General features: G+C 45.5%; 2 protein-coding genes across 2 annotated transcripts in view; both read left to right on the top strand.

The window, feature by feature from the left end:
* Nucleotides 1-15,307: 15,307 nt before the first annotated feature.
* On the top strand, nt 15,308-68,793 carry LOC146178908 (sodium-coupled monocarboxylate transporter 1-like). The gene is made up of 5 exons (XM_084580067.1): nt 15,308-15,780; nt 60,010-60,075; nt 60,183-60,234; nt 63,912-63,979; nt 68,638-68,793. Exons 1-5 carry the CDS (start codon nt 15,445-15,447, stop codon nt 68,791-68,793), a joined length of 678 nt encoding a protein of 225 aa, XP_084436193.1. The 5' UTR covers nt 15,308-15,444.
* A 1,889-nt stretch (nt 68,794-70,682) lies between these two features.
* The window catches only part of LOC146178907 (sodium-coupled monocarboxylate transporter 1-like), a 20,533-nt gene continuing 19,126 nt past the window's right edge, over nt 70,683-72,089 (top strand). The window contains exons 1-2 of the mRNA XM_084580066.1: nt 70,683-70,702; nt 71,191-71,331. Coding sequence (XP_084436192.1) covers nt 70,683-70,702; nt 71,191-71,331 — 161 coding nt within the window. The remainder of the gene's footprint in view (nt 70,703-71,190; nt 71,332-72,089) is intronic.

The following is a 72,089-nucleotide window of genomic DNA, read 5'->3' as shown; positions in this document are numbered from 1 at the left end:
GTGGAAGCCGAAGCTTCAGGTCAGGATCCAAGGATTTTAAGCGGCAGTTCGCAAACTGGTCAGAATTCCATAAGGAGAGCGTGTGTTGCCGCGCAAGTGGCGAAGCCTGCCCGCTGGATCTGCTGTGGAACAAGGAATCAACACACAATCGCCGTCTTGGTGGGCTGTTCGTGCGACCTCGTCCGCACGGAGATTACTCGCTATGCCGCTTTGTCCTGGAAGGCATTCGTGGATGATGCCATGTCCTCCATTAATTGCATAGTGGTGAATTTGTCGTATTTCAGCAACGAGTTGTTCATGAGATCTACGGCGAAGAGCCTCTTTTAAGGCTTGCAGGGCTGCTTTTGAATCTGTGAAAATAGACAACTGATGAGGGCTCTGCTGACTGATGTGCCTAATTGCGACACGAAGAGCGGTTAGCTCGGCAGCTGTTGAAGAAGTCTGGTGAATTGTCCTAACCTTTATTTTTGTGTTAATTGAGGGTATGACCATGGAGCCTGAAGAACTCACAGCATTCACTGAACCATCGGTGCAGACGTGCAAACCATTAGCATGGTGCTCATGGAAGTATTCAAGAGTAATTTGTTTTAGTTCTTTCGATGATAGCTCGACATTCCTCCTGATGCCGGGTGTTGGAAGAAGCACGTGTGATCATGTTGGAATATGCCACAGTTCGCTGTGTCACCCGTTAATATTTATTAGTTATTAACGATGCGCCACTGATAGTGCGCAGACTCCCAGACACCCTTAGAGTGAGGGGGGGGGGGGGGGGTAGCTCTTCTGGTCGCAAAGGAGATGCCCTCGGCTTGTGTGTCAGGCTCAGCTAGAAGTCAACTACCTTGTAGTGACAAAAGGGGGTAGCCGTTTGGCGGCCACCTTTCGTCGGTTCTGGCCAGAGTGATGGTCAGAGTCAGAAGGTAACAAAGAAAAACGCACTTTATACACAGAAAGGGACGATACAGTGAAATTCCCCCAACACTTAAAACGCAAAAACCAGTTTCACAGAAAGGCAATGCTAAGCAGGCAACTAAAGAGGCATCCAATAACACAAAACAATACACGAGAAAGTAAAAAAAAAACAAACCCCAAACTGTTCACCGGGCACTGTTACAGACCGACGCCTGGAAAATAACTAGAGAGCCGCCATGTAAGACTAGCGAACCTCCCTCGCAGATCTGCGGGCTTGCCAGCAGCGGGTCAACCCCGGCAGTCGAGCAGTTGCACTTGCGAACACGCCGCAAAACTAGCTGAAACACTGACTCACACAAGCGACGCGACCTCAATAAATAGAGTGCGCCGCGTCTGTCTATTCCCTTTTCCTCCCCCCAAGCTGCATGTAGTCATTGGTTAGGCGCTGCCAAAAATTCGAGATAAGACAAACTTTCCGGCAGGTTGAGTAACCGTCGCTGCCGGGTGATGAGAAGAAGAAGGGTGATAAGCGTGCCGGGTGATAAGCGGGTTGCCGAGTGATAAGCGCGCGGGGAAGGAGGTGTATCTCCAATGTGCTTTCATATGGAGCTTCGCGGGTTTCCACGTTGACGTAATTAAAACGTGCGCCGATTTCCTGACGCTCTGCTAGGGTAAAATTTTACACTTCGCGAAAGATGCGCCGTTCCACGCAAGTAATTTGTATCTTGTTTTATGTCCCTAATACTTCAGCCAGCCTAACAGAATGCATTTAAAATAATTTTATAGCATTGAATTGGCGAAATAATTTGTTATGTGTTCATGTCAGGACCGACGGCTTTTATTTGACGTAGAGCCTTTTGCTGCAAAGAGTAAAGCTTATTTTGATTGGTGCCAGTATTTTTCCAAACTAAGTGCGCGTAGTTTACTTTGCTCATAGAGAGTGAATTATAGAGGAGACGTATGTATTTGCACGGAAGTAAGTGACGATGCCGGTTAATGATACCTGTGACACGAGAAATCTTAGTGACGACCGCGTCAACATGATTGTCCCAACTTAGATGGCTATTGAAATGTAACCCTGACACCTTAATATTGTCTACAAGCTGTATCGTTTCGAAACCAAGCTTAAGGTCGCATCGTATAGTAATTTGTATTTTTTGTTTGAAGCTAAAGCCTTAGTTTTAGTTACAATAATTTATAATTATTATCAAGAGAAATTTGGTTCATTGTACATTGTGTCCTACCTGCCTCGTTTACCGCGTCTTCAATTGCGCTTGATGAGAACAACAGTAAAACGTTGTTTGCGTAGCTAACAGACTTCGCTTGCAGGCATTGAATAACGATATCATTTGCATACAAGTTAAGTTTTTTGGGTCCAAGGATACTATCGCGAGGTAAGCAAGCTGTAAAGTTTTTTTTACTGAGGATCGAGAGCTAATAATGCTAACAATATCAGAGCGGTGCGCAACATATGACGCTAGAAATGCATGGACACGACCCCTGAAGCCATTGTCGAAGTTCTGCCAAACGTTTACTATGACTAATGTAGTCGAAGGCCTCCGAAAATTCTATAAAAAACTCAAGGCCAGCTTCTTTTCCTCGAAACACTAAGATGTACTTCTTTGTAATACGAATTCCTAGCATACCTTAACTTATTTTTTATCTTATTTCTGAAGACTTTGAATCTTGGTAATAGTTAGATATGGCGTATATGAAAGAAGTCTAGGTGCATTTTTTCTTCATATCGTATATTCTTTAGCAATTGTGACGCCATCCATCCTTTTCGCCATTTCCGAGGTGCTGCGTGATCGTTTGCGGAAAATATAGGGTGTGAAGTGCTCTAAATTTATTACGGAAGTTATCATAAGCGGCTTTCACGTCTGTCAAAGACAGCACGTCAGACCAGGTTGTATCTGAAACAGCCTGTCTGAAAAAAGCAAGCACGTGTTTGTTATTTCTTTATATAGGCTTTCACTCCTAGGAGTATCAGGAAATTGTTACTAAGGTCTTAAAAAAAAGGGGGGGGGGGGTGAACACAATGCCTGTTTAATCAAAATTAGTAATAAAAAGGGTAATGAGTCATCCTGTAAGAATAGTAACTCTTCTAGTTGTTCCAGTTGTATTAACGCAGCCGTTTGCGGAGAGCAGCGAAATAAAATCTTTTGCTGTGCTGCTATCGGACAACTGGTTTGCATTAAAATCTCCGCCTAGAATGACACTTAAGTTGATAGTGTTCACAAAGTTCAAAAATATGTAAACGAAGGAAAAGAATTCTTTAGAGCAGTCACCAGGAGGGCGGTAATAACCCGCAATAATAGTATGGTCTATATTTAAGTAGACCAGTTCGTAGTCAGAAGTGACAGAACAATGTCTTGGTACTAAGTCAACACTTATACAATTGTTGACTAAACACAAACACCGCCAGTTCAGTTCAGGCGTTCAGTCGTGTCCGACTCTTCGTGACCCTATGGACCATGTCACGCCACGCTTTCCGGTCTCTCACTATCTTCTTAACATCACATAGCTTCATCTGCAATGCCTCGAGAATGCCATCTAACCATCGCGTTCGCTGCCTACCCCTTCTCCGGCGACCCTCAACCTTTCCCAACATCAAATCTTTCTCCAGCGACTCCTCTCTTCTCATCAGATGACCAAAGTAGCTGAGCTTTAACTTTAGAATTTGACCCTCCAATGAGCAGTCAGGGTTTATGGTCGACAATATCGACTGATTTGATCTTCTGGCAGTCCAAGGAACTCTTAAGAGTCTTCGCCAGCACCACAATTCAAAAGCGCCAATTCTTCGGCGGTCAGCCTTTTTCACAGTCCGACACCGCCAGCCTTCCGTAATCATAAACAACTCAAACTAATCTAATTTATGAAACAGGTGCTCAAGATAAAAAATTTATTAACTGCAGACAGCCCCTTCACATAGAAAAAACGAATATAGCTATGTTAATATTTCATTTTAATTCATTCACGGTGACTGGTTTACGATCTTCTACACCTTTATATTCGTTGATAATGCTGCGCACTTTTACCTCGAGTAAAGCTTTTGGCCCTTTAAGCGAGTGACCCATGGTTCAGTACTGTGATCTAATGCCTACTTCTTGTTTTTCTTTTTATTGCGACAAAACTAGCAAATTTACTCTAGGTTTCGAGCCTTCAGCGTAGCGCGGCGGCAGCCATGTCTTACCCACGTGACGCTGTGACGTCACACCACACGTGACACACGTACTAGCAGGAGCTGCCAACTTGGGTCTCTCGTTTCACATGGGACGGTTATGTCAGAATCAGCCTGCTAAAACCATGGCATTCACGTTACCCCTATAGGCCACTAAGGCACGTTCATACGGCTTGGTTAAAGCGGGGCTTTATATGTGGGCTGAGGAAGAAGAAAAAGAGAGAAAGAAGAACGCTCGGTCACCCGCAGCTAATGATTTCGCGCAATATATGATTCAGCAGCGTTCAAGCCTTGTAATTGTTTTGCTCTTTTGCCTCTAGTTCAATGATGTCGTTGCTACAATTGTTCGAGGCGAAAACACATCTATTAATTAGGACTTTATCATACTTAAACCTCACCCTTGCTGTCCTGTCACGCTTTTTTTCGTTCGATTCCATAGTTTTTTTTAAACATCTGACACTGTGCAAAATCTTCACAAATTGAATAAGTAGATTTTTTATGTTTAGAATACCGCTTTAAAATGATAGCTTTACCACTGTAGCCTAGTAATTTAAAGATGACATGCCCATCTTTGTCTCCATTGTCTGCCCGCAATCTGCTGAGCCGATGGATTTTTTAAACCTCTTATGCCTTCATATCTTCAAGAATATCTTTTGTTACTGTTGTCTTAAGCACTTCGTCAGACTTTTCAGATGGGCTTGCGCGGCTTTTCCCTAAATTCCCCTTCGCTGCGCTATGGTGAATGAATTCGGGACGCTTACTAATATCTCAATGATAACATCCCACCTGCGTCCATACCGCGACGCCAGTCCAGGTCACGTTCCCCGTGGCAGTTCTTTTCTTCCAGCTGTCGATTTTACTTCTGGCAGTCTTCAAGTCTGCGCCTAGAAATCTGAGGACGGCGACGCTTGGCGGTAGGGACACCGTCGATCAGCATAACGACGACAATCCTCAACTCGCCGATTCGATCAAACAGTCTGACCTTCGATCGTCCGCTCCGAGCGCAGTCCGACCACCTTTCCACGATCACAGGAGTTTTCCTCCGACGCCCCCAATCGACGCACCGCAAGACCCACCAGTCTGACGACCTTCCGATGGTCACAAAAGCTTTCCTCCGACGTCGAAATTAGGCGCACCAAACAACCTTCCATTGCGACGACCCATGGAGCGGCGGAATTTGTGGACGTTAGGATCCATTCCTTTGAAATAGCAATCATCGTGGACGAATATCACACGACTGTGCTTTTAGGTACCAAGGCTGGTCTTGCTACCATCCTAAGCAAATTTTTAACTCCTCGGTATGGAGCGCAGATACGGACTGCCGGAGGGCCTGTGGTGACGCAGCTCGGAGTGCGCGCCGCTCGACTCGACATTTGACTCGCAATCACTGTATGCTCCGCTGTGCTTGCAGAGTGATCCATCTATTTCTCGGCCTTGATTTTGACGCAAATGGCGCAATCATAGGCATCCTTTACCTCATCGTACCATTTTCCACCAAGCGCGCAATTTCCGACGACTGTGTAGCAGACAGACCAGTTTTCCGAGTGTGCGATGATCACGTCACTCTACCTCCACGCATCAGCTTGTTTGTTACAGTGCAGTGCGACAACTCTCCCGACCTTCAAGGCCTCGAAGAAACGAACATAAAATTATTGTTAAACCTAAATGTCTGCGTCGCTTAGGAGCTCTTTGCCTTGAGTCACAAGGCAAAGACCGACAAGGCAAAGAAAGAAGATTGAAGGAATTTAGCGCCGAATACCGCCATTTACCGCAAGGTACCACCGTTGCTTATTTTGATGAAGTAAGCAAACCCTGCCTTGGCGTAATACAGTGCCCACATTACTATCGGCCTTACCACTCGTGCTGGCGGCCAAAAATGACGGAACACTCATATCCTGCGGCAACTACAGGAGGCTCAAGAAAGTTACGAAAAAGAGCGTATAGCATTGCCTAGAATTGGTGACTCGTTCGACCAAATCTACAACGCACGATACTTTTTATCGCTTTATCTACCCACACTGAAGTCGATGAAGGTGATCGCGAGAAGATGGCTTTCATTTTCCCTTACAGACTGTACGAATTTATTGTGCTTCCCCTCTGCTGGCGCTCCGCTCCCGCCACTTTTCAAAGAATGATGGAGACTCTCCGAGCGGGTCTCAAATGGCAGTCGTGTCTCGTCTACTTTGACGACGTTGTCATTTTTTTCGACATACGAGGAGCATCTGAAGCGCTTGACGGTCGTGCTAAATGCTGTTCGAGCGGCCTGCCTCTCGCTTAAACCAGAAAAATGCCCCTTAGCATTCAAACAGCTCAAGTTTCTGGGCCGCGTCTTGAGCGCTGAGGGTATTAGGACTGATACAGAGAAGACTGCTGCCATAGCTTCTTTCTCAACCCCCCCTGATAAGAATTCTTTGCGTTAGTTTTTGACACTCTGTGCGTATTACAGACGTTTTGTACACGACTTCTCCTGGATAGCCGAACCACTCACTCGTTTAACAAAGGACGAAAAAAATTTCATCTGGGCCGACAAGCAGCAAATTGCCTTCGAGAAGCTACGCAAACGCCTTCAAATAACGCCCACACTTCGCCACTTCCACGAGGAGGCGGAAAGAGAAATTGCATACCGACGCCAGTAACGTCGGCCTCGGTGCAGTTCTTGTTCAGAGGCAAAACGGTGTTGAGCGGGTGATTGCTTACGCCCGCCGCACCCTGTCTTGTTCCGAAGCGAATTATTCTACTACTTAAATGGAGCACTTTGCAACTGTGTGGGTGGTAACAAAATTTCGGTCTTGTTGTGTGGTCAGCCATTCGGAGTTGTCAGTGCCACCACTGACAACTCCTAAGCGAACCTTAAAGACCCTTCGGTGCGGCCACTCTCCGTCACTATTGTGTACAATCCGGCCTTTTTTTAATACTTTTTTTACTTTTTTACAGCAAATTATTACTGTTCGCTGTCTCCACAATTTATTCTTTGCCTGCTACCCAGCCTAACTTGAGAAATACTTCCAAATTGCAGCTGTGAATTGAGGAAGTATTTTTCCGATATACATTTAGTGCAATAGTAAAGTTATGCACATTTTCTCGTTTTTTTTTGTGTGTGTGAAAGTGCTGACGTCGCCACTGTCGTTGCATCTTCATAGCCCCCTGCGATCAGTGCCCTATCATAAGGATATGCTCCCACCTTTTGTCCTGCCGCGAGGGCAGACCTTCTGTAGTAACTCCATTCTGAAAAAGTAAATACAAATACAGCCACAGTAACTGGGACGCTTTCACAGGCTGTCATCAGTACCGCATTCTCATTACTCACTCAAGTAACGATCAGTTAAGAGAAAGCGTATGTTAATCGACAGGCGATCACTTAAACAAATGGCAGCCAAAGTTTCGCCACAGCGAGCGCGCCGTTAAACACCGCTGATCTGCGCAGTGGACAGAAGACAATGTGCGACGTTTAGCCAGTCTTTGGTGATCCCTCGCCTCCTGTAGCCGCGAAAGGGCCTTGCACATCAGGCACATCATATCGCTCCTCAGGTTGTCAAACAGAACTCGAATGAATCGCAGCGCTCTCTGAAATGTCTTGCCTCACGCAGCTAAACCGCTTCATCTAGCTGATGTCGAGGTAGGTTCCAGCCATTTCTTCTATTGCAACAACCACGCGGATCGGTGATCCCTCTATGAGAGCGGAGTGTTTGAAACGGGGGGAGAGCTAGTGCGATCGTGCTGCTCTAAAATATAAGTCTTCTTTACTAATCCTCTGCATTGCTGCGCAATAGAAAAGTAGTTTTATGACATTGTGTCAGTGCCTTCTGCACTTACAATATGTCACAGCTTACTTCACCACCCGGAGTAAGTGTCTACCAAACTGCGTTTAGCTAACACATTCGCCATGATCTTTACACGGTCGTCTCATTATTGTCCCAAACGCGGAGCCCAAATTGTCGTTTACGGCAATGGCAACACGACCTACGTCACGAAAAATCCCCACCGTATTATGTTTTTCTATGAAGAAGCGCATATTGATAGTAAGTAATTCGTTTCTCCTCCTTCGCAATACAAGCAAAAGTGCTTTCCTTCTACCATCTATACCTTCTATGCGTAATTATATTTAACATCCAGGCAGTAGGCATAGGCCTGCTAAAAATCTGTTTCAAAGATTGCGTCATTTTTACATTCCCGCAAAAAGCCACTTCGACAGCTCACAATTTCTCGCCAGCCATTTATAGCGTGTTATTATTCTGAGAACTAATCGAAAATACAATTTGTCGCCGAACAGCGGCCGTGCGTGACAAGAATGAGGCCAATTTTACAATTTTTAGCAACACAGAATTAAATATTGCATACGACGTGGAGGATACGTTCTAATCACATCATGTTGCTTAGATTTTGTTGTGAATGATTACGTTAATACACCCAGGAAATAATCTCCCTTTATTGCGCTCCATTTTATTGTTTTGATGATAAGTGACACACGCACGAGGCGTCGCTCTAGCTCCTTGCCGCGTTTTCATCAGAACTCTTCAGCGCTTGGTGGGGTTATCGCGCGCAAGTGCATGAAAATTTACCAAGTGCAAGGTAATGCATTTTGCTTCCACAAAGGCGTGCAAGCTGATTCACTGTCTCTCCCTCTTCTACTTTTGCGCTTTATATCCCTCACACCTACATAATTCAATGCTTAGGAACTTCAATGGACTATTAGCACCTAAAATGGGGATAAAAAAAAAAACGCTCGAGAGATAGGTACTCCCTCAATAGTCCATTCATCACAAGAAACTATTCACCTAGCTTGATTAACATCATAAATACCGGCGATTAAAATAGCGCTACTTCTCGCAGCCTTCAACTCAATACTTCGAGACGCCAGAAAAAAAAAAAAAAAAGAAAAAAAAAACAGAAAACAGCTCGAGAACTCCGCCCCGCCAATGAAAACATCATCGCGTGACGCTCCGTTCGTAGGTTTACAGTTATTGAGCCCGTTTGCCTGAGTTCGAATTTCTCCCTCCTACACTGCCCACACATTTATCGGTCTCTGCCTTCCCTTCTCATCTGCACTTGCATAGCTTTAAACATTATCTCGTCTTTTTCTCGGCCGCCAGCTTCTGCAGTTTCTTGACCTCTTGAAATTGCGTGCGACAACAGCCCTAATGTCCCGAGTCGTTAGCGAGCATATGCGTGCAGTTGGGCAGACTGCTGTTGACACCGGCGGCCGCTGCAGGCAAGCACTTCCCCTTATATGCCTTTCCGATTGAGTGCGAACTAGTATTCTCTTCTGCCGAGCACGGCTTTCCAAGTGATTCCCCAGCTGTCGGTAAGTCTACCATGTCTGTAACATTGGTACCATCCTCTGTAGTTTGACCGACGGCGGCCGGTCTCCTCGCGGAGTTCATGCATACTAGCAGGCGAGTTTGCGAGTTGCAAGCGTGCGAACATGCCGTCGCCATTTTTAGCCAAAGCGAGTGATTTCACTACGGCCGGCGAGAGGCATCTCTTGTGGCGCATTATGAATGGAATGTACCGTCTTTGTCAAAAGTAACCAGGCTGCATGTTCCGCTTCTCAGTCGGGTAGCAGAAAATCCGTGCCACGTCTGACGCTGTAAATCTGCGCAAAGTAAAGGCGAGCTCCTGTCCTCACTTCTCAAGAATTGTAATACCCTGGGAATCTATGCTGGCGTTACAATACAAGCGACAAGCAAAACATGCAGCCTGCATGGTTACTTTTGGCGAAGACGGTACGTATCATTGATATTTGGGAACACAACGCGGAACAAGACGCAACACAAGAAAACGAAGGTAGACAGGACGGAGCGCTGACTAGAAATATATTTAAGCAACACTTGCTGTTGGGCTAGTTGGTTCAAATCCATATTTGGGAACACAGCGCGGAACAAGACGCAACACAAGAATACGAAGGTTCAGCGCTCCGTCCTGTCTACCTTCGTTTTCTTGTGTTGCATCTTGTTCCGCGCTGTGTTCCCAAATATGGATTTGAACCAACTAGCCCAACAGCAAGTGTTACGTATCATTGGCATGAGCATGGGATTGATCATTTCAAGAAATCGCTACAAAGTTTAGATATCGGATTGCGGGATTGTAGTCTTTTTCGAAATTGTTTCGCATATTGCTTAGGAAGTGTCATGGCGTAATGTGCACGCGTGCTTCATCTCATGTGTATACATTTTCCTAGCCAGAATCGACGGCGCAAAGGATCAGCGAAGCAGCTCGGCACATGCAGTTCGGCAGCCCAGGGTATCACTTAAGAATCACGCACAGAAGGGAGCACGCGAGTGGCTACGCTAGATAGGCAGCGGACGAGCTTTGCCTAAATGCTTTTCAGTTGTAGGAAGGAGTTCGCCGACTGTTCGCGCCGAAGCTTGTTTGCAGGACGAAAGAGGCGTGTTTCCTGATTTCGTGTTGATGCGATGTGATAGGATCACCAAAACTACTCCAACAAGCTGACAGACAGAGCTGACCAGCTGTTTTCGATCATCAACACACACGTTTGAGCTGTATTTGTAAGCATATAGTTTTTTTTTGCAATTCAGTAAGTACATGGCTAAAATTACGCTAAAAATACCCTGTGTTTGGGATTGGTGACACGTACCGAGTTAGTAGAAGTGGCAGCTGCGGTAGATCAGAGTTTCTGCGCACGTGCAGTAGCATTACAGCTAACGCACGTGCGGCTTGACTCACTCGGTCAGCTTTTATGTACGCTAGCTCCGCTGCTGCGGAGTCGCTGAACTCAGTAATCTATGTTTTAATGAAAATGTTTTTGATAGTAATGCAGTGTCATGTGCAAATTATCTGTCATTGCACTGGCTGATTCCAAAACGCCGTTCCCCGAGGCTTCGATGCCAAACAAACAAGGAATAGCGACGACCAGGCAGCAGCGCACGGTGAGAGTGCCGTCAGCCTCAGCGTTCGCGGATGCATCTCTGCGGTAACCTCTAGGCATCCGGTGGCGCAAGTAACCGGTACGATTTTGTGTATGTCCGTGCTGCAGCTGACGGAAGACCTTTTTTGATACACGTTCCATTTATCAGCAACCCAGCTCATGTTATGGGTTCATCAATAATGCAATCCTTATTTCTTCTTTTCCATTAACGCGCATTTTAATTCCGTGTTCCCTTTCCACTGCGGAACAACAGAAAATGGTGTGTGGTCAACGGTTAGCCAGGAGCAGGCGCGAGGTGGTTTACATTGATGCACAAGTAGCGCAGCATATATCCTTGCTGCGGTCAGTCAACACATTCTATGTTCTGCTCGACCAATCAACAATTTACTCAGGTCAGTGTAGGTTAATAAGTATAATGGCGCTTAATAGATCAAGATCTGTTTTATTCGTTTGAGCCTCTATGTGCTTATCATAAAACAGCACTGATCAGACAGGATTGTTGATTGACCGTGCAGAACATGAAATTTGGTGACTAATCGCAGCTAGGAGATGTACTATACTACTTTTGCATTAATGAAAATCACCTTGTGTCTGCTCCTGGCAAACCGATGATAGTGTACTATTTTCCGTTGTTTAGGAGTGGAAAGGTAGCAATAATCAAAAAGCGTCACTTGCAGAGCTTCTGAAGCAGTTGAGCCTGAAATCAACAGAATTTCAGTGGTGCGAATTAAAAAGCGCTCTTAAGGAACACATGGGGCACTATTCCAAAAGAGCTCTACATGTGGTCAACACGGCACCTTCAAAGATGTCGATGATTATCGATAGAGTTTCAACAGCGTATGTTGACACATCTGGTCCGAATTTCTATAGACACCCAACATGAATCTTTGTAAGGGAATACACCCCAAAACGTAAAACTCAACGTGAAACCATTCAAAACTAACAGTTAGAAAAAACACGCAATAAGCGTCAAGCGAGGGTTCACTCTAATCTAATTACGCACCAGCCGGCGAGTATTTGTTGCGCCATGGCTGAGCACATAGGCCTTCCTTTCACAACCACGCTAGACAGAGTGCTGAGCTAAACTTCTTGAAATGCAAGTACTTTAGAAGAAACCATTTCTTACCTTGCCTTTGCTGGAAGCGACCGTGAGTCACGAACTGGCTCGCCCATGAAGGGAAGTGCGCGCTGGCGCCCGTTCATGAGCTGCGCAATTCCAAAACCGGTCGGTGTGGTCGGGGTAAACTTCTTCAAATAGAGCGTTTTCGGCAAAATCACGTTTCTCGCCTTACCAGCCTGACAAACTGCAGTAGTTCCACTTCGAAGTTAAAAAGATCAGTAAAAATACGCGGTGTGCCCTCATGAACAAACCTGCCACTCGCGAAGACGCCCGTGCAATTCCGCAATCGATAGTCTGCGACGGCGGCGGCCGCGCGCGACCATTGCTGGTGGCGTTATCTATTTGGAGGTGCTGAGTTAACGTTATCACTCATGCGTCATTTTCTTCAGCCAGATTTTATCCAGTGTTCGCTCTTTGCCCAATCCTTTCTCTATGGCTGCAGGCAATAGCCGCTTCTAACGGCCTGTCACTCTCGGTAGTTCTGACGTAACATCTAATGAAGAATTAGCAATATATCTCAACGCCACGAAAAGACCAATCGGCCAACGAATATAAAAAAAAAAACTGTTTTTTACCATTAACAATGTATCGCTGGCTTTGTTCCAACGAGATATATTTTCGACGATTGCTGAAAAGCCTCCGTTTTGCACATTTAACACGTTTATCTGAGGCCTTTCCACTCATTTCACAGTTTCTTTATGAACGCTGGCTTACCTAACTGTAGTTGGAGATAACGCGGCTGTTCGAAAAATGTTTGGCTACACAGCCAATTTCTAACGCTTTTCATGCTTTGAGAATGCGAGCGTTGTGCTTAGACAAGAACTGCCAGCTGAGTGGGCGACTCTCCTCCTATGCTGGGATCACTCCGAAAATCTGTCAATTTCTTCTTTTTACGCTCGGACCATTAAAGGGCTTAGTTTCAGTATTAAAATATCAATGATAAGTGAATGTGAGGTGAAGGACAGAGAGAGAGAACCTTTAATGAAAAACAGAGAAAAGGGTAATTGGGGAGGGAAATTTTGAAAAAGAATGGTGACGAAAATAAAACAAATGAAGGGAGAGATAAAATACGGCCATTAAATACCTTGTAAGGTGCATCGCGGAGTAATGGTATAATGAAAAGACGAAATGCATAATCCGAGAAATGTTCTTATAGAGTTCACAGCTTGAAAAATACCTGAGGGTAACATGCAAGGTGAATTTAGTGAGGGTTATCAGGAGCAATGCTACTTTCCGCTCCCATTCTGTACCAAGCCATGGATTGCGAATATGTCCCAATGCCATTTTTGCTCTTCGGTTGTAAAGCTGCTCGTGTCTCGTAAACTCGCTCGGCTTCTCCGGCCGTAGCTGCTGCCGAATGTTCGACCGCACGTACGTTATCATACAGCGAGACCGCAACGCACCAACATAGTTCAGTTCCTCTCACCACAGCTCGAGGTGTTCACATCGCGGAATGCATCGCAGAAGCTGGGTTCTAGGACCATCTTCGTTTTCCATACTTACCGCCGCAAATAGTAGCAGAAAGCGGTGCTTTGTTTTATTGTTTTTTACCTTTTCAACAGAATGCGCAGCCCGATTGTGCGCTTACGTAACCCAACACCGCCCTGGTGCATTTCAAGCGGAATTCGAACAAAATGGTGTGTGTGTGTGTGTGTGTGTGTGTGTGTGTGTGTGTGTGTGTGTGTGTGTGTGTGTGTGTGTGTGTGTGTGTGTGTGTGTGTGTGTGTGTGTGTGTGTGTGTGTGTGTGTGTGTGTGTGTGTGTGTGTGTGTGTGTGTGTGTGTGTGTGTGTGTGTGTGTGTGTGTGTGTGTGTGTGTGTGTGTGTGTGTGTGTGTGTGTGTGTGTGTGTGTGTGTGTGTGTGTGTGTGTGTGTGTGTGTGTGTGTGTGTGTGTGTGTGTGTGTGTGTGTGTGTGTGTGTGTGTTGGGTTATATGGCGCATAGACAGCTGAGGCCATCATGCGCCAAAATAAATTGGCGAATTGTCCAGCACATGGCACCAGTGCCCCGCTGGGGTGGCGCAGTGGTTACGGCGCTCGACTACTGCTCCCAAGAATGCGGGGTCGAATCTCGGCCTCGGCGTCCGCTTTTTGGCGCATGATGGCCTCAGCTGTCTATGCGCCATATAACCCAACACACACACACACACACACACACACACACACACACACACACACACACACACACACACACACACACACACACACACACACACACACACACACACACACACACACACACACACACACACACACACACACACACACACACACGCCATTTTGTTCGAATTCCGCTTGAAATGCACCAGGACGGTGTTGGCTTAGACAAGAGGTTCAAGCAAGGCGCCCGTGTGCTGTGCAATGTCAGTGCATGTTAAAGAACCCAGGGTGGTAAAAATTTCCGGAGTCCTCCACTACAGCGTCTCTCATAGCCTGAGTTGCTTTGGGACGGTAAACCCCGCTAACCAAACCAACCAACATGGCACCAGTGCATGGCACCTCTTTTGCTACAGGAAAGTGCTGCGTGAACTATAGCAAAAATAAATACTTCTGACAGGCATGTAGCCCGCCCAGTGCATATATGTCACATTCCATGCGACTCAATTCCTAAAGCGTGATCGTGTATTTATAACTTAATAACAAAGTTCCAAACATAAAAAGGGCGAAGACGATAACGGTGCTCAAATGAATAATGGAAGCATGTTACCGGAGCAGCCGGCAGAGAACAGCTGCACTGCGTTGGTCATACAGCACATGCGCGTATTCTCGCACACTTCGCCGCTATGCTCCCTTATATGACATTTATCGGCTTAGGGGTCCACATTTGCGCATCAGGGAAAAAAAACTGGGAGGTTCTACAGGTGCGACAGTTGACATTGCTCCGGGCCGTATTTCGAGTACATCACAGTAACGTTGATTCTCTCCGCCTCTACACATATATGAAAAGAAAGTAAATATAAAATTGGGGCGGGTAACATTCTGCTTAGATAAGAGGTGCAGAAAATTTCCCGTTTTAACACACTACTGTATGTGTAACTACTACCTTGACAAAATTAACGCATAGCGTACGTACATACAGCTGTCGCAAGCAGAAAGAGCCGGAATTCACAAAGATTATTTGCTTCCACCGACTGTCAGCTAAATGCGCCACAAGTGTCAGAACGAAAGTGTCTACTTTCATGAAGCAATTATTTTACCTCACTTTCAGCCCCCGCAGATCCAGTGCAGCTGCTCAGGAAGGGAAATCGGCACCCATTCGAAGGACAGCCAGTGCCGACGCAGCTGCCAAGTGCATTCTGTGGCACCGCATCAGTCCCCAGCGTCGGCAGCTTCAAAATCGTGAAAACAAACATGGCTCAAGTCACAGATTACGCGGTCTTTTCTTTGCTGACCGGTGCTAGTCTGGGCGTGGGATGCTACTTCTCCTTCCGTAGGCAGCAGGCAGCCCCAGGACAGACCACGGACGAACTCTTTCTGGGAAGCAAGTCACTTCAGACGCTTCCACTAGCCGCCTCTGTGCTGGCAACAGTAAGCTCCGCTACCGGCGTTGTCGGAATGCCGGCGCACATGTACGCGTACGGGATCCACTTGGGCTGGCTGTGCGTATCTAACGCAATTTTGATTCCGTTTGCTGCCAGCGTCGTTGTTCCAGTCCTATACCGGCTGAACATCACATCTGTCTTTCAGGTAAATGAAATTGATTTCTTATGTAGGGTTTAAGCAAAACTATAAAATTTTTACAGTGATGTTATTTATCCCAGACTCCCAAAATGCCAATGTAGGCTTGTGATACGCCTGGGAGCACTTTTGCTAGCTTCACAAAAAATGGTATCTTCAAAGTTAACTAGCGTGGCGAAGGCTTGTCATGTTTATTTCTTCGCCCCATATCTTTCTGACAATAGTTTATCGCATTGTGTATAGTATATAAGATTGATTACATTTGTTTCCAATGATCTATAACCATGCGCAACAGCTTCCTGGTTGTTATATAGGCCACTGCGGAGTTGTCTTCGTGGTTTATAGTCAGTGTGCTTTGCTATCGTTGTCGGTCAGTTATGCAGTTTGTTGTGGCTGCAATACAGCAAAATGAAGGTTACTTTTGGAAGGGTTCACTGTCTCTCTGCGTTCTGTAAGGTTTGCTTTGATTTGTGTGGTTTAACGTCCCAAAGCAACTCAGGCTGCTAGAGAATTAGAGACGCCGTTATGGAGGGCTTCGGAAATGTCAACCACTTGGGTTCTTTAACTGGCAGCGACATCGCACAGCACACGGACGCCTTGCTTTTCGCCTCCATCGAAGAGCGGCCGCTGCGGTAAGGATTCGATCCCGCATCCTTGGGCACAGATATCGGGTACACTAACCCTCGCATCAGCATGGTGGGGCCCTTGTGCAAGTACTTACACAAAAATAATTTAAGCCAGCAAGATGCAGAATATATATGTACACCTTATGATTGAAGAAGACTGATTGCTGTACTAAGAATAGAAGCACGCATTGACATCTAAAAAAAAACAAGAGGTAATAAGCAGATAAGATAATAGGGCGTCCAAGATTACCGCAGCTCTGATTACTGCCCACAGTACCTCTGATCACACTTTCATATGTCTACCTGCGAAAACTTTGTGAAGCATGTAATGCTACATATGCATGTTTTGCAAGGGTACAACTGAACTTGAAAAAAAGAGTTTGACCTTATCCGTCACAATACTGTCACGTCTCGGTAGAACGCCAAGGAGAACCTAGCGATAGATGGTTTCAATGGTCGACCAGAACGAGTCTTTCGTTCAAGCTTCTTTCTCTTCTAGGCTCGCGCTTGTCGTCCCAGGTGTCGCGTCGTCTTCTATGCGTCAATATTGTCTCTTCTACAGCATGTCATTGTTGAAACAATGATTCATAATGAAGTGAAAATGGTTTAAAATGGGTTTAGAACAAGCCCTATATTCAATACGGATGTTGGGAAAATAATTCGGTTTGAACGGTCTTTGAGCCAAGGGTGCCATCTCTTACCATTGTTGTTTGGCATCTATATTGAACCCTTCAGCCCAGGTATCACCCACAAAACATTTCTTACAGGACTTCGACTACACAAAGAAGTTCGTGTTTTGGCATATGCTGAGGATTTTTCTTTTTTTTTTTGCAATTGCGAATGAATTTTGGAAGCTATTAGAAGCGTTATAGCTTTCTGCGAAGCAATTGGTGGTAGGGGCGTTCAGTTTAGGAATGTGGTTAGGGGTTAGGAAAGACTAATGCTCTCAGAACCCACGCACCTTCGCCATTGCATTGTGAACAAGGACGGCACCTAATTATTAAGGTGCCCCTCTTGAATTTTAAGATGATAGTGAACCTTTTTGTCAAACATACGGCTGCAGAATTGAGAAAACAGCAGGATTTGGTGAACTGAACCTCTCAATATTTGGATATGCCACAGTTTTAAATCTTTTCTAGGTCAGCAATATATGGTACGTGATGCTAGTGCTACACTGTTCTTGTCTAAATGTGTAAAAGTGGCATAGGGCATTTTCAGTGTTTTTGTGGGGTTCCTCTTAGAAAGGACCAGTCGGATCAACCTATTACGAACCGTACGTGCTGGAGACCACCGCTTTTCGCCCTTTACTGATGCTAACAAGCCCTTTTTACGTGCTGTTATTCAACTGAGGAAGGTAAAACTTTATGAAGGGAAAAGGGATGGATGATCAGTTATTCATTTATTTCAGTTATTCATTAGCCTGGATTGCCCTAAGCCGAACAAAAAAAGCAAATTGATTCTTGATTACAAAAAAGCCAACTTTGAAGCTATCAATAGAGAATTATCGGCCTTTCTGGACAATTTTTTGACTAACTTTCACGACAGCACTGTTCAGACAAACTGGGATAGTTTTGCAGCCAAGGTAAAAGACTTAACTGAAAGATAAGTTCCAAACCGCATCATCATTTCAAATAGTCACGCCCCGTGGTACAACGGTCATATCAGACGCCTTTCTAACCGAAAGAAACGCTTCTATCGTGCAGCTAAAGCATCGCCTACTAATTCACGTTGGACGGCTTATAAACTAGCTTCTTCAGAGTACATCTCCGCCCTAAAAAGCGCTAAGCGTCATTTTCTTTCCAATACTTTGCCTTCCATCTTGAAAACTAACGTCCGTAAATTCTGGCGCGTAGTTAACCCTTCCTCTGAAAACTTAATTATATTACAGAACTCGTCTGGCCAACAGGTTTCCAACACCCAATGTGCATCTTTCTTAAACGATATATTTGTTAAAAATTTTTCAAGCGCTCCTAGTCCTCACTTTCCTGAATCACAGAACTACAACTACCCGACCATGTTCCCAATTTTGGTAGACGTAGCTGGTGTTGCAAAACTTATTGAAAATCTCGACTATCATGCTTCTCCCGGTTTCGATTCTATCAACGCTAAATTTTTGAAAAACACTTCCACGTATAGTTCCATCATACTAACAAAGATTTTTCAACAGTCTCTTGACACATGTACATTACCTACGCAATGGAAGATTGGGAAGGTGGTTCCTCTTCATAAGTCGGGAAGCAAAAACATTGCCAACAATTATCGTCCCATCTCTCTAACAAGTACATGCTGTAAGTTACTAGAGCACATAATCTTCAAAGCAGTGACAGTATTCCTTGAATCAAACTCGTTCTTTACAATGGCACAACATGGTTTTCGTAAGTCGTACTCATGTGAAACTCAGCTCTTATCTTTCACCCATAAACTGCACCACATTCTGGATCGATCCTCATTCGCTGATTGCATATTTTTAGATTTTTCTAAGGCTTTCGACAAGGTTTGTCATAAACTGCTGCTTCACAAACTTCGTCATCTTAACATTGAACCAAACGTTTTAAAATGGATTGAATGCTTTCTTACTAACCGCTCACAATTCGTATCAGTAAACGGTCATAACTCTTCGCTTTCTGATGTGAACTCCGGTGTACCTCAAGGATCCGTACTAGGACCTTTACTCTTTTTAATTTACATAAACGACCTGCCCTCTGAGATAACTTCTAACATGCACCTCTTTGCCGATGATTGCGTTATTTTCCGTGAAATTAAAAACCCAGATGATATTAACTGTCTTCAAACTGATCTCACTGCGATTGCTACCTGGTGTGAAAAATGGTTAATGCAACTTAATATTAGTAAATGTAAATGCATGCGTGTAACAAGGATTTCTAATGACTCGCATGTTTACTATTTGAATAACGTTCCTTTGGAATCAACAAACTCATATAAGTACCTGGGCATAATTATTTCATCTAACCTGACGTGGACAACCCATATTGAATATGTAATTAACAACGCTAACCGCATGCTTGGTTACTTACGCCGTGCCTTTTCCAGAGCTCCATCGTCATTAAAGTTATTGCTATATAAAACACTAATACGCCCTAAATTAGAGTATGCATCATCTGTATGGGATCCAGGTTATGAAAAACTAATCACCGCTATAGAACTTGTTCAAAATAACTCCGTCCGTTTCATTTATTCTAATTACAGCCGAACCGAAAGTATTACAGCCATGAAGTCCGACCTTCAACTTCCATCATTAAGATCACGTCGCAAAATATCTCGCTTAGTCCTGTTCCACAAGCTCTATCATCATCCTAGCCTGAGTGACGAATTCTTTCTTCAACCTCACTATGTATCCCATCGCATTGACCATCATCATAAAATCGGCCTCGGTAGATGTAATACACACGCTTTCTTACAGTCATTCATACCCCGAACATCGACTGAATGGAACCACCTTCCCGCAGATATTGTTTCCATCAATGATAACTCAAATTTCCGTGCTGCTTTAGCTAATATTGTATTCTGACAGGACTTTTGCACTGCTTCTTATTGTATCTAATTTTTTGTATTTATTGTTGTATTTTAGATATTTTTGAAATTCATACCCTTGTAAACGATACGGTTATGCTTATTTTGTTTTGTTGTTAACCCACTCCCCTCTTCAATGCCTTTACGGGCCCTGAGGGTATTGTAAATAAATAAATAAATAAATAAATTTAGTTGAGGCTGGGTACAGTTTTATCAGAATTTGTTGCATATCTCGTGGTATTCAAGGATATATTCAAGAGTTTTCAAGAAAAATTATACAAGCTTGTCGATATATTCATAAAAGATTTTTATTCGATTACCTTAGTCATGTGACGCAGAAAAACTATACAAGCTATTTGTGGCTCACTGTGCCCTCCACAATTTTATAGGTTCCTGTACAATGGAGGCCCTGGTAAAGTTTTTCCAAAATGATTTAAAAAAAAATGGGAATTAGCAACCTAGCGTCGGAATGCTGGCCCGAGGAATTGTGTCCAACTCCGATGTACTTGGCTGTCACTAGGCAGATCGGCGCTTTCTGTCGGCGTCTCCGTAGCGCTAGAATCTTGTTCCGGCCGGGGCTATCGCACCGCGTGTGCGTACTAGTATCAGACACGACCAGCGGATAATAAGCTTGCGTTGTCATTTTGCTGTAAAGTGAAATACCACCCGCTTTCATCCCGCCGCAATGATTGTGTGCTTGTAAGAACTGAAGTGGTAATGTCTTGATTACTATAACAGATTTATTGGCTTAGGAAAGATATTAATAACTGAAACAAGTGCTTACGCTGGCACAGATTCTGAACTTATCACAAAACACAGTAACAAAAAGAAACATACTGTCAATTAATTGTTTGTTAAACCTTCGTCGGCAATAATGACAGATTCCATGCGCATTACCATAGAGAAGAACAGTTCTATGACTACTTCAGTGCCTCGAGCCCTGTCGTACTTGGCATGAACAGCCGCATTAAGGAGGTACAATTGTGACAAATGTAATTTCATAATTTTCCAGACATTTTCAGTTGAATTTATTGTCTGCTCCTTTTGCTGGCCATGAAAGTTCACGGATAACAAGATTCTCTAGCAAGATTTCCATGGAGCGTGCAGTATGGATTGGAGAGAGATAATTCTAATAAAAAAACATCCCGTCTTTGAATGCCCATCAAAACATTAAGGCTAGAGTACGTGCTCCATTAAATTAGCGTGTTCTGCTTCGTTGAACCGTTGATCTAGACGTATAAGATGCCCAAGCCATCGGCTGCGGTGACTCAACACATGCTGACGCAGCTGCGCCAGCTGAGGGTTGTTTGCTTGAAGATGGTGGTTCAAAGCTGCATAAATTAAACAAAAATTGAATGTCTACATGCTTCAAAATAGTGTAATGCGCTTAGAAAAATTGCTTCTGCAATTAAATCCAATTCTTGCATATTTTGGTAAGTAGGCAATTTATACCCAAATAGGAACTGCGCTGTGAGTGTAATATGGTATATAATAGCTCACTCAGAATGAAACTTGAGCCGTAATTCATGGCATGCGTAAAGCAAATTTATCCAAGGTAATTGCAGAAAATGTTTCTTACTTTAACACACTGAAATAATATATATATTTATATATCTTGTCACGGTGTGCAAAATAGAAGCACAAAGAGCCGGCTCACAAGTAGTTAACCGCACGTACAAACACAATTCGTCTTGCTCTGCTTCCAACCAGGGAGCAACACCGATGTCACCGAAACAGTTCGCAAAATGTATAGCTATATTCTGCCATTACCCCCTCTAAACACTCGGCAACCGTACACTTATGTAACATTGTTCCGCGAATTATATTTGTTAAATTCTGACACTTCTCTTACCACACTTTCACAAAAGAAACCAATTTATGACCTCTTCTTTATATTCACCACCGAAATCCAAGAACGCGGGGATACAAAGCCTTATCGATGATTGTCTTTACGCCACACCTTTACCTTCCGACTATCGTTATATTTTGTGAATAATGTGCTCTAATCTGTGAACCTTCCCTGACCCCAATCCACCGCAGTCCAATCATTATGCGATTGTACGAAATGCAAAAAGGCGGCATTGTGGTGATCTGAAAGCGAAAATGTTCATGCAGCTGTCATGCATTGGAGGCCCGCTTCGTGGAGGCGCTGTCGGATGACTTGAATATCACATTTAGGCCGAGCTCGTTGTTATCTTCTCCGCTATTAAAAAGTGTTGTCTATTACGGCTGCAAAAATCAGTGGGTCTTCTTCGCGGTTGTGAAACATGGCCGCGAACCATCAAAGTATATGTACTATGGTAGCGAAGGTTGCATAGACGCCCATACGTACAAAACATGGTGGCTCATGGGACTCCAGCGCCCATTTAAAACTGGGGGTCATGACGCCGAATGACGTCACAAATTCATTTACTTTGGCGCGAATTATAAACAAATTAAAACAAAAACCGGCACGTTGCATTGACGAGCATGCATCGTTTGAAGGTTGTTACCTTTCAGCGCGCGCCAAGCGTAGCATATAAAAAAACTCGCACTTCTTTCTTTTACGGCTTTGTACAAGCAGTTGCTCCAGCACAATAAAAGTGGTTGGCAAACGTGGCGGCATAGAAAAGCAGCAACACTTCCAAACATAGACCAAGCATGCAAATTCATAATGCAAATACTGCTGCAAGTCATGCAAGTATTTTGGCCATGTATGTGCTTTTACCTCAGCACAGTAAGGTGTGGTCCAGAAACACTGGTACAACCGGATAGTCGTACCTAGTTCGCAGCATAGTGTACCAAGTGAACAATTATAGTTTTCATATTCTTGGTTTATTGCACCAAGCAAGCAAATACAGAAATAGGTCACGACAATAAAAAAAATCCATGTCGCAGAAGGCTTTAAGTGCCATAAAACATCACCAGATAAGAAACATATGCAGAAAACAAAGCTATGACGACCGCAGTTGAAATAACAATAACATGAAATAAGGTGCATTAAGATACATGTGGAGCATAGAGCACTGGGTTTATTCTTCAAATTTAAGTTCTTCAGCTAAAATAATACGGCAGTTTTCAAGGCAATTTCATGGTCGCACCAGCCTAGACAGCTTTAGCATCAACAAACGTGCTTAACACAGGAGCATTAGAACATATATTGAGTGTGCAACCTCCAGATCTGCTCACCGGTGAAAGTCAGCCGGGAAGCGGTGTAATATGACACTGACGGTTTAGTCCATGCTGCCAAAGTGTGCCACGGAGCATCGCTTCCTCGATTTGTGCGGGCTAATCTTGCTATCAAACGGTAAGCGCTTCAAACGATGACCAAGAAGCGCAATACAATGCTACAAGACTTCGCACTGGCCGCGCGTCGAAGGGGACGAAACCAAAAAAAAAAAAAAAAAAAAAAAAAACATGCAGCAGGGGGATATTAAATCTCTCCAAACGGCGACAGAGCAGCGACCAGCAAGGACGTCGAAATCTTCGCAAAAGGGAAATTTTCAGACTTGAAAACTAAATTTATACGCTTTCCCAGGTGCGCCATAGCCCGCACCACAGCAGACAACGATAAGAAACCGCTTCGTGCTTCGTCAGCTTTGTTATCTCCGTTGCCCTGGTTACCTCTGGTTGCCTACTTCCCAACAACATAAGGCCTGAAAAGCTTTGTCAAGACCGATGCCACACATAAAGGGGGCGCGATACGAGGGTTGCAAGATATAAAAAAAAATTAAGAATGTCCTAATAAAATACCATACCTTATTCACGAGCCAAGTTATCAAAATATCTATTCTTTTTATGATGATTGATACTTTTTAATTTGTACTAGTATAATTTCTTAATCTCAGTGATTAGCCTCTCGGCCTGTGGCTATGCTGCGGTACCGCTAAACCACTTCTGGGTCCCGCCTTCGCAACCACTCTACTTCCGCCATGGAACCATCAGGAAGGTCCGAGAGTCGACCTTCAGCATTGTAGGCTTTCAAAACTTTGTTGACTGTCAAAAGTGATCTTCCGGTAATCGTCGCAATTCTTTAGGAATTTCTTGGCGGTATAAAGCGATCACTCCAATCTTGTATGTGTCCGATACTCGCTGCATGATTTTCTTTTCAATGTGAAGCCAGTCAAGCCACTACCGGCTCAGCTCCTGCGCCGTAGAATAGAACACGCATGCGCGGCATCAGTTTCAATTATAGTTTTCATGTTTGAAGCTTTTTTTTTCTTTGTGTAAGAGCTACGAACTCGGCATGAACTTTCTTACACTCAACCGTTGTGTTCTATTATGCGAGCAGTCACCGTGACAGCATAAAAGCATGCTTCCAGCAAAGCTTAGCAAACATTATCGTACGCTGGCCGTGCCTGATAATGAAACACACGTGGTACAATAGCACAGGAACAGGAAGATTCTTGCCCTGCGGCGGCGCCGACTAAAGCGCAGATCCGCCTAGCGACAGTCAAGCATATCGGAATTGGGCACGAAGCCTAGAGGCGAGCGGGCAGACGCAAGGCTGCGCTGATTGTGCGGAAAGCCAATCTTCCGTCTGTTAGCGTTTCTTTTCATGGAGATAGTATAGGAAGAAGTAAAATACCATGCGTCACGAAGATCTTGACGCATGTTTAATGATATAATATTTTATGAAACCATTGCAAGATATTGTGAAATTATCAAACTTGTAGATCCAGCACTGACTGCCTCCCTCGCACTCAAACATTAAAGGCAGTGAAAAAAAGAATTGATGTTACATTTGTCGGATACGGCTGAGGATTGTTGTTTAAATAGTGTATATCTTGGATGCAATAAAAAAACCCTTTGTGAACTGCCGCCTGTGTAGCAAGCCAGATACCACTGACCACTGCTTTATTCAGTGCAGTGGTGCTGTTTTTTCTGGGACATATTGCAGCGGACGCCAAAAAAGGACATCGAAATCATGCCATATAGTATTCGGTGTTTGAGCGTCCGGGAGAACAGTAACGTGCCTTATGAATTTTTATGTTGATGAGGCTATTTATTTATTGAAAAGCCGAATCATGAGCCGTAATGCTGCACCACCACATTCATTGAAGCGTTTATTCCGAGAGCAGTGAGCGTTGGGACGGGGAGTGTTTGCTGCCCTGAGAGCCACCTACACTTGGCTACTGCATCACGATGCTTCTGCGTGCCTCATTGAAATTTGACATTTTTTGTAGTAAAGTGCTGGGCTTTAGCGGGCTTGCAATATGTAGATCAGCGTTCTGTGATATGAGCTGTTTCTTAGTGTTCCTTGAAAGTTTGCCCATGCGATATGAAATACCTATGCTTTTCTTGTCATTTGGCATGCAGAGGACCTGGGTTCGAACCCGAATGGCAATAAACTTATTTCGTTTAATTACTGCTACTTAATGAAATACCCTATTTAGAGGAACCTACAGGCCAATCTCAGTTTCATTTGAAAAATCCCCAATTTTGTTACACAGCTTATTTTGGATGTGGGGTGTTTGCCATATCGACACCGGGTCATGTGGTTGTGATGTCATAATCCTGTCGACCAATCAGCGTTTCTGACACGCATACGTCCGACACGCTGGTGCCGACTACAACTACTACGCCAATAGCTTTTTGATCGAACGAGCAGTATATGTTTCGAATAAAAGCAATTCGTATATGGCGTGATTCCTGAAATTTAAATTAAACTCGGGAATTCCTTGTACTTTAAGCTTTGAACAGTTGAAGCAAAATTCTCGCGTGTATCTGTATCAAGGTTCGGCATTGCGTTTGCACAGCCGCCAATACGCACTTCACAGACTCCCGAAAGTAATAAGGCCTTCTTCATCACTTAAAGCTTTGATATCTGCAGCTGTGAGTTGATGCTTTTGTCGGGGAATACACAGCCTGACTGAATGTGTAGCTACTTCGTCATAGCTATTATGGGCAACTGAATCCTGGCGGATGAGTTCCGCTTTGATCCTTGCGTCCTTGCGCTGAAGTGCGAGGTTTCATTTGGGTCGTTTGCTTTCCTCCTTGATTACGAAATATATGCTCCACGTGAGCTATCTTACTGAAGGTCACGATTAGTTCCGACATCATCGGTACAAATAACGAAACCGCCAACAAATAGTAATACAGTGCCTGTTGGCGCACGTGTTTGTTACAAAGTGGGCACAAAATAGCACAAGAGAAGGAAGGCTGACAGCAAGCAGTTTCAAATGACTTAGTCCTAAAACAATAATGAATACGAACCGATGATTTTTTTTAGTATATTACCAGAGGGACGGTCATATTAGGGTGCTCCGTAGGGAAAGTTTCACGTGACTGGCACTTTTCCTTAAAAGAGTAGAGACACCAAAGTTCTTTACATGCATTCCTTTTTTAAGGCGAAATCCTTTAATGGCTCATACTGTCGTGGACAAAGTGTGTCCCACTTTTGCGGCGGCTGTGGTATGGCGTTGCTTGGCGCGCGTTCAAGTGTGGGATTGCAGATGGCGGGAACGCTAGACAAGATGCGACTTCTCAGGCTTTCGCCTTTCACTACTTGGGTCGCTAAAAACCGTGGTAATTTTTGCAGTAGTGCGCAAGACTATAGTAAACTCAATAGCACACAGAGGTCACCTAATACAGATAAATAATGTAAATTGTAATTTTTTTTCGTGCAGTTTCGGGTTCGGTCTCAGCCGGTGAGAAATGGGTGTCATTTTTTACACACGCATTGGACACATGTCTGATCACGGAAACAAAGAAATAATCGTTGCTTATTCTTTTTTGATTTCTAGCTTTTGGGTAAGCTTTCGTAAGCGTCCACAAAGTAAAATGGATGAAGCAGTGATAACTACTGCAATGTTTGTATGCCTCACAATAATACAGCAGGTTTATGACATTAGAGCCATACTTCGGCGGTTGCACCCGAAACTGCACATTAGAAGAAATTGTATTGCAAATTATATATTGCTTTCTCGATCAGCCTACACGACTGGCGAGGTTTTGTAATGTGCAGCGCCTTATTTCGTGGACAAAATACGCAAGAAAAGGTTTTGTTCATTCTCCTTAATTTAAAGAGTCCAGACCTTCAATGCATTTCGCGTACGTGTGGAGTATGGACGTTTCACATTAGTGACTTGTTCTTGAAAAAGAACTGTGGTGCTAGTACAGGAAAAAGCGAAAAGTATAAAAAATCTTAATGAATGCGAAGAAATGGGGAGGGAGGGCTACGAGCAGCCTGTTACACACAAATATCAATCTGTGACTTCGGTAAGGCGCGCTGGTACCCCTCTCAGTTGTTTTGTAACAGCTGTGGGCCTGGTATTGATGGTAGGAAATCCATGTATTTTGAAAATACATGTGGATGCTGAGGTTGCGCAGGCATAATTTGGTTTGGTTCCGCATTCATTTCGTTTATTACGCGATAGCCAATGCAGCGGCCGCCGAAGAACCTCCCCCCCCCTCCCCCGAATACAGCGGTAGGCAAAAAGTCTAGTTCGTCGTCATGGAACTAGCGTCATAACAACATGACTTCGCTAAAGAATTTCATGTACCCCATATTAATATAAACCTAACGATTTTCAGGAACGTGCTAATAAAGCCAAAGTTGGCAAGGGGCTGCTCTAAAGGGTGTTTCATAGAACTGAAGGAATTAACTGAATTAAATGTCTCGTCATACCGATTGATACCCATGCACTCTGCATACAACTAAGTCCTCGGAGGGTCAGTGGTACCGCAGGGGCATCACTGAGTCAGTTGGGTCCCTGAGCCTTACTTACGTGTGATAGGGATGTGTACTCAGGATATAAAATATTTTTGCTAAGCTTGGGAAATGAAGAGACAGTAAGGAGTTTGGCCGGGTCGAGAGAGATGCCTTCCTTGGCGACGAGGCGTCATTAAGTAGATCATGAGCGGCAAAACGACACCCTTTTAGAGAGCAGCTCTTTGGCGCCCGTTCCTGGGTTTCGCGTCGTCTGCGTTGTCCCTCGTAACCAGCTCCACTTTCACTCCCACCTTCCTTCCTTCCCTTACGGCGCAATTCAGGTGTCTACAAAAACAAGTGTGACAGATACTGCGCCTTTCCATTCCTGTGAACCAATTATGAAAGGCCAATTATAAAAGGCACGCTTCAGAGCTCAAGTGAGAGGAGGGGAGGTGGTGAAGCATGGCTGTTCGTCGCCCTTCTGGGCTGGAACTGGTAGCGTAGGCAACGTTCTTCTGGTAGGTCAATGCCGCTTGCAGCGAGGGCAACGTTACTGGAACGTTCTGAGGGGGCTAGCCTGCCGCCGAATTTTTATCTGTTGTAGGCCGTCATTGCACCCGTCATCGCTTAGGTGGTGGACGACGGCTGTTACTTTATACAATTGGTTCACAGGAAAGGAAAGGCACAGTATCAGTCGCACTTCTTTTGTGGACACCTGAATCGTATCGTAGTTGAAAGTGGAAAGGGAGAAAGGCGAGCAGCATTGGAGGGCTACTGAATAATTTCAATCACCTAGAGATTTTTAACGTGTGCTGACATCGCACAGCACACGGACGCCTCTTCGTTTCGCCTCCATCGAAACGCAGCCGCCGAGGTCGGATTCGAACCCGGGTACTCCGGCACAGTATTCGGGCGTGTTACCACTGCACCACCCCGGCGGGGCCTTAAAGGAAAGAAGGAAGGTGGGAGTGAAAGAAGAGTGGGAGATAGAGGTGCCGTAGTGGAGGGCTACGATCCACCGCGCTACAATGGCTTTCGCCTCATCGAGACAGCGGACGTGGCTCCGCTAGAGGCAGTAGCAGGCTCTTAGTTTTTCTTTTTCCTACAGTCGCAACAACAAGATCGCACTTTAGTGGTCCAAAATGCCCTTTAAAATTTTCGAACTGCTCTACGTCGTTAATGTACGAAACAGCAATGACAAAGAGCAAGTGCACTGTGCCGCGCTATGTTCTGCGCGATTGTGAATAACAGACGGGCACGCTATACCAAATAACTCGCCCTCTATAAAGGTTATTCCAAGTTGTAGCACTGGTCATGATTCAGCAGAAAGTAATTTTAAATTTATGCGCCGCACTTAGGCGGGTTTCTTAATATGACGTTGCAGAACCTCGAATAAGGAATTGATTTTTCAGCAATTCCATGCTGAGGCAGGCCACCCCGTGGTTATCTTCAAAGAAGAAATGTGACTGCCTAATTCCCGCAGCACTCCTAGAGCGTCTGAGAGATATGTTCGGCCTCCCCGGGATCCCATACCCCACCGTGCGCTACTTCAACCCGCTTCCAAAGAAAGGGTGCAAACAGTTTGTCTTGACACTGGCAGAGGTCAACTATCAGGTGTGGTTGGCCCGCTGCAAAGCGGCCTACTCGAACAAGACACCGAGCCTACATGAAGTGAAGGCCAAAATCAGAAAAGAAGTATGGTTCCACCTAGAGAGAGAGAGACGCCACTTAGGGAGAAAGAAGTTTTTTGAAGAATGGGGACACCCCATGGTGATCTTCAAAGAAGAAAACGGAAAACTCGAAGTGAGATATTAGAAGACTTGCTCGCGTCAGGCTTCGACCCACCGGGGTGGTGCGGACGTGGTGCATATGCACTGCGACCCCGCCCCGGTGGGAACAGGCCGGATTGCATGAGCCCCTTGGCTGGGAAAAGCCCGCTCCCCGAAACAAAAAAACCCCCAAACCTTATGGTGCGGGAGGCCTTGCCTGGGGTAGCCGTAGGATGATGATGGTCGCAGGTTGAGGTCTGTACCCTCACAGGAGGATCGCACCTAGTGCATCCTTCCTTCCATCTGACAAGGCAAGAAGAAATGTTTCTGCGGTGATGCCAGACACAACATCAGTGGAGAGACTACTTGAATTAACTACGGAGTACTGCCAAGCGAGTGGGGCTCGCCTCAATCACAAGAAGTCCACTGTTATGGACTTGAACACGTCCCCCTCACCTACCACTATCCAATCGATTTTTGTTACTCGCGAGACACGAATCCTCGGATATTTCTTCGATTCGGCTGGACCAGCGCCTAGAAATTGGTATAGGGCTGAAGAGCAACTAAGCATCAAAACCCACAATCTTGGTGCTCTAAAATGTCCCCTGACTGCGCAGGCCACCATCATCAAGACAATGCTGATTTCTACCCTCAGCTTTGTGGCCAGCATTCTTGACATCCCCCCAGACAAGAAAAACAGTTCCAGAAACATATATACCGCTTTTTGTGGCAGGGAGCCCACGATAAGGTAAAGCGAGCCATTGTCTGCCTGCCCGGATTCAAAGGTGGCCTGGGGCTGCCCGATCTGGATATTCTCGCAAGGGCTCTGCACATCAAATGGATATTCAGAGCCGTCGAATGCGACATGCCGCTAACGAAAACGGTGGCTTCGTACTATCTGTCGACACGGCAGCGAACATTCACTGAGAAGGCCCTACACCACAACACCCCGCATGCAGGGTCACCGCTATCATTTTACCGAACCGCAGCCACAGACTTAGAGTACCTGAAAGAAAACTCGTCTGACGTTGACCCACGAACCATGCACCTGAAAGATATCAATATGATCACCCCTCCGCTCCCTGCCCGCCTATCAAGCTACATGCTATGTGCAGAAAGACCCAGTTGGCAGTACATAACCGCCCACTTCCTCGATGCACGCCGAGCCTCCCTGATGTGGAGGTTCGCAAGAGGCATCTTACCAATCAGAAGGCGTGCTTTCGTCTTTGCGACGTCAGGAATGATTGACCTGTGTCCCTTCTGCTTGGCCCGAGAGACAGTGGAGCACACCTTTCTTGTCTGCCTAATTCCCGCAGCACTCCTAGAGCGTCTGAGAGATATGTTCGGCCGCCCCGGGATCTCATACCCCACCGTGCGCTACTTCAACCCGCTTCCAAAGTAAGCGCGCAAGCAGTTTGTCTTGACGCTGGCAGAGGTCAACTATCAGGTGTAATTGGCCCGCTGCAAAGCGGCCTACTCGAACAAGACTCCGAGCCTCCATGAAGTGAAGGCCAACATCAGAAAAGAATTATGGTTCCACCTAGACAGAGAGAGAGAGACGCCACTTAGAGAGAAAGAAGTTTTTTGAAGAATGGGGACACCCCATGGTGATCTTCAAAGAAGAAAACGGAAAACTAGAAGTGAGATATTAGAAGACTTGCTCGCGTCAGGCTTCGACCCACCGGGGTGGTGCGGATGTGGTGCATATGCACTGCGACCCCGCCCTGGTGGGAACAGGCGGATTGCATGAGCCCCTTGGCTGGGAAAAGCACGCTCCCCGAAACAAAAAACCCCAAAACCTTATGGTGCGGGATGCCTTGCTTGGGGTAGCCATCGGGTGATGGTGGTCGCAGGTTGAGGTCTGTACCCTCACAGGAGGATCGCACCTAGTGCATCCTTCCTTCCATCTGGCAAGGCAACGGAAAACGAAGTGAAATTTTGAGTCAGGCTTCGACCTACCGGGGTGGTGCGGACCTGGTGCATATTGCACTTCGACCCCGCCCTGGTGGGAACAGGCCTGATTGCTTGAGCCCCTTGGCGGGGGAAAGCCCGCTCCCCGAAACAAAATCATTTGGACGATTATGCTTCGCTTTTAAGAATGGAACGCGATGGCGTTATCGAGCAACTTGCTATACTCATTTCTATTTATTCATCCTTCCGGGACGTAGAAGCGCTGCCATCCACCTCGCCGAACGCGCGGGCCTCAAGCTGCAGTCGTAGTTCGTCGGCAACATCGTTGCCGATCCGAGCCGGCGCGATGAAGATCTCGGAGGCCATGCCCTGTCTATCTTATTCCGTTTGCCACACGCATGATGGCGCTACGTGCACGCCAAGCGAAGAGGAAGTACAGCGGAAAAGTAGTTTGCCAATCGCTTAACTGTGTGTTCTGCAATTTACATGCTCATACATATTATTATGCGGCACAATACACTTCTCTAAGCGACGTTTCTGAGACAATACCGGAATCAATAGACGCGCTTTTGTCCATTTCAAACTATCCAGCTGGCGCGGGTGAGTGGTTAGCGTGCTCGTATCGCACCCCGGAGGCCCACGTTCGATTCCTGAGGTGGGGGATTTTTCCTACTCCTCTTTATTTGTTAATGCTTCTGGGATTTTTCGCTCACGGCCAACGCCGGACGACGAGGGATGGCGGCCGCCGACGACGACACCAACTTTTCTGCGACACGGGGCTCTTAACGCTGTCACGTTAAAAACCCCGAAACCTTATGGTGCGGGAGACCTTGCCTAGGGTAGCCGTAGGATGATGATGGTCGCAGGTTGAGGTCTGTTCCCTCACAGGAGGATCGCACCTAGTGCATCCTTCCTTCCATCTGACAAGGCAAAGTCCTGTCCGTCACTGTGGGGCAAATGGGCTCCCGTAATGGTGTTCTCACTGGGTATTGTCTCCTCTTGATGTATGCGTCGAAAACCTGCTGCCCCTTACCTTTCCCTTTTTTCTCCTTTCCACATGAGGTGGTATCTAGCGATTCTTGTGGCGCCCGCCTGCAACACGCATTTCAGCATGCGCTTTCCGGACAGCCGGTCTCTCATCGACACCACACTACCCCAACTCCCTTTGCCATTTTCCAGAAATAGGGCCGTATCTGACGCCATCTCTCGACGACTATGGGGTGGTTAAAACATTTATTAAATTTTAAATGGTTACAGAGAGGTGTTTGGGTTAGAGCCGTATCGGTCTCCTCCCCTTACAATGCTAGGTGGAGCCCCTATTCCGGGGCCCCATTGGCAAGCAACGCCGCCCGCGTCCGTTGAACCAAGGCCTTTTGAGCATTGAGGTCTTGACAGCCGAGCAGGGCTGCCTCCCAGTCCTCTCTAGTTGGATTGGGGTTAAGGGGAATGGATGGATTTTACTGACATGGCCAGACCATGTGGAAGGTGTCAGCCACCTCCCCACAGTACTGGCACGCACCAACAAAGGACGGGTTGAAATGTTTAAGCACCGCCGGGCACAGTACAGTTTTGGTAAATATTTTGATGAGGAGGCGCTCGTCAGCGTGATTCAGTCCTTTGCAAGGGACCGGGTAGCGCCTGTGCTCCTCCTTGTAGTAATCGGTGATGTCTTTGAATGCAAGGGCCAGATTGTCTGATTGGGAGTAGGCTTCCAAGGACAGGGAGATAGCCTTTGGAGAGAGTGCGCGGGCGGCCTGATCGGCCTGTTCGTTTCCCTTGAGTCTCTGGTTACCGGGTGCCCAAATTGGGTTATGCAAAGTTGGGTCTATGTATCGGCAGCTAGATTGCAGTATATGCCGCGCAAGCGGGGGAGCCCATTCCTGCCTATAATTCCGACAGGCCCCTCGCGAGTTGGTGATGATGTGTTTCGACTTGGGAGTACTGAGAGCCAGAGCGATAGCAATCTCCTCCGCGTGAGTTGTTCTGTAGGCTTTAAAAGTTAGCCCGTTAACCGTGTTTCTGTTGTGTACGACTCCAGTCGTATACCACCCCCCGTGGTAAGGGCCGGCAACATCCACATAATACACTGTTGCTGGTGGCCGTGGTATTGCTCCAATGCTTCCGCGCGCGCTTGACGACGACCGTTATGGTCTTCTTTGGACATGTTGCGGGGAAGGGGTCGGACCCGGAGGGCGCGTCTCCAGAGTTCTGGCACTCTCACCCTTTCCTCAATGTGGCAATTGTGTTTGATGTGTAGTCGCTCCAAGAGGCGGCGACCGGACGTGTATTGGCTTAGTAAGTGGGCTTGTCGTAGCTCCCGGAAGGTGTTCACCACGCCCAGAGCCAGAAGTCTCTGGTTGGACGTGCTGACCGGAAGGTCGAGAGCCCGCTTGATGACTTCCCAGTGGGTGACCTCCAATTGATAATCATCGTGTTTGCGCCGGTACAAGTAGGGTGTCGAGTAGAGGATTCTGCTCGTTACAAAAGCATGGGCAAGCCGCAGTGCATCCTTGCTTCGTAATAAGCCCCGCTTGTTGGAGACCCGGCGGACCATACGGCCCACCTGGTCTCCCACCATGCGAAGTTTGGCCAGAGTGGTGTCAACTCTGTGTTGATGGTGCATGAAGAGGCCAAGGACGCGGATCTCTTTGGCCTCCCGGATCGGTCCCGAGGGGAGACTGATGCGAAGCTGAGTTGTCTCGAGCGGAGGGACGTACGTGCACAAATTCAGATTTAGCTGGGGCGCACTGGAGTCCGCAGTAGGTCGCGTAGTCGTCGAATACGGTCGTCGCTGCCTGCAGGCAGGACTCTATGTGGCCCAGGTTATCGTGCGTGGCCTAGATTGTGATATCCGCGTAAAGTGCGTGATGTATCCTGGGAAGAGAAGCCAATTTGGAGGGAAGATGAAGCATGGTTAAATTGAAGAGGAGTGGAGACAAGACAGCGCCTTGAGGTGTTCCCCTCGAGCCAATGGTGTATGGCCCGTGTTCCACATCTTGTATGCGTATGTAGGCTTGGCGGTCTGTAAGGAATTGTTTTATATAATTGAATGTTTTGTGACCACAGTTGGTGTGACAGAGGTGATCGAGGTTTACTTCGTGCTTCACATTGTCAAATGCGCCTTTAAAGTCCAAGGCCAGGACCACCTTGTCATTATGGGGACATTCGACATGATCTAAGATGTTGTGGTGCAGCTGAAGGAGTATATCCTGTGCTGATTTTTGAGGGCGGAAACCGAACATGGTGCCCGCTGTAGCTCCTCGGATCTCTTTCGGAGCGCCTTTTTGTGGACGCTGTGGTATCCACGGTCATCAAGACGAAGGCTGCACTCTGCCCTGCCGACGCTGCAGTGATGACCACCCGACGGTGACGTGCCCGGTGCGCCGTTCCTACTCGGACGCAGCGGCAAGTGCGTTTCGTCCGCTTACACCCATGAAGCCTACAGTGCCGGCCCCATCTGACAAGCCAGCTGAGTCGGCTAAAGGCAAGGAGAAAGTACAAATAGACTCTGTGGAGGGCACGACATCAAAAACGTTGACGAATTCGACTACTGGTACACTGACGGAAGGAACGGTCAGCAGTGATGACGTGCCGTTAGGCAAGCATACGACTTATCCATCCCAGCCTGAGATTGCTTGCGCGACGGCGGCTGACATCGCAGTGGCCCACAAATCATCGTATGAGCCTACCGCTATCGAGGCAGCTCCTGCCACATCGTTACCGGAGCGTCCGTGCACGGCTAAAGTTCGCGGTGTCCAGGATAAGCATGGAGTTCGCGGAAAGAAGGTGCTGTCGGCATCTAAGGTTTTGATCTCCACCGAAAACCCGCGCCGCGCTCGGAACACAGGCTGGTCGGCCACTGCTGGCGTTTCTAAGATTCGCGTGGCATTTGAAAAGCAAATAGGGCGTGTGAAGAAGTTGCCGGTATTACGAAAGGATTTAAATGAGTCATCTGAGGTTGTGAGCCAAAAATAGGATGTGGAATATTGGAGCATCTCTTTCAGCTTTGGTGTCGGACACTCCCCGTCGCTTTCACCGCTCAGTGAACTTGATATGGACATCGAGCTCCACCGAGAAGGAAATAAGCGCTGTGTTTCGCCGCCGACCTCAGGATCGGATGCGGCACAAGGAGTTCGCCCGGAGTAACACCCTTCCAAGAAGTCCCATCCTCCTTCAGGCGGGCCGGGGAACTCCGCCTAATGTGAGTGCAGAGCACTTTTGTGGCGCCACCTCAGGGCGCGCATCTGCCTTAGCGGCGTTCCAAATTCAACACCGGACATGGCATTAGGACTGAAAATTCTTTCTTTAAACGCTCAGGGGTTTTGTAATATGCGAAAACAGACAGAAATAGTAGATTTGGCTTTCAGAACAAACTGTGATATCTTGTGTCTTCAGAAAACAAATTTTACTACTCTTTCTGATGTATTGGCATTTATGGCGTGATTTTCATTTGGAATGCTTCTTTTCTTAAGGCACTTCGCGCTCGAGTGGCGTAGGAATCGTGGTGCTAAACAGATCCCTTTTGTGTGATCATCACTTCACTTATGACGGGTTTGGGCGTGTGCTAGCGTTCGATTGCTTGTGTGTGTATATACAAGTACCAATGTGTGTGGAAGACGATAATCAATTCCCTCTACTCTCGATTGCTTATTTTCGGCTGTGAGGTTGCGCATCTTGTGCATTTATGTTCCGGCGGATTCCAGCCTTAGTAATAACTTCCTTAACGGGTTGGATGTTTACTTTTTAGACGGCCGCCATGTAATAACAGTGGGCGATTTTAATTGTGTCATAGACTCACATGTAGATGTCCAAGGCCCTGGTCGAGGGCGACCGACTTGGAACGCACGTGAACTGCAGCGCCTGGTTCAGCATTTGAGCTTCTTGATGCGCACGAACTCTGCATGGGTCGCGTTTCTGCTGGACATGGAATCGTGGTTCATCTGCGAGCAGGCTAGACCGCGCATATGTGCCGCAGTCCCTTTCAACGTATGTGTCGACTATGGATGTTGTGACCTTGCCTCAGACGCCCATTCATATTTCTGACCACCGGCCAGTCATGCCCAGCTTTTCCTTTCCTAGCGCTGGCTCATTTCGTCCGTGGCGTTTTGATGTGCGCGTATTACACGATTCGCGTTCGCGTGAGAGCTTGTCGAGAGCTTTACACGTTTCGCTTTCTGACAGCGCTGAAAATGAATGGGACACGCTCAAATCAATTTGACGCATGCACAATTCGGTAGAGGTCATGAACTACATCATCGAGTGTCTCAAGAGCTGGTAGACACGGCTGCGAAGATCCGCATCGCACACAGCGGGTTGGCATACCCCTCTGATGCGCGCTGGTGCGAGGAGTTACATAGCCGGTATCAGTGCCTTATTGGAGCTTCGTCCCTTTCTGCGGCGGCATGGCGTGGAAGACGAGAGTCCATCTGCACATCCTGAGGTGCTTTGATTTTTGCGGAGAATTTGCATCCATAGCTCAGCATTGAGCGGAGTGCCGCACTGTGCGTCTCATCAAACTAGGGATTGTATGCGTTTCTTGACGTACTTCAAAGGCATGGCGTGTTCAGATGCTACGATTGATGTAGGAGCTGTAGAGACACATCCAATGTTAGCTGGGTTGCCCCTGGTCAGCCCGGAGATGCATGATGTGCTTTGTGCACTTCCCTCTTTAGAAGAGGTAAAGACAGCTTTAGAGTCAATGAAACGCGGGTCAGCGCCTGGGCCTGATGGGCTTCCTGTGGAATTTTATTTGTGTTGCTGGGACGTTGTCGGTCTAGCACTGACCATTGTCCTTCGACAGTGCTTTGAGCATATAAATTTTCTGGCCAGTTTTCGAAAAGGGAGAATAAATTTGACCCCAAAATGTGATCCTGGGTCATCTCGTCCAGACGAGTGGAGGCCGATCACCCTTCTAAACGTAGACTACAAAACTCTCGCAGCTATCGTGGTTCGGCGCTTGAGGGGTGTGACGGCCTCCCTTATTGGTTGTTATCAGGTGTGCTCTGTTCCTGGCAGGGAAATACATAGTTTGTCGTATGCCACTTGAGACATTATTGATTGCACACAAAGACGCTTAGCTAGTAGCATCCTTGTTTCTTTAGATCAGAAAAAAGCTTTTGACCAGATAGAACATGCCTACATATTCGGCGTTTTGCATGCTTTTCAGTTTCTGCAAAATTTAATATTTTTAATTAAAAGTATGTATGATGGCATTCAAAGCACACTTGCGTGTGGGAAAATGCCCCTTTCCTTGTGACCCGAGGTGTCCGGCAAGGTTGTCCCCTCTCGCCTCTTTTGTTTGCTCTCAGCTCAGAGCCTTATTTGAGGGCAATAATTACAGACCAAAGTATCCGTGGCCTCCCTCTCCCAGGCTGTCAAACGCTGCGTGTGACTGCTTACGCGGATGATATTACGTTGTATCTGCGTGATGAAGAGAGCCTGCTGCGCTGCCTTCATCTTTTTGACAGATACGGCAAGGTGTCTGGGGCTGCTCTCAATTTAAAAAAAAAAAGTAAATATCTTTTAATTGGCAGGCCAGAAGCGGGCCTTAATGGTGCCCTACCTGTTCCGCACAGCGACACCATCCGCATACTTGGCATTATGAGGCACGTAGGATAGCAGCTTCGGTGTGGACTAGCGTCTTAAACGAGGTGCGCAGCAAGGTGACTACAGCCAGTGCCTTTGAACTACCGATGTTGGAGAAACGCTACCTTGTCCACACTGTTTTCTGCGGGCGAATATGGTACCTCGCACAAAATTCTGAGCGCATCCACAGCTCAGAATTTTGCGTTCCTTTCAGGCTCTTGAAAGTTAATTTTTTGGGGCAGGTCGCACGGAACTAGTAGGCTCTGCGGCACTCGGGCAGCCACGTTCGAAGGGGGGGTGTGCTTTCTTTTTTTTGTCAGTCGGCTGTCGGCTGCTGGCTCTACGCTGCCTTCTTCGTTTGCTGCAGGGTGATGAGTGCCAGCACGGGTGGTTGCCTTCTAGTTTTTAGTCACAAATGTGAGGGAGCTAGTGCCTGACATACCAGTCAATAGGGGTCCTTAGGCTTTCCGGATGCATGTTTTGTATTCGTGTATGGTGGCATTTCGTCGCCACGCCCGCCGTGTGAGTTCTGACGGACATCTCGGCGAACAGAGTAGTGGAGTCAATGGGAGCGTTATTTCCGCGGGTGCCTGCGGAACGTAGACGAAGGGCAAATTCCACTTGTTGGTTACCATTCGCAGCGTCGTTTCTGCCAGGGCATTTACGTTACTTTGTGTGGATTTTGGAGGGGGGGTTTTGCCTACACGAGATCGGCTGCAGCGATGGGGCATTGTGCGGACAGCGCAGTGCCCCAACTGCCCACTTAAGGAATCCAATCGTCACATGGCCCAGCAATGCATCGTTGCTCGTGTTTTTTGGAGGGCAGTTCATGCCGGTTTCAGAAGTCTAGGTATTAACCGATTTCAGTTAAATGGTAGATGTCCTCCCGGTCGCATAGCACGATTGCTGATTGTAGCTGGCGCTTTCGCGTTATGGCGCAATCGTTGTGAGGCTGTCGCATCAAGCCGGCGCCGACGTGGGCTTTTCCCTGTCCTGGTGCATCAACAAAAGGAGATCGTAAGCTTTCTGGCTGAGGAACTTTTCTACCTTGGGTAGCAAGAGTTCCTTCGTCAATGGTCTTGCCCTTTGGTTTCAGTGTCGGATGGACGTGTCCGAGTGGTTTTTAACCCACCTTGGAACCTGTAATGCAAATATTTATGTTCAGATCGCCACCCACATGTGCAATACATACTATACATGCGATTGCTGTATGAGTTTATATCTATTATATTTGGCAAATTATTCTACACTGTTAATACCTTCATGTATACTGCCATTCAAACTTGTATATATTGTAACGGACGATCAAGCAAAAAGAAGCGGGTAGTGGCGCGGACACGAACGCTCGCGCTAGGCCCTGCAACATTTTAAAAAAACGTCATCTCACTGTCATCGACCATCTCTCTGTCCTCTGTTCTCCGGTTTTCATCGGCTGGCCGCTTCGTAACATTTGGTTGGAGGTGCGGGGTACTTCATCATTACCTCCTCATCCTGGTCCAGAGCTTCGGTACCCCGCGACTTCTAGCGCCGTCGGCTGAAGGTCAAGAGGCATCGCATGGCTGTTCCCCAGCCTGCCGGACCCAGCAAGACCTTGCCGTTCATCCGCCCCGTCCCCACACCCCGACCACAAGACACGACGGAGAGACTGACCCGAGATGCCACGCATGACCACAAGCCACAGGAAGAGACCCGAACGACCCTACGTGACCCCATTGACCAGATGTGCCGACCAAAGACTTCACGATTCACTTCAAGACATCCTACACTGGCTAGGCCATGCGGTGCTTGCCTTGGCTTCCGCCATCGAGTCGTGGTAACGTATGTCCCGCAAGTGTCCTGGGCAAAGGTTCATCGGGAATCATCATACCGGCAAGCCGTTCTGTTCTTCCTTCTTCCTCTTCTTCTTCAAGCATCCAGACATGCCCATCATCATGCCATGGAATCAACAACATCTGTGAACTTCCTCGTCCACGGTCGGGACGATCACTCGGTGGCCCCGGGTCGTGTTACGGATGATCAAGGAAAAAGAAGGGGGCAGTGGCGCGGATAGGAACGCTCGTGCTAGGCCCGGCAGCATTTCAAAAAAACGTCATCTCACTATCATCGACCATCTCTCTGTCCTCTGTTCTATTTTCATCGGCTTGCCGCGTCGTAACAATATCATCATCACGAACTGACAAATTTTATTAGGTAGGTAAATACTGATTTTGTGATGTATTTGTTCCTTAGGATGTATATTATGTGCACTTTCCTTTGTTGTTAATCATGTGTATTTCCTGTTTTGGTCAGTTGTTGCAGCTCATGTGAATGTCTAATGCGAACGTCTAATGTCTAATAAAAGGTTTTCTAAACAGAAATGCAAGGCTTCCGTAGACACGATAAGCAACAGGAAGTACTACAGCTTGCCCGTTTGCATCACATTGACATTTTATTTTTTCAGGCGTGTAATTTTCGCGCTCTTGCACACATAACTTCTTTTCGGTCTCGCTTTTCTGTTGATGCCTTCCTTTCATTCACGGACTCTCGGTGTTGCAGTGTGGGTGTGATTTTCATTGACCACGCGTTTAGAGCGAGTGCTCATTGTACATTTGGAATGGATGGCCGTGTCAGCAGTGGACATTTTCCTTGATGGCCGGAGGACTCGTTTTGTCAACGTCTACGTGCCGGTCACTCGCAGTTTGACGAACGATTTCTTCCGGTCCATTAGGTCACATTTCCTAGACAATGTACCTTATGTGCTCTTTGGCGATTTTAATTGCGTGTTGGATTCCTCCTGCGACATCAAGGGGCCTGGACAGGGCGCGTCGAATTACAATGTCAAAGAATTAAGCAAGCTTGTTCAGTCATTGCACCTACAAGCCGCCTGGGTGAATGTACACGGTGACCAATTCGTTGCAACACGTGTTAGGGCCAAAGTGCGACCCGACTTGACCGGGTGTACATCGCCTCCGCCCTGACACCCTCCCTTCTCAGGTGTGACGTGCTGCCACGTTCTGCAGGTTCTCGCAATATGAGCGATCATTTGCATGTCCATGTAGCGCTGCAAGCAGTGCCTGGCCGCTCCAACAGACCCCAGATGTTGCGGATGGACACAGCAGTACAGTGCGATGAAGAGTGTCAGAGAGAAACCCGCGCAAACCTAAATTATGCAATTGCCGCTATGACTTCAGTGACACCTGGGATGAATTTAAGACACATTGCCGAGAGATCCTAGAGCGCGCGGAAAGCACGGCGAATTCGCATCACCACAGCGCTTAAATGAAATTCTCCGGCGCATGCTAATAGTTCGCGACGGAGGACAGCTTGCTTTCGCTATGCGCGAGTACCTCGATACGCTCCGCGTTCGGTTTCACCGAATCTTGGAGAATAGCTCGCGTGCGTCACTCACCGCACGACCGCAAAAGTCTTTCGCTCTAAGGTAGAGCCGATCTCAGACACGCGAGAACGCTAAGTCAACGCAGCGACCGTCGCACTCATGTAGAATATGTCACTCGTGAGGTCGGCTCCACGTCCTCCGATCCTGCCGAGATCAGAAGCACTTTCAGCACGCATTTTGCATGCCTTTTTATATCGCAAGGTCTTGACCAATGCGAAGACTACGAGGAAGCCGTAAACCTGGTAGCACGGTACGTTACTGCAACATTGGTAAAATGTGGTCCCGTAACGTTGCCAGAACGTGCCTAATGTCGTCCCTAAACCACACTCTGGCAGCGTTGGCATAAACACGGCTGTCATGTTGATGCAATATTACAGTAACATTCTTCAACATGCATACAATACTGCATGACGTATTACAGGAACATATATTTCAAGGGCATGCACTGCAGGAATAAAACAGCGTGCATTCTAAATAGCGTATAGGTAATGACTCGTGCAGTGTGGCTTGCACATGCAAACAGATGAGCTGGTGTTGCGTGAGAAGTATTTTTATTGAATTAAACAAAAACGAAAACATGTCCCTCAACACAATTGGTATCTGATTCAGTCGTCTGCTTCTGCAGTAATGGAGCCCTTGGCAGCACTGAAAGAGCAATGAGAACCATATACTTTGTATGAGTGTACTTGAAAGCATAGCCCTGTCTCTTAACAATTACGATATACACAAAGGCTGACACAGCTAAAAGATATGGAGATTAAAAACAAACAACAATGAGCACTATCAAAATTAAACCAACTGAATGATTTTCAGAATTAAGCTGACATCAGTAAGATGTGTTGTCGGCCTAGTTGGTGCAGCACTTCATCTTATAGTTGCGCGAAAAAAGACACACAAAAGACAGGGTACAGGACAGGTTGACATTAAAACCTAGAATGAAAGGTTTAATGAAATGCACAGGTGCGAACAAGAAAGCAACATGAAACCCCGCATGTAAAACCCCGCGCTTCTGGGGTCTTTAAGGTATTGTAAGTAATAAAAATGTCCGACCAACATGTTTCGAGAGTGGCCCCCTTTGGCAAAAATGAAATCGCGCAAAGTTTTAAAAACATATTCATGGCTCGGGGTCCATGCATACAAATGCACTACGATTACAGCGATTATATTCACAACTTGGAAAATCAATGCTAGATTCGCACCTTATGTGCTACCCATCACAAAGCTCCTCACTGCTGCTAGACCCAAGATGATCATTAGTGGCTGCTGACTGGTCCTTTTTTCAGCATGTCACACTTATCTTGCAAAAGCATTGGTTATGTGCTATAAGGGTTGCCGCGCGGTTTAATTTTCCTGCTATATGTCAAAATGACAGTGCTACTATTCAGTATAAGCTTTCTTTACATTAGCAAACGATAGACCGCGTCGCTCGCGGCAACGCAACACAACTACTGGCCTTGTTGATTCCTTACAAGCGATTCCCGGTAACACGATTGGGCATCGAATGCTGCAAAATAGCCGAAAATATATCAGGAGTGGAAGAGGTACTTGCCGTAATCTTGCGCGTAATTCGACGCAGTGGAAATGGATGCGAAATCCACAAAGGCAGGCAAACAATAGCCCGCACGAAATAGGCTCCACTTGTCAAACCATGTGCCAGGAGGCACCTGCCACCGCCATATTTGATCACGTGACATTAGCTGATGTCCACAACGATCGTTCCCATTTTGCAGATTTGGTTACGGTTTTGACTTTAAACAGTTCCGTTTTCAGTTTCATTTGAGCCGAAAGTATTCATTTTGTGTGTTTATAGACAATCTATATTATGAAAATAATACAAAGTACAAGGCAGGTTTCATCAGTTTCAACTTCGGAAGGTTACTTGAGTGATGTATTTTTTTTCTTAGTGCGTAGCCGCTGTTCAGCTGTCCGCCTTGCATTACTACTTTTTTGAAAATCTTCAGCAAATATTTAATTCGATTATTGATGCGCTACAGCAATGTTGACTTTGCTTCTTTTGAAACGTCTCAATGTGAGAAAATGTATATGTCAACTTGCTCACATATTGACTATATTGATTCAACGTTGCTGAATGCAAAAAAAAATAATGTTACCATATAAATATTTTAGCAACGTTGCCAACGTCGCGGTAACGTTACGCGATATTCGCAACATTTCTGCAACGTTATGGCAACAATTTGTGCTACTAGGGAAGGTCTGTCTGTGGGCCCGTTCCTCAGCTTTCTGCTGACTCGAATAGGGAACTTTGCTCGCCAGCAACTTTGGAGGAGGTTCGGAGTGCATTAAGCGCCATGAACACTTCCAGTTCGCCAGGCCCAGATTGCCTGCTGACAGGTTTCTGCAAAACCTTTTACGACATCCTCGGTCCTCTCTTGCTCCAGGTAGTTAATACCTTTCTGGAAAGCAGGACTAAACCACCCTCATTTAGCTTGGGACGCATTGTGTTGCTCCCAAAGGAGGGTATGACCGTAGCGAGTCCATCATCGTGGCGACCAATAACCGTCCTTAACGCTGACTGCAAGCTGGTAGCCACTAATCTTGTTCGGAGGCTACGGATCCACTTGCAGGACCTGATAAGCCCGTACCAGTCTTGCTCGGTTCCTGGACGGTCCGTATTTGCTGCACTAACTCTAACTAGAGATGTGTTCTCTTACGCTTGCGCTAAAGGCCTAGAGGGAGTGCTCGTCGCTCTAGATCAGGCCAAAGCCTTCGATAGCATTGAGCACAGCTATTTGTTTGCTGTGCTGCTCTCTTTTGTCCTGTGCGAAGAATTTATCCTCATTGTGCGTTCACTCTATGCGGATCGTAGTAGTGAGCTCCTTCTAAATGGTGGCATTGCAGGCAGATTTCCTGTTTCACGGCGAGTTCGGCAGGGGTGTCCCCTATCGCCGGCCCTCTTCATTGTTGCTCTCGATCCGTTTCTACGTAGAGGTGCAGCTGACAGGCGCACTCGTGGTTTTCCACTTGTTGGACAAGAAACAGTGGCCATCTCTGCGTCCACAGATGAAATTTCCCTTTTCTTGCGAGATGCTGATAGCTTCCGCATTTTCTTGGGACCCCGCAGGGGGCACCTGTTAAAGCAGGTGTTTGTGTGTTTTGTGCGACACCACGGACCCCGAGCACCCACGCTTAGCCGTGCGTGGCATCGTCGTGTCTGGGGAAAAGGGGATCCTGGTGGTTGAGCCGATGCCGAGTGTTTGGACCTTTAAGGCCCCTCGGCGGAGGCAACACACCACTTTGGCCCACGCTTCCCATAGACGACACCTCCGGGCTGACCCACCCGGGGGAAATCGGCAGTCGCCTTTTCCTGTTCTCCCCTCCATCTTTCACTTTCCTATTTTCTTTCTTAGAACTGTCCTGTCCTCTCTTACCTTCTTCATTTCTTCCTACTTCCAGGCGGCGAGGGTTAACCTTGTGTGGCTAGCTACCCTGAGTTACGCCATATTGGGTTATAGTTGCGGTGTACAGCTGGCGTGGGCAGGAATAGACAATTTCTGTCCCGTCCCCTCGTTGGGCTCCATGGTGGGTGGCTGGCACTGCAGCCGAAAAATACACTTTTTATGGCATCTAAACACCTTAACCCCGATCGTCCTCCTTCTAAAAGGGGGCGCACCGAGACCACCATGTTCTTCTCAAAGAACATAAACAACTTTCCTCGTTTCCACGTGGTCCACAGTGACCACGAGGAAATCACTGCACGACTCGTGTCCCCATTTGTTGTTTCTCGAACGTTGACTGAGGCCATTGGCCAGGGCTATAAGATAAAGAAACTTGGAAACGGTGACCTGCTACTAGAATTAATATACAACCATCAGTATCAGAAGCTAAGTGCAGTCGAATCATTTGGAGAAATACCGGTACAGATTAGCCCGCACCGATCACTAAATACTGCCCGAGGAGTCATCTCTGATGATGACCTTAGGTACGTCAGTGAACAAGAACTTCTTGAAGGCCTGAAGGAACAAAATGTCACAGATGTTTACCGGATAAAGATCAGACGAGATAACAAAGAGATAGAAACAAAGCACATTGTACTCACCTTTGCTGCAAGCACTCTCCCAGAATCAGTCGAAGTAGGCTACACAAAGATAAAACTGAGGCCCTACATCCCTAACCCACGCCGCTGCTTCAAATGTCAGAAATATGGCCATGGCTCTCAGAGTTGCCGTGGCCAACTCACATGTGCAAAGTGTGCCTCGCACGAACACCCTACAGACAACTGCGAAGAACAGCTGCTTCTCTGCTCAAACTGTGAAGGTAACCACCCAGCTTATTCACGCTCATGCCCATACTGGAAAAAAGAAAAAGAAATAATTACACTGAAAGTCACCGAAAACATATCTTACGGAGAGGCACGAAAGCGGCTTTCTCTCCCTCAAAAGCCACACTACTCCGTTGTGACGCAGCAGGGCGCGGCATCACAGCGGTCGTTGGCACCTGCCCAGGAAGCACACAGTTCTTCCAGGGCAGCGCCACCTGCGCCCTCGGTGGAGTCAGCTAGCGCTACTCCACCACCACCCGCAAAGCTGGCTGCGCGGACCCCCAGGTCAGCCGGCCCAAAGGCCTCGACCCATGAGTCGAGGCCTAAAACTGACAATCCTGTGCTTTCTGCACAGTCGTCCACCGCATCTGAAGATGCGATGGACACAACTTCTTCACCCCAGCTGCCTAGGCGGCAAAGCTCACTGGAGCGAAAAAGAAAGGGAAAAGTCCCAATAACAGGTCCCAAGGACCTACAAACCTAAATTTAAACTTGTCCCTTAAATAACTTTTAATTATGGCGCTCCTCATTTATTGGAACTGCCGAGGACTCTTTAAAAATTTAGATGATATATATGAAATTCTTGCGGACTATCAGCCAAACATACTTTGTCTGCAAGAAACCCATTTAAAACCAGCAGACTCAAATTTCCTTAAGCAATATAATGTATTCAGGAACGACAGGCAAGGCAGCTCTCACTCCTCTGGTGGCGTTGCCATTGTAACACAAAAATCAATCCCCTCTCGAAACATCTCACTCAACACAGACTTAGAGGCAGTGGCAATCAGAAGCTTAGTTTATGGCAAAATAACAACCGTATGTTCCCTGTATATTGCTCCAACTTATAAGCTAAGTAGCGAAAGTTTTGAAAAATTGATTGATCAACTTCCGGAACCTTGGTTGCTGGTCGGAGACTTTAATGCTCACCACCCATTATGGGGATGTACAAGAACGGACTCCCGAGGTGTTCTAATCGAAAAATTCTTATTGTCCTCGGGATCATGCTTACTAAACACGAAACAGCCAACTTACTACAATATAGCTTATAACTCTTACACATCCATAGACCTAGCCATTGGCTCCTCGATGTTCCTGGCAGCTACAGAGTGGACTGTCATTAACAATCTATACGGAAGTGACCATTTTCCGATCTTAATAAAATATACTGGGAACGGAAATGAAAATGTGTCGAATCCCAGAAAATTCAAAGAAAATGCAGCCAACTGGAAGATGTTCAGGGAACAGTCATCATTGGCCAGTTCATCAGTTACTGACTTAGGCGTTGATGAAACTCAACGCTTAATCACGCTGCACATCATAGAGGCAGCAGAAAAATACATTCCACAGACGTCAAGTAAGCCACGAAATAAACGAAGACCCTGGTGGAATGCAGAATGTAAGACTGCTCGTGAAACTCAAAACAGGGCATGGTCGAAACTACGCCGATACCCCACAGCCGAAAACCTAATAGCCTTTAAGCGTGCAAAGGCAAATGGCAGGCGTATTCGACGCATCTCCAAGCGAGAAAGCTGGTCATCATTCCTTTCTTCAGTGAACTCCTATTCTGACGCACACAAAGTTCACAACAGGATAAGAGCACTTAAAGGATATAGCACAGTCCCAACGCCCCTTGTCAGCACCAGTGGTGACTCTCTTGAACATCAAGCAGACACACTAGGGCAACACTTTGAATACATATTCAGCTCAGCACACTATACAGATTCCTTTTTGCGGCACAAGGCAAGAGAGGAGAGGAAGCACATACATGATAAAAGGCCATCCTCAGGAGGATACAATAGCCCATTCACCATGCAGGAGCTGAAGATTGCACTAGACACATGTGGTAACACAGCTCCAGGTCCTGACAGGATCACATATGGAATGCTCAGGCATCTGCATGTGAACACTGTTGAAACCCTACTCTACCTGTATAATAAAGTATGGGCCACAGGACGCTTTCCTAAAGCATGGAAGGAAGCGATCATCATCCCAATATTAAAACCCGGAAAAGAACCCACACTTGCTGCTAGTTATCGGCCTATCGCACTAACCAGCTGTCTATGCAAGCTTTTTGAGAAAATGGTAAATCGTCGCCTTCTCCATTTCCTTGAATACAATGGTCTTCTTTATCAAAACCAAGCTGGTTTCAGAGCTGGGCGATCAACAGCTGATCAGCTCATTGCCTTTGAGTCTTATGCAAGGGATGCTTTTGCACATAAACAACATTGTTTATCTGTCTTTTTCGATCTTGAAAAAGCATATGATACCACTTGGCGCTATGGTATCATCCGCGACCTCTTCTCTCTTGGCATCACAGGAAACATGTTGAGCACAATTCGAAGTTACTTGTCTGAACGGACCTTCAAAGTTCGTGTTGGCAATGCATATTCAAAGCAGTACATTCAAGAAAATGGTGTCCCTCAAGGTGGTGTTCTCAGTTGCACACTTTTTGTAGTCAAAATGAACTCTTTAAAAAGCGTGCTGCCAAAAACTATTTCTTGTTCTGTATATGTTGATGACGTCCAGATAAGCTTCAAATCTTGCAACTTGGCCATCTGTGAACGACAAATTCAGCTAGGTGTAAACAAATTGTCCAGGTGGGCTGATGACAATGGGTTTAAATTTAACTCTGGAAAGAGTGTTTGTGTACTTTTCTCTAAGCAGCGTGGCATCAGGCCTGACCCCAACATTACACTGAATGGCCAGAGCCTTGCCTTTAAAAAAGAACATAAATTTCTTGGCGTAGTTGTTGACGAAAAACTTTCCTTCATTCCCCACATAAAACAGTTGCGACTGAAGTGTCTCAAAGCGATGATTTTGCTAAAAATTCTCTCTCACCGGTCATGGGGCACAGACCGCGACTGCCTTCTGAACCTTCTGAATAGTGTAGTTCTATCACGCATTGACTATTGCTCGATGGTTTATGGGTCAGCATCATCCTCTGCGCTAAAATTGCTCGATCCCGTGCACCACCTCGGCCTTCGCCTCGCTACAGGCGCTTTCCGAACTAGCCCAATTGCTAGCCTCTATGTCGAGGCGAACCGATGGTCACTGCAACGAAGGAGACAATTTACTTCTCTAACTTATGCTATGAAGGTACTATGCCAACTGGACCATCCATGTCGTCGGCTCCTGCTTGACAAAACTGGCACAGCACTTTTCTCAAAAAAACCATCTCTAACACCACCATATCCAATCAGAGTTGCCACGCACATTGAATATCTGAATGTTTCGGTTACCAGTCTTCATACAACTTCCATAAAAGACCTAATTGCTCCTTGGGAAATGCACGGTGTTAATTGCGACCTGTCGTTTCTTGAAGTGGGCAAACATGCATCCCCTATTGCCATACAGCAGCATTTCATGTCACTTCAGGAGAAGTACACTTGTGATGAATATTACACTGATGCTTCGAAGTCTGCTCAAGTCTCCTGTGCAGCACATGGGCCACAGTTTTCACAGTCAAAAACCCTGAACAGAAATGCTAGTATATTTACCGCTGAATGCAATGGTATCCTTTTAGCTGTGAGACACATTATAGAAAATAAAATACAGACGTCGATCATCTACACAGACTCCCTCAGTGTTTTAAAGTCCCTATCCTTTTGGAAATGGCAAAATAAGAACCCAGTACTGAACTCTCTTTATAACACCCTTATGTTTGCCCATGAACAAGAAATTAAAATTACACTGTGTTGGGTGCCAGGCCACCGCTGTATACCTGGTAATGAGGCAGCTGATAGGCTAGCTGCTTCAGCTGCCCTTCGAAATGACACAGACATTGATAAGATAACTTATCATGACCTCAAACCACACATAAAAAACATGATTAGACAACAATGGCAAGAGGAATGGGACGCAGCATCAGAAAATAAACTACACACAATAAAGGCAAAAATAGGCAGGTACACCACAGAAAAACAACACAGATTTAAAGAAGTAGCCCTGTGCAGGCTGAGAATTGGCCACACATACATAACCCATACATATCTTTTAACCAACTCTCCTGCACCACACTGCTCGAGATGTGGTGATCGACTCACTGTCATACATGTTTTAATCATATGTGCACAACTGGAACCAGAAAGAAGACGTCATTTTCCCTCCTTGTTCACTCATCAAATACCTGCACACCCATCCATTTTTATTGGCGACAACCCAATGTTTCCTTTAAAACAGGTGCTTAAATTTTTATCACAAGTAGGCTTTTTACATGAAATTTTTTATCGACGTGGGTCTCAGCCCGCTCCTCCTTGAGAGGACGGATGAGATATTTTAATACATCTACTTATACATTGCGAATCCATTATATATCACAAATGAATTTTAGGCCCTATACACCATTGTTTTTAGCGATACACTGTAAAAACAAAAACACCTTATTAGGTGTTTTCGCATGTCTATAACTAACACCCATACACCCTTGAAAAAAAGTGGCTTCAGAGTGCCAGTACACCCTCAAAGATGGTGCTTCGGTTGGTCATAACACCCTTCTATGGGGCCAATGCACTGGGGTGTTTTCATCACCTTTACACCCTATTTCAGGGTGGAAGCAGTGGCATTGCACCCTTACACCCCTTTATAAAAATCAGTGCGGATAACGTCCATATATTGCATTCCCTAATTAGGAATTACTTTTGCCACTACACGTTCCTTAATACTTTTCCTCAAGCTTAATGAAATCATGATTGCAAATGATTTGCAATCAAGCTTAATGGTATTCCTTTTAACCACCTGTATTGCCAAATGAGCATGTAAAGAGATGCTGCATGCCATTATTTTGACATCTCGAATGGCCCATGCCAGTATGATTGTTGTTTTCAAATTCACAGAGCATGTCACACACAAGGAAACTGGAAGTCTTTTATTCGGCATAGAAGGGTCAGGGTTCGGGCTAGCGGGTGCTGGTGGAGGGGGGGGGGGGCAGGGGGGCACTTGTGTTCTGTTTCTTCATTGATGCGCGCTATGGAACCTCATTTATTTAACAATACTGCCACTCTCCACCGAGAGCCTAGCAGACGGGCAAAAACATACATGGTATGTATGTAAAGCCCCTGGGGTGGTACAGTGGTAAGACGCCCGACTACTGTCCGGAGTTCCCGGGTTCGAACCCGACCACGGCGGCTGCGTTTCGATGGAGGCGAAACGAAGAGGCGTCCGTGTGCTGTGCGATGTCAGCGCACGTTAAAGATCCCCAGGTGGTCGAAATTACTCCGTAGCCCTCCACTACGGCTCCCCTTTCTCTCTTTCCACTTTCACTCCCACCTTCATCCCTTCCTTACGGCGCGGTTCAGGTGTCCACATAACAAGTGTGACAGATACTGCGCCTTTCCCTTCCTGTGAACCAATTATTTTTATTATTATGTATGTAAATACCTAAAAAATGAAAGAAGCAAAACAGTTCCAACAAATGCAGACAACAAAGTATACAATTTTTTTTCAAAAACAGAACCGAACAATGAACACAACAGCATGGTGACATTTCTGAAAAAACAACAACAAAACGTTTAGTCGTATGCAACAATAATCGCAGTACACAATATTAATACTATGCTTTGTCAGTGTCAACGCGTGCGCTTGCATAAAATTCGGCCTTAAGCGATGAAATAAAGCGTCGTGCAGCGCATCTTGGCTTCGACACGCAGACGACCAAAAAGAGGTGCTCTATAAAGCAGCACAAATTGTCAGACCCCTTGTCATATGTCAGATTGAACAGCCAAAATCGACCCATTATTGGAACAATACCCTAAGTAGAGTCCATGACTCGAAGAAGCTTCCGCTGCTGAATGAAGGGGAAATGCTCTTCAGCTTCTTTGATGCTGCTCCCAGTATATCCGACGCACGGCGTGGCAGGCTTTTCTTCCTGTTCCTTGATAAAATTGTGAAAGAAGTGCATAACAAAGCAGCTGTATAAATATGCACTGCACCTGGCAAAAAGCAAATTCAACATATTTTCTACTCTATATTTAGAATACGCCAACGCCCCTTTAGTGTACAGCAGTGTGCTGGAAAAGGGCCCTATCGGAAACCACTGGTGGTTATCTCACAATTAACAATGCAGAGTACACTGTTATGGTTGGTTCAGGAGGCACAAAGCCAGCAGTCTGATCAAGTCATAAATGAGAGCACATAAGGTCAACCCATTTTTATTCATGCAGCATGCTGTTGCATGGTAATTTTAGATTATGCAAGCTATTTTATCAAACAAAAATGGCTACACTCATCAAAAGCACCTGGGTTAGAGAACTTCAATGCTGCCCCACGAACTTTTCATTTCACATGAACTGGAATGCTTATTATGATAGTTAAAAATGTAAATAAACAATAAACAGCACTGGAGCACGGTGTTTACTACTAAAATATTAACAGCTGGCTCAATTGAAGGCTTCACACAAGGCCTACAGCATACCCTGCAGTGGCCAAGTAGATACTGCAGAACCAAACAAAAAAAAACATGGAAAGAGCATACTTAGTAATGAGGCACTACAAAAAAAAACAAAACAAAGTGCATGTAATACATAACACATAACACATAATGCATTTCTGAACTTTTGCACGTCTTCTTGTGCTAAGTATGAACCAGCCAAGCCATAGGTCATCGCAATGCTTCCTGAAGTGTTTACATTTAGGGTTTAGTAACAAGGAAAAAGTGTTCTTGCTGCTCTATGTGGCAGTTCTGAAACTTCATCACACATTATTCATTGAAAGTGTACACTGGAGCTTTGAGTTGAGCAACAATTACATGTGCAACAGCAGAGCATTACCAAACAACCAAACAGCAGAAGCTCTAAAAAATGTCAACACTGAAGCATGGCATGTTAAAAGATTTTCCACGCATAGCACATTGTATGCATAGACATCCAGAACATCAGTGGTGAGCCTCAAGAGGCGGCAGGAAGCTCAAGTGTTCAAGAAGTTGTAATCGTTATAGCGGCAGGCAGTCTGAGCACTTTGAAACACTAAAGGTTCGAATACTAAAAATATGTTGACTAACTTGAAATGCAAAAATAACAATTTGGATTTATTGAGAATGTTTACTATAAATGAGAATGTCTATGACAGTGCCACATGGTTAATGCATGAAATGTTAGCATCTGTAGTTGAAGGCATTATATTTATACAGCATGAACCTTGAAACACAGCAGTATTTTCTCCCAACCAATGTGGTAAACCTAATCTCAGAAGAATTAAAATTATTACATCATTTCAAACTTGGCTAGCAAATTACAGCATTTTTTTAAAACAACTATTAAACTGCATTACCCACCTTCAGAAGCCTGTAGGATAAGACAATGTGGCAAATATTTATTTTGAAGCCGTCTCAGATTATATATTCCAGACATTAGGAACATGTTAGGTACTAGCATGCATGAGCAGGTTGAGAGACCCCTTTCCAGCAAATGCTAAACCCCACCAAGCTGCCTGCAAGAGCCATCTGATAAAGCACTGCTGGTGCACTTCAGCAGAGTGCTTAGTCAAATGGCACACTGCACCAATCTTGACATTACCAGTGCTTCATCAGGTGACTCTTGTATGCAATACGACGTGGTAAGCATGTGATGGCAGGAGTCTCTTAAAAGTGCTTTTGATTGTACTTACAGTGCAAATAATCCTTTCACAGCAAAGAATTCACAGTTGTGATGAAAACTTGTGTAGTATTTCTATTTGAATTATGAATCACTAATATATATTACAAGTTAGACTGTAAACCATTTTAGAAACAAAGAAAATTCGCTAATAATGTCGGTTTCAAGTAGGCTTCCTGAATATTCAAATGACAAAGGGAAAACTTACAAATGATACAAACAACATCCAGAGCTCCCGGCTGGTTCCCAATGTTTGCCAAGAGTTGCATCTACAATAGAAATAAGCAACACAACAATGGTGTACCTCCTTGCAGGTAAAAAGAGACAGCCGAGTTTTGAGGCGATAATTTATTGTCTAATTTAGGAAGGCGAATAAACAAAATTGAAAACATGTAGAGGCACGCAAACTGAAAGCCAAACATCCGACAGCAAAAATTAGCAAAGCTTGTGAAGGTTTGAATCAGGTATCACCTAATTCTCTGCTACTAGTTGAACAGATTCGAAAGGGCTGCACTATTACAATGGAGAAGAACAATAGATTATTTACATTTAGCTAATGCGAAAATTGTTACATATGAAGAAATGCACAGGCTAGTTATGGTTTTATTATTCTTTGTGATGCTCAGCCATGTTTTTAGTATATCTATAAGGCAATGCAAAATGGCAAAAATGTAGGCATTTAGCGAAAAACTGCCAATTAGATAGCACATGCAGCAAACAGAAGGAAACAGCTGAATACTTACGCTTCTTTCTCCTTTCACGCATTCCCTCAGAACATACTTCGAGCACCCGGGCAATGTCCTTTTTTCTTGCACGAATGGTGTCCTTCAAAACCAAGACAAGTGTCTTGTTAAGGCCGATTTCAACTGCCTCTTTGCCGTCCTTCTTGATCAGCATGTTGAAGTCATGTAAGAACTGCAAGTTTGTGTGAATGGTAGCCATAAAGAATTCATTTTACTCAAAGTTTCAAGTAATGAATATTAAAAATCATTGTACAAAAGCTAAGGCAATTGATGCCTTTGTACATATCTGAAAAAAAAAAAAAAACTGGCATTAGCAAACAGCAAATACAAATATTTACTAAGGCTAGAAAACTGCAAAAACCATCAGTATTTTGCCACTCATTGCCAAACTGCAAGCAATATTAAGGAAAGTCTAATATAAAAAATAACTAAGCAAAAATTATGGTCCTCCTTCCCTCAACTTGGCCCACGGCTGAATGGCAATAAAATATGTAATATATCTCTAAACTAAGGGTCCCCGCTCAGCTTTAAAAAGTAGGCTTCAATTTTAGAGACAATCTACAGACATGCATCGTTAGCATATGAAAGTCAAATTGTTTTCTGGGCCCTTTAAATCAGTAAACTGCTTTCAACACATACATTACAAATTTTTTAATAACAGTAAGTCACAAATTTGCCTGCAATATGCGCACTGTGATGAGCAAAGAAGGTAAACATATGCGACTAAGGCTATGATAACCGCTTCATATGTACATTTAAGCAAAAGACAAAAAAAAAAGTAAACATCTGGTCAGAATCAAACTCAGTAATAGCAACATCCGGTACAATATTTGGCCACGGAATTCAAGCTGTCGACCTCTACTTGAATGCTGAGGCATCAGTATCGAATATCCATTTATTCTAGTCTAAAGACACTACAAAAATCAAGTAATGCGGTCAAACAGTTATGTCGAAATGTGACCACAAAAATAATGAAAACTGGATGGTTTGAACCACATCAGCTGACTTAGCACGTGTACAAGTGCCTTAATTGAAGTCTTGCTGAAAATAAAATACGTACCTAAATGATTCTTCGGGAGCGAAAGTAAACGCCATGACAAAAGAAGCATAATAAAAATGCAAATTCACGCTCCATGCAACCGCAAAATATAGTCCCCGTAAAATGAAAAATGCTCCCATTGTGATTAAAAAAGGCAAATCCAGACGCGGGGAAGTTAACATAGGCTGATGATAGCGGCATATAGTTTACGCAGTTTGGAATAAACTATTATGCAACCAGGCCGGCCGACCAGCGCACTTCGATGCCGAGAGCACGAGCGCAGAGGCGTGCCGCGCTGAACGGCCGCCGAGAACGAACATAGCCTCCTCGAACAAAAAGTTTAAACAGAAGGGCTGCAGGAGGACGCTCCCCGAGCAGCAGGACGGTGCGCGCCTATGCTCCGAGTAAATAAAAAAAAAGAGGGGGGGGGGGGGGGGGGGTCGCACGCTCCGAGTGAAAGACGACGAAGCATGAAAGAGGTTTCAGGAGAGCGAGCGCGAAGTGTAAGAGATAAGGGAGGAGGGGGGAGGGGGGAGTCGAGAGTGCTTGGAGAATTAAGGTAGTACGCCAACATGACCTTGCCGCACGAACGGAAACGGTAGAACAAAACCGAATCGTTGCGAACTGAGCGCAAGTATCAAACTGTCAAGAAACGAAAATCGTTTCGTGAACCTCCTGCGCGTACAAAATGCAAGGAAACGTAGCACATACATTATTTCTGTTCAAGAAAGTTGAGACTGATGTTCTTGCGCGAAATCTGCGTAACTCGCCGCGACATCTACCACAAGTGCGATGTCATTTTGGCAGCCAGGTGAAAACAAGCGCGTGTCTCATGTTTTCATTTCAGCACATTCTGGAGCGTTCCGGCACAAAAAGACACAGAATGCAGCAATCCGGTAGGACACTGTTCCCACAAAGCGCTATATGCGTGAGAATAGGCTTACCTTTACAGACGATTGCGTCAGCCGCAAAGTACGCTGTCCGCCTTCGTATCACCGGCACCGAACCAACCAGTGCGATTTCAGCGCGAGTGCAAAGTAGTCGCCGCATATACCTCTTAGTCACGCAGAAAAAAAAATCGTCCATGCCTTCTTCTTTCAAACATCTCAAACATAAAGCGGTGCAGCAGTCCTTCGGCCTGAGCAAAGCAAAAAGAAGCCCGGACACTTGCCGACATGATAAATGCCCGTTTGCGTTAAACACCACATGTAGAAGGCACTTCACAAGCGTACACACTTCTTTAACACATATGCATGGGAAATGCAACACATTTCACGAGGGTACACAATCGAAGAAGCACATTCAGCATTCGCCGAAACGTGGTCGAAACGCACCCCACAATGCTAACGGCCATATTGTGAAATTTGAAAAGAGCGTTCGTAGCTACCGGCGGCCTCCTGGCGGTGAAATTTTGTTTCAGTTTCTGTTTCATTTTTAGAAAGCACTCGTGTGTAATTTTAATTTTAGCGTTACTTTGGTGCTTTATTTAGGTGTTGGGTTATATTAGCAGCGCCGCTTGTGTATAAAAGGTTACGAAGTTACGCAGCCATATACCACCAGCATGTTAGGTGATATTGCTTGCCCATAACACCCTAAGGCATATTCTCCAACCAAAGCACCCCTTTGGCATGCAAGAGGTGATTTCCAATAGCACGTACACCCTAGACTCAGGGTGTAAGGTAGTTTTGAATCAGACAAATGCCCAAAAAGGTGTTTTTGTTTTTACAGTGTATCACAGAGCGAATACATTTTTAGGCCCTATACACCAGTTTTTTATCCCTTCATGAAAAATCACAACTATTCCATCATATAAACTTGAGTGCACCATTAACCTTGAGTTTGGCGCTCTTTGGCCTGAGTCGCCCTCGCGCCATTAAAATCCATCATCATCATCATCATTTTCTTGGGAGTGTTTTCCGAGTACGCGGCCATGTCCGGGGCTCAGCTCAACACAAGGAAAAGTCACGCGCTCCGATTTGGATCATTCCAGGGTTCATTGCCAGCCGAGATCTCCTTTGTGGACGCAGTCCGCGTACTTGAATTACTATTTGAAGCAAGCGGAGTATCGTCTCACACATGGGACGAAGCAGTTTCACGCACGACCCGAATGCTCGCTGACGCCAAGCGCTTCGAGCTGTCGCTCAAGTCCAGGGTCGCGTTAGTAAAATCTCGGGCGTGCGCATTCACATTTTATGTGGCGCGAGTGGCCGTCTTGCCGCGCCGTACGGCTGGCCGTCTCGTGTCTTTGATAGGCGCGTTCGTGTGGGATGGCGGGACGGCTCTCGTCGCGCGCCACCTCCTGCACCTACCGACTAGCAGAGGAGGGCTCGGGCTGCCTTGCATCAACACAGTAGCTCGAGTCCTCACGACTAAGTTAGTTACGACACTGCTATATAGTGACTGGTACCCGGGGCGATCGCTCTTACTCTGCTAGATGAGCACAGCCAGTCTAGGTTTCACTGTGGATCGAGATAGTGGCCCGCAGGCCAAAAAGGCCACCCCCGTTATATCGCGTCGCAGCCGGTTTCAGACAGACCCTAAACGCCGACCTACCCGAGGTGGACATAGATCCGGTTCCACCGAAAGTAGTTAGTGAGATGGTTGCCAGCTTGCGACTCAGACCGGGCGATCAGCTGTGCACCTCAAATAATAGATGGAGGCCTTGGGCAGTCAGTCGCCTGCCCCCCGAGGTCAGAGAGGTTGAGTGGCGGCAGCGCTGGGGAGTTCTGCCCACGCGTCAGCGCCTAGCTTCATGGGGCGTCGCGCCTAACGACGGCTGTCACAACTGCGGCGCGACGAAAACAATCTACCATGTAGTAGTCTTTTGCTGCTCAGTGGCGCGAGTCATATGGCGCCCCGTGAGACGTATGTCTTCTGTACACTACGGGTCAGGCGTTCGTCGCCCGCGTGGAGCGTTCGCGCCTGGTTGTGTGTTGTGTCATGTTTATTTTGTGGCGTCGCCGCTGCCTGGCGGAAGTACGTAGGGAACTGGCACTCGCAATGTATCCAGCGCTTCGAAATCTCCGTCTCCTCCTCTGGAAGTATCTGTCCGAGCGTCTGGAACCAGATGAAGAGGCGCGGTTCCTGCAGCGCTGGCATACACGTTTCTTTGTTGTTCGTCAGGATGGTTTCGCGATGCCGGCACTGCTTTATTGAGTGTTGTAAAGTGTCGTGGGGTGTTTCTTCTGAACATCCCCCCCTCCCTTCCCCTCCCTTTTGTTTTAGGGGGGGAAGGGATGTTGAAGTCTTAACGCGTGCCTGTTGTTTGTGTGCTTTCTAGCTTGGCATTAGTGCAATGGTCTTTGGGCAGGACGGCCCAGCATCTTGTATATCATTGATTGACATAGTGCTGGACAGAGTGTATAGTATATAGTGTTTTGTTGTTGTGGCTGTAGGGAGAAGGAAAACAAAATGCACGGGCCTGCTACTGGCTCTATAGCTGAGCCACTTCCGCTGCTTCGTGCGGACAGAAGAGAGAAAGTAAAGAAAGATAAGCCTGGAAGATTGCGAAAGCAATACCCTTGCCTGCGCCTTGTTCGGCGGCTGCGCCCCGACTACTGCGCGGAGCCGAGGCAAAGTCCCATTTATCCTCCTAGCGTGACGTCACAAACAGCGAGCGCCCTCTCTCAGTTGCGACACAGCGCCGTGTATGGACTCACCGCAACCATCCGATGGAAGCCGGCTTGAGCTGGATGAAATCCAGGACTGACGTATTCAATGTAGTGGCTAATTCGGGCATGCTGCAGGCGCTCGATGAGTTTACAGAGATGTGAAGTCATCTCTGTAAACTCATCTCTGTAAACGTGCCGGCCCACTACTACGCATGCACCCCGTCTTCTTCCTTACTTCGGTCTTTTTCTTTGCATCTCCCAAATCGTCTTGCTCCATTTTACCGGTTTCTTCTGTACATATTGAGCTTTGGGGCGTGTAACCATTAGTAATGAAGCTATCACTCATAGAATAGGTTTAATGAAGCTAAATTATTACCAATTTTTGTCTCCTTTCACGTTCCTGTATTTCGCAGTGGTAGAATCACATGGCATCATGCAAATTTGCCGAAATGATGAACATCCAGCTATGAGGGACGCCGCAGTGCAGGGCTCCACAAATATCGATCACCGGGGATTCTTAAAATGCTGAGACGTTGCATGCTGCACAAGCGCTCTGTTTTTCGCCTTCATTGAGAAACAGCCGCCACAGTTGGTTGGAATTCACCTCCTTGTTTTGAGCAGCCGACAGCCCTAACTACTTAAATAAACGCTGCTAGCGGTGGCAAGAAAAGTTCCTTGATAATTCACTACGTGCCTCATAGACTGCGTCACTTGAACCCATGAACCCTAGAACCCTTGAGGCCCTTGAACCATAAAGACCAAACCAAACATCTGTGGTAGTTACATTTTCCTATCCGTGTTCTGTTGATTTTTATTGCCGTTCAAAACAGTAGGTCTGTGACTTGTTATGAAACATAGAAGAGCGTCCTACAATATAAATTACCCGATGCAGGTTCTGTGTGCCACGTGAAATTAAAGAGATGTTGTGTGTATAAGCATATCTGTGTCCATTATAGTGTGAGCATATAGCCTGTACCAGAAAGTATGCGTTATTCATTACTTCAATCTTCATTCATAACAATTTCGGGGGCATGCTTCCTAATTCCCAAATCGCATTCTGGTAGATACGAAAGCGTTTGAAATGCTTTGCGAAAGTTATTTAACTCAACATCTAGCCAAATTAGCCGGATAGTTAAGCGGGCGAGTTGGTGATACATTAACCAAAAAAACAGCGCCAACAAACGGGGACGAAAGGAAGAAACCACATTGTTTCTGTTTCCTTATATAAGCGTATTTCCTGTGATTAAACTTTAGTTTAGAGTCAGCGCTTCTTCCTGAGGTTTCTTCCTTTCGTCCCCGTTTGTTCACGCTGTTTTTTGGATAACCAAATTAGCCGCAATGCATTTACAATTTCTTGAAGAGAAGTTTGACCACTACACTAATCAGCAGCCGCTAATATGACAATTTTTCAGAGAACCTCGTTGATAAATGTGCGGTTTCCTTGTTTACAACTTAGATTATTGTTATATAACATCGCTAATTTATACTATATATTTTTCTATGACCCGCAAACTTATAAATATTTATGTTTTCGCTGCTTTCTGCGCAGTACGTCCGGATGCGTTACAACACAACTATCTCCATCATTGCAGCAATAACTTACATTCTCCTGTCGGTAAGTGCACCAGAATATCAAAATAAAGCCGTAAAGGCTGCAGCCTCTCGATTTTTATCTGGTGTCAACTCTGTAATTGTTTCTGAAGCATTTCGTTCAATTTTCAGCAAATGGTGGGCGCAATAACTATTTACGCATCATCGGTGGCTGTGTCGACAGGTAAGCCGAGTTCACTATTTTTTACCTGTAATTGTGAACAGAGCTCCTGCGCAGCACAGAGTAACTCTATTTTTCTGTGTACCTAATGCAACACAGATCGGTGTAAACATAATAGCGGCTGAAGGTTTTTGTGTGCACTCAGCTTCCTATTCTGCCTTTCACCAGTTCGTCCAAAAGCGCACTAATTTAGTGCCGATCTCATCTTTGATTAATCGACAGAATCTTGTGAATGGGATTTACGAGCATGGGTAAGGTTTGGGGCGTGTGGGCCCGCAAAAATATTTCGCTTTACGCGGACAGGTAAACCTCCTTTATGAGAAACCTATATATGCGAGTTGTCTCTCTTATGAGGGTAAGAGAAATAGTTTTTCCCCATTCTCACATCTCGTAAATGCATTTACGAAGATATCACAACCTCATGGTAGGGTAGAAATTATTGTGCCGTATGTATATGGGAAATTGCATTCTTGAGTGCACTCTCCAACATGGATCGATGGGCTAAGCAAAGTCATGAAGAATTTCACCAAAACTTCTTGTTGCGCATACTGAATCTTAGTCTTCTTATTCGTCATTGTTACGTTGCAAGCGTTTTGGGAACCGAATCGTGAGCGCCTCGGGAGCGCGGCCGATGCTCAGTCTTCTAGGTGCATTAAGTGGATTCCTTGTGAGGCGGTGACACTTTTTGTACATTTTAGAGAGGAATGTTTTCCTAGCACCCAGGTCTGCCAACTTCCTGCTCACTTTTTCCGTAGAGCCACGTTTTCAGTGTGCCTGTCCCACCAACGTGCTGCTGCTTTCTTGCGGAATAGAGTTGTAGGCTTCGAATAGACGTGGAGACCACCGCCGACCGGGGCAGTTGAAGCAAAGTGGTTAGTATATTCGTCTAAGTATTCTGATGCTTTCTAAGAAACCTGGGCTGGAATTTTAACAGGAGGTTAAAACGGGCGCCCTCTCGTGCGGAATGATCCTGCGAAGAAGGTACTGCTACTCTCCTGTGCGGCACTCAAGCCCTCATGACTGCCTCCCATTATCCCTGGACATGAGACGCTGGGGTGGTTACCTTAGCTTCTTTTCCGCATAAAGGCTTTTCAGTGCATCTTTCCACACAGCCCCAGATGAGGGGGGACACTGTTGGGAAGCTGTATATGAGACTTTCCCGCTCTCTAAGTGTCATCCGTCCTTTTACTGTCGGATATCGGAACAGCATGCTCTTAGAGAAAACAATAGACAGTAAAATGGCTCGCGAAAACACTAGTAGTGTTTAAACGAGTTTAAACCAAGTTTGACGTGTGATAACACTATTTTGCTTAGTTTTGTTAACACGTTTTAAGCTGTCGTCGTCACGCACCTATCACGTGATCGGCGACGTTAGAGAAAAACCCCTTTCAAATCAAATATCAATTTCAAGTTCCAAAGGTCAATAGCCGTGCTCAAGCGGTCAGTTAGTCATGTCATCATGCAGCAGCTTACCATAGCATAACAGACTGGGCGAGACTTACCCCTAGACGGGTCAGGTCCCGAGTAACCTGGATTCAGCTTCAAGGTCACCCCACGGAACCAAAAGGTCACTTAGTGCGGACCTGGAGGAGTATAGTTGCCACTCTGAAAGGAGGTAAAATTGAAAAAAGCGCGAGAATGCTTTATTTAATATTACCATGCGTTACTTAGCACATACAATAAAACGATCCAGACCTTAAAATAGGAAAACAATTTGTCAGACAATCAGCATAACCACTAATGAGAAATATTAGCGAAGTATTTCAGATATTTCAGTTTTGCAGTGTTGAGAGGCTAAAAATTTGAAACAGGCGTGATGTGTCTCTACTCAGACACTATTATGTTTTTACCACACGTAATCGTACGGACAGTCATTCGCCAGTTTAAAGATTTCAGAAAGGCGTCGTGATACAAAAAGTTAAAGGAAATATCTCCAAATGCCTTGCTCTAAATGGCGAGTTCTATGCATACTTAGTTTAGGGTATGAAAGCAATCGACCTCATCTCGAGCCGCGCATGCGTTATGCTTGCGTGTGCTTCTCAAGATCATATATCAGCACGGCATATTACTTCTCAATCGGTGCATTCAAATGAAAACCTGCTAAAAGCTCTTTTCTTCAAACGACGGAAGTAACTTTGATCGGCTTATCCGAGAGAGAAGGGTTACATGTTTACCGTCATCAGTGCTACCATCACTACTGCTCAGCCGCATCTTCCTTAACCCCTCCCAATGTTGCCCACATGTTGTGCATTCTTTCTTCTGCTGTGACCACATCCTCCTGCTTTCAGCGTATTCAACTTTAGGCTACTTCTCGTTGTGCTGCCTTCCAGCTATGAAGCCTTTGGTTCTCGTCATAATGCACATAGCAAATATAGAATACCGTACAAGGGAGCAAAAATGGAGTAACATGGCCTTCAGAGCGCCCCCTACAGAAGCAGGGTATCGTTTGCAAGCCACAAGTGCAGCTTTTCTCGCACCAACTATACCGAAACTATATTGTTTTCAAAAGAGAAATTTCCTTTCAAACAACAATAATTTATTCTAATTAGCAATGATAGAACACATTTAGCTGAGACCCAAGATATCATGAGTTGGCAATGAGAGAATGGAGACTAAAAATCAGTTAAAATTTTGACAACAGCTTTAGTTTCGCATGTTTTGAAGTGAGAACCTGCTTTTTTTGCCCACAATTGATATTCCGCGATTTTATTCATAACATTTAACTCGGAGCTTGGACACAATACCCTGTTTTAATAGAGAGTCCGCTAAAGGATATGTTACTTCTATTTTACTCCCTTAAATGGTTGGTTTTGTTTGAAGTGGGCATGTTACTCTGGGACACGCATAGCGTTTGCCCCAGAATCGACGCGAGAGTTTGTTTTTAAAGGCGTAGCTTTTGTGCGTCCTGTATCGTGGACTGTGACGCAGCTGTGCACGCAGCATGAGAACGCGAACTGCGTGTCAGGTGTTACGTGATAGCCGACCGGAAACCTGCGGCGCCGGTGCACCGCTCTTTTGTGTTTGTATGTATTCGATTATCTGGAACTCTCGTTATGCCCCCTGCCTGCTGAACACAGCCTACCAGTGCAGACAGTGAGCTCCACCAGCTACTCGGCCCGACATTTAAACTTCGACGAAAGAGGTCCAAACCCCCCGCTTCATGGAATGCGCTTCATCGGAGTTGTCGGTGTAACTGGCCACCTACCACCCGAGGAAAGAAGTGACATAACGAAGCGTTGTTTGTGCATGAGCACTTGTAACAATACAGCGTTGTAAATCACCTTCACTCAATTAGAGGAGAGCGAAAAGGGAAAGCATGAGAGTGAATGCTCTGGATAGCTTAGTAGAATGGCAAGAATGGAGGTATGCGCTATCGGAGGGCGGCTACCATAGAAGGTGTATACTCAGGACTACGTCCCTGCATCAGTAGGCGAAAATGCAAAAACGAACATGTCAAAAAACACCACTGTTCCTCTTCACGCAAGCTTCGCTTCGATGTAGAACTTCATTTCGTGGAAACAGATGTGAGTAAAAAGGACTGCCCACGAATACCACTGTTGTCGTTTCGAGCCTAGTTACAAGCCAGAAAAACCATTCTTGTGTACGAACGAATGTGCAGGCGCCCCGACAAAATAAATGTCCTGCTGCCTATTGTGCAAGGACTCTTTTTCTCGTTGCAGTGTTTGAAGTTTCGGCGTCCTGGTGCGCTGTCGTTATTGGGTTGACAGCGACAGCATACACAGCGATGGTGAGTACCAGAAGATATTTATAAGTACAGAGTTGGGCACTGATGCGCATTATACCATTTGGAACTGAAATGTGTCAAGCCTGTCAAAGGTGTAAAAATGAATCGCGTTGAACAATCGCTATCTCTGCGCGACCAGCCGCGGTATAAATATATGTCCGTTATTTCGCGCTGTTTACTTTTTATGATACTTTTTTGCAGCCTAAATCATTTTCTTTGTATTTCAAGTAGAGCCTGCGTTTCGGTGCTTTATAATACGTTTAAATTGCATCACGCTTCTAGTTAAGAAGTAAAGAAAAGAAACAAGGCACAGGTGCGTGAAAATGTTATTCTGGAAGCAAGTTTACTCTCAAAATAAAATGAGCGTGAAACGGCTTATTTCTTTTAGTCTAATGAAGTTTGGCCCAGTGCTCTGGACAGTGCACTGCTGTTTCCGAAAATATACAGGTTTCAAGGTCTGCTTCTGAGTCTTATATAGTGGAGTTGTTATGCCAACCTTCAAGCTGTAAATCGCTCTAGGGTGAAGACAAGCACTTTTCTCCCACATTTAAAATTATTTATTCTTCTGAGAAGGCTTAACTGCTATATAATTGAGAGTGAGAAACAAGCCATGAAGCATGGTTCTTTAGAGCAAAAACCGGGCCTTTCCCTTCATTCAACACAGCACAACACTTCGATGCGAGAACCCTTTGTTTGACAATGAATTATCTATGGTTTTCTAGCTACGTGATTACGTCTTATCTTTTACGCTTCCTGACGACTTATTGGTTTCGAGAGTTGCGACAGCAGTGTCCGTACAGTACGTTTTACTGAATGAAAAAATTTTGCTGTAGATTTCTTCGTATTTGCTTTTAAGGACGTAGCACCGGACCCGAGTTTGAACGTTTTTAAAACAGCATTTCTATTATTCAGTAATTTGCTTGCAGATATGCCGAGAAAGAACAAGCTGTTTTCATCGCGTCAACTATAAATTTCACCATGCCTAGTTTTCGCAAAGACAGATGTATAATATAAGCATTAAATGGCCTAATATAGTTCCCTAAGGAACACAACATTTAAAATATGCATATCAGGAGCACGACCCGTTAATGCTACCACATTGTTCGCATTTCTCTAAATGATGCAATAGGCATCACTGAATTTTCTCTCACTCCATACCTCTCCAGTTTCCCTTGTAGATTGGTATGAACATTGAAGTGAAATACTTTACTGAAATTAATAATTATACCTCAAATAAATAATTTGTTGTCTATATTTCGTATAATTATTTTTTGTGTCAACAGAACCGATTTAGTTGATAAGCACGGGCGCAAGTGAAAGAGTGAACCATCAATAAGGAATTTTATATTAGAAAAGCGTTCTACGCCCTTGAGCAAAAACATTTCCAGTGAATATGAAAATGTTTGAGCAATCGACACGGGATGGACACTGCTCATTTCTTGATTTGCACAACCATTCTGATGAACTACAATACTGAAGGCCAGTCACTTTAGCCTGCTTCATTTCATGGTGAAATGACCGGATGAGATCGAGAGGCTACAAAAATTAACGATAGGTAAGAAGTCCTGGAGCATCAATGGACAAGAAGTGGAAGCTGTGACAGATTTTCTGTTCTTGGGCTCCAAGATTACCTCGGAAGGAGACTGCAGCCATGAAATTAGGAGACGCCTGCTTCTGGGAAAGAGAGCAATGGTTAGCCTTGACCACCTAGTAAAGAGCAGAGACATTAGTCTGCCAACCAAGATCTGTATAACTCGCGCTATGGTCTTCCCAGTTGTGATGTATGGATGCGAGAGTTGGACTGTGAAAAAGGCTGACCGCCGAAGAATTGACGCGTTTGAATTGTGGTGCTGACGGAGACTGTTGAGAGTTCCTTGGAATGCCAGAAGATCAAATCAGTCGATATTGTCGACCATAAACCCTGACTGCTCATTGGAGGGTCAAATTCTAAAGTTAAAGCTCAGCTACTTTGGTTATCTGATGAGAAGAGAGGAGTCGCTGGAGAAAGATTTGATGTTAAGAAAGGTTGAGGGTCGCCGGAGAAGGTGTAGGCAGCGAACGCGATGGTTAGATGGCATCCTCGAGGCACTGCAGATGAAGTTATGTGATGTTAGGAAGATAGTGAGAGACCGGAAAGCGTGGCGTGACATGCTCCATAGGGTCACGAAGAGTCGGACACGACTGAACGACTGAACTGAAATGAAACGTCGGCAATAATTTTATTTTCCTTATTTTTGAAATTCTTAGTGTCGGAGCAAGGACATTTACTTAGCGCCAAAAGCGCAGAGAAAACTTCATTTGCATCAATAAGCTGGACAAAAAGGAATCAGTTGCATGCTTCACCGTAGAGCAATACGCTTCTCTATTCTAAGTAATATTTGTAACGGCATGTTGATAATTGACAATTATTGCATTTACAGCTATTGACTACCTCATTTTCGGGCCGCCACATGAAGTTCGGATTGTTACAGCAGTTTTTCTTAATCATTTGTTCACAATAAATTCTTCGTGCGTTGCGAAGCTTTAAATTGAATCACTTCCTAGAGTTCTTGAAACCCATTAGCTTGACTGTCCCCTTACCTAAATAAACTGTTGATAGCGTCCCTTTTTAAATTCATTCCTCTGAAATGCTGGTGCGGGTATGTTCCAAGGTTTCCTTATTTTTTGTGCTTTTGCTTGTTATCCGAAGTAAATGGGAAATGTACACTGTTTTAAACTTTTCAGTCAAACATGGCAACGACGCAAGCGCAGTTGTACACGTCTGAACAGCCTAAGCTTTCTATGGTTTGCCTGAGGGCAATTGCGTTTTGAGTACTGAAGTATTGGAACTGTATTTTTTGATATTAGTCTTACACCGCCGCGTTTATTCTGATAAAATTCTGGTCAGTGATCACTAGTATCGCAGAACATAGTGCCAATGATGTCAACACTTGAGTCAATAATAAAGGGCCACTGTCCAGGGAAGGCCCTTTTAAGCAAAGGAGCCCAGTGTTTCGATCAGGTACCGGAGATAGTCTGTGCAAAATGCTAAAAGTGACACGCGCGCCGCAAAGCATCGAAAATACAATTCAAAGCTCTCTCATGCTCTCCTTTGGGAAGCCAGCTTCCCCGTTTCCTGCGCTGGCCCGACGGGCCACAGCAATGACGTACGTACCGCGAACGATGTCCATTGGTCCGTCTCACTGACTGACGGGAGAAGGATGGGTGTCTACCGCTCGCAGCGCACTTTTCCCTCGCCACGGCCAGACTGAATCCAGTGGCGCGCGCTCCCTCGACCGTCTTATTTTTTTTTCGCGCTCGCGGAGAGCCACGCCCCACCTCCCGCCAAACGCGGAGGAGGAAGGGGAATTTGTATTGCGGAGGCTAGACGACCTCGGGCGGGAGAGTGAAAAACCTTTGCGAGGGAACGGAAGGAGAGAGGTATGACAGAATCGGTAGATTGCGGTGGCTGTAACTGCGTTATTAGTTACTCTTTTCAAAAACATTTTGCGGCCTTGCGTTCTAGGGGCGAAGTCTCGCAGTCACCGGGGAAGAAAATATTTTCGACCAGAGGGTGGACAGTGGGCCTTTAAGGATGAAGGCATTTATTGTGAATTACGTAATTACTTTTGGAGAAGAGATGGCATTGACAAATAAATGCCATCAAGTGATACTGTTAGCATTTTGAAGATGTGGGGACTAATATCTCGGAAGGTAAAATTGAAATCTCCAAACATAACTAAGCTATATCAATTTAAAGAACAGAGTTTCAGAAGACGGTTCAACTACTTGAAAAATAATGAGTGCAGTTCGGCTTGCAGGTCGGTAGCTAACAGATATGATATATTTGTCATAGCCATAAAATCCGCACTGAGATTTCACTTTCATGCCAAGGAAATGTAAGTACGGCCAGGTATAGCAGAATATATATATATATATATATATATATATATATATATATATATATATATATATATATATATATATATATATATATATATATATATATATATATATATATATTCTCAATTCTACCTTTAAGAAGGACGGTCCACCGTCCGAAACTGTTGGAATGAAATAGATAATCGGGAAAGCTGTGTGACATCCTGTTTTAATTTAACTCTGGCTCATTAGTAACAAGCAAACCATGTTGATATATATATCATAGTAGGTATGCAGTACAAATCCGCGAAGTCATACTGATAATGCGGATGAATAACCGCAGTTATGGCTGCCTAGACAAGCGTCTCTATTTTCGACGATAGTGGAAGGCTGGTATGCCTTTTTTGCATTACTTATTGCCTCTACAATGAACGCTACGCGGGCATTGTTCTCTGTGTGTGTCGTATCTCGCCCCGTTCCATATCTTGCCTTTATGTCATGCATCTCTCAGTTAGTTCTTAGGGCTAACTAGTGCAACAGCAAAGCGCTTCAAATATTTCTATACAAAGCGTTTACGGTCTGTGGACATTCCGAACAATCCATTAAGGGATGTACCGATTAATACCTCGTCTTGCAGTTTGACATAAGAGCTGGTTAAACAACTCCAGGCTGTCCTGTGAACACAGAGCCATTTAATAAGGCGGCCCTTATTACTCATTTGCTGTATCGGGATGCTGTAGCCCACAGTTTCAAATTTTCGGAATTTTCAATTTTTTGTTCTTGTTTCGTTCAAACATTAGGGTGGCCTCCGTGGCGTGGTGTGGGCCGATTGCGTGCAGGGGCTTCTAACGGTCTCCGTCCCCATCCTGATAATGGCCAAAGTCGCATACGACGCCGGGGAGACCAGAGCACGGCCCCTCAGCGAACTGGATTCCCGCAAATACTTTGTCAAGTAAGTGCACCAAGCGCCCTCTGTAACTTCTGACCTTCACGTCTAATACGCCCTACACAGGAGTAACTGCAGCGTGGTGAACCTCTTTAATGTTTGTTAAACTAAGAACATCATAACAAAGCAGGTTCTTGTACAGGTTTGTGCAGGCAAATGAGGCAAAATAAGGTCTCGGCCGCCTTACTGAGTCGCATTTCTAATTGGGTCTGTTACGCATAAAAATGAAAGAGGAAACAATTTCAACTGCCAAGTAGGTGTGACGATGTGTACAAAAAAAGAAAGGTATGGAAGCCTAAAGGTATATAGTTGTAATAGGAGAAAAACATACATGTAGAAGAAAATTGATAGCATGAAATGAAATTAAACATAGTAGAAAGAAATAACGGACTACATATAATTATTCTAGCTTGGCATTAGTCTAACCATCTACACTTGACTTCTGCTTAACGTATTAGATATTTAACGGAACACATTCTGCCTTGCACATTCTTGTCAATTATTGGAAGATTTTGTGCGTGCATGCGCTTTCGGGGAGACTGCTTTGTACTGGTTAAAATGAAGTGGAAGTTGTTCAGTAGTAAATCATTCATGCAGATGTTTGCCGCGCTTGCACGCGAACTGAACGTTGCGTTTATTTGAGGTTCTAAACCCTGGCCCAAGAACTCAATCCGTCGTTCAGGTGTAAAGCATATATCTCCTTTTATGTCGAGTAAGGGCTGCCCCTGTGTTTCTTATTACAGTTGCATATGTTCATAATGATGTTGAATAGCCTAGAGTTGTATTTATGCATATATCTGCACAATCAAGTCGCATTATATATATATATATATATATATATATATATATATATATATCGCAGTCAAGAACGTCCCGAAAGGCGCCCCTCTGGTTCCGAAGCATTCGAGTGTTCGGAAACTTGGTACACATAATGTATTCCGAAAAAAAAAAACGACTTTTTGCATTACTTCGATGGATAATATACCTTGAAAGGATGTGTGTCCAGACACTGTTCCAGTTACAGTTCGGATGGTAGCTGCCGGTCGAATTGGCCTAATTGGATATGCTATCAAAAAGCAGCTGATCAACACTGTATGACTATATTACAAGGGGAAAAAAATCTAAAAGTCGGAAGGGAAAACGAAATGGCAAAGTAATATCAAAGGAGCCTTCTCTCAGCCTTTGATTATTTTTCTTTCCCCAATGAAGTTGAAAAGAAAATGCCCATCAGCCTGTGTTCCTCTTCTTTTAGGTTCCAAAATAATCACTCCTCTCTTCCCTCTCTTTCCTAAGGATGACCACGCTTGATGAAGAAGATAAGTCATCAAAAAGAGATACGATTTTACTAAATTTTTATCGTTACGTGATACTATCAATATCCAAATTATTCAACTATTATATCTCTTATGGTTGCTATCTTTAAAAGAGTACCCCGCATAAAGGAGAACAGCATTTGTCTTTCCAGCAAGAAAAAGGGCATAAAAAAGAATTATTAGAGCTAGTCATAGTGGTTGTGCCCATTAATAAGCTTGAGCTGTGTAGAAATTGCCGTCGAAAGGTGTGGAGTAATAGAAAGCCCAGTCAGAGGCCAGGAGTCTAGGCTGCAGGCTTTCCTTTCCACATCTACTCTTTCCAAGAGCTACAACATTGATCTGGCGAAAACGTCGTTAGTTCCTGGGGTATGGCACGCCGTTCAAGTGAATCGTCTAACGGGCTCAACCAATGGAAGACCATGGTGCGAGAAACTGGCCCCCTTCATATAACCTAAGATTCCTTTTAGAGTAAAAGTGTAGTTACTCGTAAGTATCCACACGAGCGCAAGCATGCAGCTACCAAGAAAACGAGAGCAGTTTTATTAGAAACCTAACTGATAAACCTGCATATGTTTCGTATGTAGGTATGGCTGTCATCGAGTGGATGTTAGTATTTATTTCTGTTTTTACAAATCTGCTCCGCCTTAGGGGATTGCGATACACCTTTTACAAGAGGCACTAGGTGCGATTTTTTTGTGAACCGGCTTCGCGTTAGAACTGCGGCTTGTATGTGCAAGAGCCTGCCATTTCTTGTTGTGGGATCGACAAGCGGGCGAATGTAAGTAGAGGGCAGTGGAAAGCGCGACAAACTGCCTGCTTAACGCATGCGATAGCAGGCTGCAGTGAGCTCATTGAACTGCATGTCCATGAGCATATCAGAACGCACTCGAATTTGCCCACAATGCAGCAAGCAAGCTGTAGTGACTTGGAATGCCTAATGGTTCAGGTATCTTACTGTGTTCGCTCCAACGCTTGGTCGCCCGCGGCTAAAGCTCTGACTCCAAACTCAGTTCAGCATTGCTGAACGCCTGTATTTTACCCCAATTCCTCGGATTTTGCGACAGAGTTGCACGTTATGCGTTTGTGCGTTTCAGTACGGCCTTCGACGTTACCACGGACGAAACTGTTTGGGCGGTACTGATAGCGTCTTCGCCTACGTTTTTCAACCGTGTATGCTTGGACCAGGGCACCGCTCAGAGGTACCTTGCTTCTGGGACACTAAGACTAGCCAAAAGGTGAGCACGTATTTTAAGGTCTAGTTCATTTATATGAAGCTATTTTCTACGCTAACAATAAACACTGAAGTGCGAAAGGCATTCTGCTCTCAGGCGTGCTACACTTTTAAGAATGCTACCCAAATGTTTGTTGAAGAGAGCAGCGGACACTACTGATAGAGAGAGGAACGGCTGGACAAACGATGATTCCAGACTGCCGAGCGTAATAGACGGAACATAACCGCCGATATGGGGCTTATGGAAGAGTGCAGTCAACGGGAACCCACAGAACAGAATCCGACTCTCATTGCTAAATATACGTGACCACAACAGGCTCAGCCAGGGAAGCGTACCTCCCACTACGTATATACTGGTATAGCAGAGCTAAGCCACATGCCATTGCTTTTCTCCTACAATAACGGCCGGGGGGGCTGGTTGGTGCATGATGGAATAGAACGGCGGCGCAACACGGAAATGGACACAGACAAGAAAGGGACACCACAAGCGCTTGTGGGGTCCCTTTCTTGTCTGTGTCCGTTTCCGTGTTGCGCCGCCATTCAATTCCATTTTTCTCCCATCTTCCGTGTTGTCTTATTTCTTCATTATATTTCTGGCTTCCTGGGACAGTGAGCAATATATTCTGCCTATTAGTCTACCGTGGCCCTTCTGCATAGAGTTATAGCAGTTGTGCAAGGTTGGTGTGTCGAACGCATTCCCATGCGGGGCTCCATAGTGAATGCTTGTCGGATGTCAGAAAGCAAATATAATGGTATCGGCAA

This window comes from Amblyomma maculatum, chromosome 9 (assembly GCF_055883805.1).
Source record: "Amblyomma maculatum isolate TAMU_Amacu chromosome 9, ASM5588380v1, whole genome shotgun sequence".
NCBI classification, from domain to species: domain Eukaryota; kingdom Metazoa; phylum Arthropoda; class Arachnida; order Ixodida; family Ixodidae; genus Amblyomma; species Amblyomma maculatum.
Note: the sequence above shows the minus strand (reverse complement) of the source record. Positions and strands in the feature narration are given on the sequence as shown.

Bases quoted from the DNA above. Each gene is read 5' to 3' on its own strand.
- LOC146178908 (XM_084580067.1), top strand. From the start codon at position 15,445: ATGGCTCAAGTCACAGATTACGCGGTCTTTTCTTTGCTGACCGGTGCT. The intron at 60,076-60,182 runs GTAAGTGCACCA...TTCAATTTTCAG, and splicing joins TAACTTACATTCTCCTGTCG to CAAATGGTGGGCGCAATAAC. The intron at 63,980-68,637 runs GTGAGTACCAGA...TTCAAACATTAG, and splicing joins CGACAGCATACACAGCGATG to GGTGGCCTCCGTGGCGTGGT.